The sequence below is a fragment of the Nuphar pumila genome, chromosome 6, assembly GCF_984573655.1.
Source record: "Nuphar pumila chromosome 6, dmNupPumi1.hap1.1, whole genome shotgun sequence".
Classification (NCBI taxonomy): Eukaryota; Viridiplantae; Streptophyta; class Magnoliopsida; order Nymphaeales; family Nymphaeaceae; genus Nuphar; species Nuphar pumila.
In genome coordinates, this window is record NC_143254.1 from 117,704,850 (window position 1) to 117,775,295 (window position 70,446).

The following is a 70,446-nucleotide window of genomic DNA, read 5'->3' on the forward strand; positions in this document are numbered from 1 at the left end:
AGTGTTAAATTTATTTAACACTTGTTAAAGTTGGTCAAAACCATGGGAGAAAAACAGAGGGTGCCTCATGTTCTAGCTTAAATGAGCCTTGGATTGGATCAATTGTGATCCAACCCTAGTTCTAAGGCTCGGTCAGTCCAACCAACTGAACTGGACTGGTTGCCTATTAGTTACATTACGTTTACTTAGTTTATGTAACTAGGTCCTATTATATTATATTATATTATATTATATTATATTATATTATATTATATTATATTATATTATATTATATTATATTATATTATATTATATATATATATCTTTTATGCATATTAAATCAAGGTTGACTAGACTTAGTCAATGGGTGGGTGAACGGGTATGACCCTCTAGCGATATTTATAAAATAACTATTTTACCCTTGGAATTTGTCAAGCTTGTTTCGAATGTGTTTTAACTCCGATTTTGATGAAATAAAAAGCCGTTCTTCTTAGATTTTCGATATGAATGCAACCAAGTGTTCAAAACTCATAAAATTGACCTTCAAAATTATGATTTTGCCCTTGAGATTGTCCTGCATGCTGTGCGAGCTTACGAGCTCTAATTTCGATGAAAACACTTGTGTTCATTTTAGAATTTTGATGTGGTTAACCGTGTATTAAAAAATCATAAAATAGGTTGCCAAAAATATTCATTACCTTAGATATTTATATTCAAACAAAAATCTCTAAAAAATTATCGGGTATTACATCTTTTCCCTCTATAGAAAAATTTTGTCCTTGAAATTTGCTATACAAGTCTTAGATGAATAGTTCAGGGTACTTTTCATGTATACTGGATTCAAGCTCCTAGGTACATTCCTCTATTCCGTGATATTGTCACTTTACTTTCACTAGTGGAATGGTTTTTGTCCTCAAAGCTTGATCCCTTCGATCGATGATTTCGACTATTTTTTCTTCAACAGTTATATCCGCTTGGACTTCTATGTCTTTATACTGAATGATACGTGATGGATTATGCATGTACTTTCTTAACATCAAGACATGAAAAATATTATGAATTTGTGCATACTAGAGAGGTAGCGCCAACCGATAGACAGTTTCACTAACTCGCTCAATAATTTTAAATGGGCCAACAAATCTGGGACTTAGCTTTCCTTTCTTTCCAAAATAAAAGATGTATCATTCTCTGACAGAGCCCTTGCTTTCAACTTTTCATATTAAGGATCTTTGATTTGCTCAGTGGTTATCCTGGTGAGGATCTTTGGTTGCGCGGTTAGATTATACAAATGAATTCTTCCTTGATTTGCCATTAATGGTTTCCATTCAATGAAATCTTCTATAAGTTTTCAGCTTTTTCCTACAAGACTTGCCAAGGAACATTCAGCCTTATGGCATAGAGCATCTGCGATGGCATTTGTTTTTTCTAGGTGATAGGAAAGGGTAAACTCATAATCCTTGATATATTTCAACCAACGTTATTGCCTCATGTTCAATTTCTTTTGTGAAAATAGATATTTGAAGCTTTTATGATTACTATAGATATCAAATTTCTCTCTATATAAGTAATGCCGCCAGACTTTTAGTGCAAAAACTACTGGTGCAAGCTCTAGATCGTGGGTTGGATAATTATTTTCGTGAATCTTTAGTTGCCTTGATGCGTAAGCAATAACCTTATCGTGTTGTATTAGTATGCAACCCAGACCTGTTCCTGAGGCGTCGATTTAGACAACAAATTCATCTTAACCCGAAAGTAAGGTTAATACTGAGGGGATGGTAAGTTTCTTTTTCAAAATTTGAAAACTTTCTTCACATTTATTGTCCTATTCGAACTTGACCCTTTTTCTTAATAACTTGGTCATTGGTGATGCAATACGAGAGAAATCCTGAATAAACTTTCTATAATATCTAGTAAGACCAAGAAAACTTTGAATATCCAAAACATTCTTCGGTTGCTTTCATTTTAGAACTGCTTCCACCTATTATGATATCAAAATTTACTTAAAGATCTAGTTTAAAAGTTTGCATCAAGAATCTAAATCTATGATTTATAAATAAAATCATTACCTTAGTGGGATCCATGAATACTCCATCCTTTGATATTATGTATCCCAAGAACATGACTTCCTTAAGCCAAAATTCGCACTTCAAGAATTTAACATAAAGTTGTTCCTCTCTCAGAATTTCTAGAACAATCTTCAAGTGCTCGCAGTGTTGCTCTACACTTTTTGAGTATATCAAAATATCATCTATGAAGATGATTATAAAGGAGTCTACAAAAAAATTGAATATTTTATTCATTAGATCCATGAAATTTGTTGGTGCATTTGTGAGTCCAAAAGGCATAACTATGAACTCATAATGCTCGTACCTTGTCCAAAAAGCTATTTTTGGAACATGGTCCTCCTTAATTTTCAATTGATGACACCCAATTCTTAGATCGATCTTTGAGAATACTCTAACTTTCTACAATTAATCAAATAAATTCTCAATTCGCGGTAATTGATACTTGTTCTTAATTGTGGCCTGGTTGCTGCCTATAATCAATGCATAATCACAATTACCCATCTTTCTTCTTTACAAATAATACAGATGCGCCCTAAGGTGATACACTAGGCCTGATGAAACCCTGCTCTATAAGTTCTTGTAACTGCTTTTTCAATTCTTCCAGTTCTGCGGGTGCCATTCTATAGGGTGCTTTGGATATGAGAGCAGTTCCAGGCAATGACTCGATACTAAACTCAATCTCGTGGTGTGGAGGGAGTCGAGACAACTTTTCTGGAAAGACAACAGGAAAATCTTGAACCACATCTAAACTTTCAAGCAAAACTGTCATCGGGTCTATCAGAGCAATGCTGACCAAAAATATTGTGCAACCTTTCTTTAAATATCTCTGAGCTTTATCAACGATATTACACGCTTCCTTAATATAGGTCTAGATAATCGTAACTCTAACCTAAGAAGTTCAGGTTGAAACAGTTCAAGATTCCCTTCATGACATAATACCTTAGCGTGATACTTACAAAACCAATCCATACCCAAGATGGCATCACACTCGGTCATATCGAGTAGAATTACGTCAACAGGCAGACTCTACCCATCTAATATTATGTCAATGTTAGATACATAATTTATGTAGGGGTGGCAATCGGGTCGGGTTGGCGGGTCGGGTTGGCGGGTTGGCGTGTCAGCATACCTCAACCCGAACCCGACCCGTTTATTAAACGGGTCAGCTGTGGCAAACACGAACCCGACCCGTTTAATAAACGGGTAACCCGACACGACCCGCCAACCCATTTAATAAATGGGTTAGGTCGGGTAAACGGGTTTTCAGGTTCGCGGGTCAGATTGGCGGGTCGGGTTGGCGGTTGACGGATCGGGTTGGCAGGTCGGCAGGTTGACGGGTCGGGTTGGCGGGTTGACGGGTCGGGCAGCCGGGTTGGCGGGTTGACCCACCCGCCTAACCCGTTTATTAAACGGGTCAGCCGGGTTGGCGGGTTGGCATACCCCCAACCCGAACCCGACCTGTTTAATAAATGGGTTACGCGGGTCGACCCATTTATTAAACGGGTTGGCTTAAGCCCAACCCGAACCCGCCTAAGAGGCGGGTTGGCGGGTCGTGTCAGAAATTGCCACCCCTAAATTTATGCATATTTTCTTATCTTCCAAGGGGGTGTATACTTCTAGATCATGACTAAGAGATTTAGTGGGTACACAACATTTTATAGAATTCTAAGAAAATAAATGAATGTGTGGCACCACAATCAAATAGAACCAATGTTGCTCGGTTAGCGACAAGGATGTTACCTTACACCAGGTCGCCTATGAAGAGTTGTTCGACTGTGGTAGTATAAACGCGACCAGTTGTTGCTTGCTTTTTGTTGTTGTTGCGACTGGGGCTGCTGCTTCTGGGGCTTAGATCCACTATTACCCTTCTTCCGGTCATTCACCATCTTTTTGCAGCAATCCTTGATATAGTGACCTATCTTGCCACAATATAAGCAACCACTAGTCTCACAGTAATAGGGTTGATCGAGATGATGTGATTACAAGTGCGATAAGGCTCGATCGATTGTTGTTGTGATCGAGGTCAGTTTTGCTGCCTCTATATCTTGGCAGGAGGGGCAGATTTCTTATCCTCAAATCTCTTCTTGGGCCAGCTCTTCTGGCCTTCATTTGGTGGTTTAAATCGACTAGGTATCCCCTAACTATTTGGAGTTCAATAGGCTGACTTCAAAACAACCCTTCTTATTTCTTCCTAAGGTATTCCCTGAATTGTGCCATATACTTCATTGCATTTTTTGTGCATCTTGGGATTGAAGATGGAGGATATCTAAGAATTGCCGGTGTGTACTTCGGTGAATCTGGAGTTGAGTCAGATGAAGATAAAGATTAATGATATTCAGGAGATGTCGATAATGGTGCATGTGGAGGGTACTCAGAAGGAGCAGGTAACTCCGGATTGTAAGCCGGTGGAGCTGGAGTATAGACATGTGATGGAGGTTTCTCATCATCGGAGGAGTCTAAAGAAATTTCTATCAGCTCGAGGGGTGGTTGTTGGGAGTCATTGTCAGGTAATGTCTCGTCAGTGAGGTCTTGATTTGTACGGGTGAACCATTAGTGTATGAAGCCTCATCAGAGAAATCATGACCTGCTTGTTGTCTTTTGTCATGACAGTGCTTGATCTGGCATTCGTTGATGATATGCCCTAATTTCTCAGAGAACTTATAGATCTTATAGTTCATAGGACAAAGTTGTGCTATGTGCACCTGGTGGCACCTATGACATCCGCTCATTCGGGAGTTCGTATTTATACGAATCAATTCTTGAATTTGTTGCCTTATTTGGCATGTTTCTGTTCGTTGTTGATGGATTGCCTCAGTTAAGGCATTGATTGCCTCAATCATGTAGTTGTAAGACATCTATTCAGAACAAGCATTAGTAGTAAACAACCTACTTATTATTTTATATGCATAAAAACTTATAGTGCAATGTTGGCAATAGGACGGATCTTGGACCAATCTATCTGGACCAAGGCTCTGATACCAGCTCTGTGATGCCCTGAAATTTAAAACAAAAAATTTTACCAAAAATTTTGATTTTTTTTCTTTTTAAATATTGGCAGCGAAAACTGATTTAATATTGAGTTCGATTTTAAAAATTTTGAGCGAGCCACAAGGGTGAAATGAGATAAAGCTATTATCAGAGTGAAAACCAAAATATTATTTACATCCTTTTTGACAAAATGTATAGATAATTCAAAACTTGAGAATACAAAATTTTATGAACAAAAGTCCCAAGTTGATCCCTGAATCCTTCGGAGAGTACTAGTTCCTTGATGCCACTCCTACCCCGCTACATTCACTCACCTATACTTGAACAAAAGCCCATTAAAGGGTCAGACTTCTGACTGTCTAGTAAGTCTATATCAATTTTAGTAATTCAGAATATTAAACATATTCAGTCAATTCAGATAAAATATTTTTACTGAAAAGTAAGACGGAATGTAGAATAAAACTCTTTGCATAATTATGACATATTTTTATTTTAAAATGTGATTAAAAAGGTCTTTATTTCGATAATTAGCCATCCACCCTGGTACATGGGGGAAGACCATCGCAAACAGTCAAGGAATTATGAGGGTGTATTATTCTCATATGTTTTAATCCTGGGTATCTGACTATAACAAACCCAAAGCAGGCGGTCTGTGACCAGGAGAATCATTGCTAAGGCAAAACAAAAAGTAGGATGTATCATGGATTACTGCAGTAGTTGAGGATCTATCACCTAGGACACATGGATAGCCCCAACCTCCGTAGACCTACGAGTGAGTGGAGACCACTGGGATGCCTCGCTCCCAAAAATCAGAATAGAATCACTCAAAGTTGTACCATCTACCTTCTCCAAGGTAGAGATCATAACAGAATGGGTCAGAAGGGTTATCTTTATTATATGAATTATTTTAAGTGCCTTACATTGTGTAGGTGAGAATGGGGGTTCAGTAATCCAATTACTCATTTTTCGAGTAATAACTAGAGTCATGTATATGTACCCAACCCAATAAGTACTTGCTTTGAATATACGAGCATTTCGCCAATGTGGCAAATCAATATCTTAAGTTGTGTGTGTAGGCATCTTAAGTAATTATGTGTTTAATCAATATCCACTTTTGAAAGCTTAGTTTGTTTTTCTTCATTTTACTTCATTTATTATTTACTAAATGCTTGCAACAAATGTATTTGTTAAATGGTTCTAAGTCATCTCGCGCTTTTCGCTTCCTAAAATTTTAGAAGTGCCTCGCTTCCCGCTCCCGCTTCCTCGACTGACAACTCTGGTTTCTCTATTGTGGGTTGCATCCTTCTCTTAGTGGATTATTGTGCTTATGCTTCTTCTTGAGCATTATTTAAACTCATTTTTTCTTTTATACTTATCATTTAGTCTTTAATAGATTTATGTGAGTATTGTCCATTAGTGATTTATTAATTCGAGAACTTGTGCACTCTTGCAACTCCTAATGGTTTCTCTCTTATGCTTTGATATTTTTCTTAGAAATTTTATATTTGTTATATGACATATATGGATTTATGATTAGAGATCATATTTGCTCCTGTCTCTTTAATGAGACTTATTGACCTTTTTATATGTGATATGCTTAATGCACTTGTTTATTGTTGGTAGACTTATGATCCCTTCTCTATGTAGAGTTCCTATATTGGGCATGTAAAATTTGTGAAAATTGTCATAAGATGTCATGTATTGCATATAATTGCATCAATTGAAATATTATTATGCATATGATTGCATAAATTTTTAGGATAAGGTTTTTAATTTAACTTTATTGGATTTGATTTGAAACTTATTCTTTCAAATCGAATGTTTGATATGAATTCACCTATTTAAAAAATGAATTATGTGAGTATTCATTGCCTTCTTATGGCATTGATTTTGTCAATCACAGAATCTTATATATGATGCATCATCTCTCTTGGCCTTGTTGTTGTGTCAGGATTAAATATTGAGGTGAGTTATGTGTGCACCTCATGTCATCTTAACAATCTAAATTCTCAAGGGTTATGAGTGAAGTGTTGTCACTTGTCTTGGGTCTGATTAATGGTTGATTAGCCTCTAAACTCATTATTGTTGGCATTCTGATTTAGTCATTGAGGTGAGTTATGTGTGCACCTTAAATCATCTAATCAATTTGCAATTATCAAAGTTTATGAGTATTGTATTAACACCAGTCTTGGATCTGATTGATAATTGATTGGCCTTTGGATCTATATATATTTTTGTTGATTCAAAGATATTTATTGTGGTGAGTTGTGTACACCTCGTTTTATGTCAGTTTAGATTATTAGCTTATGGTTTGGCTTTAACTGATAGTTATTTGATCTCTGAATCTAAGTGTGGTGTATCACTCATTTGTTGTATGGTCATTGTTATTATGGATGCTTATAACTCTGTTTATTTGAGATGACTATCTAATTTTGAAACCATGGTATTTTGAAAGATGGTTAATATTGATATTCTTATTGATAACATTAGTGTGTTTTCATTACAAGCTTTCTTACCTCGAGTGTCTTCTCTTTTTTTATGCCTCTTATCTAAGTGTTATTATATGTAGATAAGAGATGTTTGTTCACAACTTCGTATGTGTTTTTAACCTATTGTTGGCATTGAGATTATACTCTTGATCTAGTCATTGATACACTTATTTTTTTTAGTGTCATTATATGTATACAAGAGATGTTTATTCACACCTTCGTGTGTGTTTTTAGCCGATCATTAGCTTTGTGATTATGCTCTTATTCTAGTCGTTGATACACTTGTTTTGAGTGTCATTATATGTAAACAAGAGATGTTTATACACACCTTTGTGTATGTCTTTAGCCCTTTAGTGGCATTATGTCTATACTCTTGTTCTAGTCGCTGATATACTTGATTTTTGAGGATTGAAGATCTAGTGAGGTGATTGCTTGTGATGGTCAAACTAGTATTTTAATTTGCAAAATTCATTCATTATAATGTATGAGATCTTTAAAATCTCTTCATATTTTTTCTAAACTCATTTGCTCTTTTATGAAAAATAATTGTTGAAATATTTTCATGCATTTTGCATTATATATGCTTTAGTTGCATAAGTTATTCCATGATTAATTATCTTGCATAATTTGCATAAGGTTATGTTTTTCCAAGCATATATTCAATAGACAAATATATATTCTTTTTTTGTTTATGTTGCCCTTTGTTGGCTCTTTGTATTGTCCTATAGTGGACTTGTGATTATGCAATTTTGTGCTTGTATTGTGCCTTCATATCTTTGTGTTGCCCATGCTTGGACTTGTATATGCTTTTACACTTTTTTTTTTATAATTTTTGCATATTTCATTACATGTTTTTCTAAGCATTTCATTAGTGAAATCTCTTATGTGTATGTTGTATTTGACACTTGCTATTATCTTTTAAAAATAGTTAATGTTTCTTTAACACTCTTGTCTTTTATGTCTTTCGCTGTGTAAAATTGTCTTGTAATTTTAACTCTTTTATGAGTTCTTTCTTTGATAATCATGTTTTTTATGTGATAAATATGTGTATTCACTTTGAATAATGCATGCTTTCATGTATGATTAAAATGATAAAAGTTTATTGTATGAAATTAATGTTTTGTTCACTTTAAATGATGTTAAATTAAATAGTTTTTATATATTATGTGTTTAGCCATCCTCTCTCAATAATATATAGCTAATATAATTATCCTTTGAAATCTTCTTAAGATATATTTTTGTATAGTTGGTTGTTTTGTTAGTTTCATTTACAGGTTTTCAAGGATTGATGATAATTAAAGATCTCTTGTGTAATGGAGCATATGATAGAGCACCTCCTGAAGGAAACAATGAATTACAGAAATTGATGAAGACAAATGATGATATTTTATGTAATGGGTTGCTTATTTGTATTTGCAAACTTATAGTGAGTCACTGTAAGTTTGAAGGAGGGTGTTAAGATTAAATGTATCATTTTATATATGTATATTGTTATTTATATATATACATACTTATGTATATAGTATAATATATATGTATATGTTCACGTTTATTTGTGTATATTTTTATATACATATAATATGTATATATTATTTTTATCATAATATGTATAAATAAATAAATTTACAATATATATATATATTGGAAATTAAGTCAAACAAGTTGACTTGACTAGCTCCCAATGGATAGAATTCTAGCCGTTGGGAGGCTTCTCCTTTTTGGCTATTGAGAAGACTTTCTCTTTTCCTCCCTTTCTCCTCTATAAATAAAGAGTGTGTATGTGTAACGTTGAGAAAGTGATGGGTAGTATTAGCTATTTTATGTGTACTTTGAGAGTTATGTAGTGAGAAACTTATGTAAATTTTTTTGTTTGTTTCTCTAGTGTCTATTATGACTAGAGTTATTCAATGTAATTTTTCTTTTGTATTCATAAGGTCCTTTATTAATAGAATTGTTCATTCACTATTTTTCATGTAACCCTTTAGCTCTCATGTTTTTATCCAAATGTTTTTATATTCTTGGAGACTATTATGGAGTGCGTTGGGATATATGCCATTTCATGACACCTTGACACTCCAACCAGCCTTTAAGCCTCTATAGAACTCATACAACCCTCTTGAAGGCCTTCTCTAAATGTGGCCAAGAGGACGTCCAAGGGCTAGCCCTAATTTTAGAGTAGTGGACTCTATTTTTTGGTATGGTCCAAGTAGATGTATCTAAGGGCTCTCAAGGTTTTAAGTTTTAACTAGAATTGGGATTTTGTTAAATGCTTATTTGTAATTTATGCAGGCTTTTAAGATCCCTCTCTTGGCCTATATATAGGCCCTTGTTTTTTAGCCTAAGGTAGGAAATAAAATCTAAAAATTGCACTCTCTCAAATTTGTCTCTTTCCCTCAAGCTTGAGTCTCTCCCTTTTCACAAGTCCCTCCCCCCTACTCATTTCTCTCTCTCCCAAGGGTTGATCCCTTCTCCCTTGTTGGTGTGTTGATCCATTGTGGATCTGATTCACCAAGTGAACCAAGGTTGCAACCAAGGCCCACCTCGATCTGACGTGCTCAATGCAAGCTATATGTGCTATTTATGGTCTCAACCTCTCCATGCTCAACCATGGAATCCCTAACCTTCCTCAGTTGAACCAACCTTTGTAACATACCTTCTTCGACTCAGCCTAGGCTCAGTAAGTTATCCAAGCTTATCCCTTAGCTCATTTTCAAGTTAGAGCCCACCTAACCCTATTATGTCCAAACTAGAATTTTGACGAACCCTAATTTTTGTCAAACTTTGTGGCTTCGCCCAACGCAATTTGTATAGAATCTGAGTCTGAAATTCAAACTAAGCATATCTTAGGGTGTCTAGTGTCAGCCTCCCGAATCTTAAGATTTATAGAGGTCCCATCATTGAGATGTTTATTTTTCAGTTGGGTTTATCGGATCCAAAACTTAGTCTGCCCTGCATAAACCCTAAAAAACCTGCTACTTGTCTAACTTAGTTCTCCCTTGATATTAGTCTTCTGGACCTTGTGTTTTGTTAGAAGCTAGTATTAGGTGTCTAGATTCATCCCTCCAATTTTGGGATTTTTCTGTGATGGCGTTTGAGTATACTGGTTTTTCTACCAAACTATGTTAGAAAACCAAAACCTTGTCTACCCTAGTTGACCTTTTGACCTATAACTTGACCTCACCCAGCTTACCCCTGCTCAAAATCTTGACCTAGAGCCAGGCATCAATGTTGAAAGCACGTTTACCACAGAGAGATACTCAATATCATCTACATGCCTTCTATCTCCATCTTCTATGAAACGAACAAACCCAAATTCTAAAAGGTATAAGTGGTGATGTTATGGTGAACAGATAGTCCGTCATATGCAACAGAACCATGAAACCCTTGTTGGAACATAACTTCTTGTTTGCATGTGTTCCACCGCCTACATTCTGAGAAAAAAATGCATGCTAATGATGTTGACAAGATTATGATTGTTGATGACGATGTTGGTCATGACATCAGATCATATATCATGCAACATGACCAACTTAAAAGAATATCCATCAATACTGTTTAAGAACCAAGCACTCAGGATTGTTGTTGATGGTGGTGTTGATGATGATAATGATGATGACCGGCTTATGCAACATGACCAACTTTAAAAACAGCCATAAATACTTGTTAGAACGTTATAGACTTGGGATTTTTGCTGGTGATGATTAGGATGAGGATGAACAAATACATGCGCCACGCAAGATGACCAACTCATGAGGTTACACATCGACTTAGAATTATACACTGTTTGCGGTTAATGGTGGTGATGATGATGATAATTAACCGCATTGCATATCATGATGATGATGATAACAACATTGCATATGATGATGATGACCACATTGTATGCCATGGAAAAATCACCAATTTTGAAGAATACCCATCTGTTATATTTTGATGAATGTGGACTAAAAAGTAGTGGGGCGCGTCTTTGGAGTGTGTATAGTGTGTGCTTATGTGTGTGGTGTACCTGCACAGTCCAAATGGCGATACCCTCAACTTGATGACGTTGATGATGAGGTCCTTCATGGGCTTCCCCTCCATACGCCACACCCTAAGACCAATGATGGGCATCCTGAACCCGCTGCTCAGCGTGATGGCCATGCTCTCTAGTTTCTGTTAAGCTTTACCCTCTCACACAAGACCAGAGCAACCGTCTCTGCTCCGATGCAACGCTTCCACTTCCTTTGCAACTCCCATCTTATAGAAAGCCAAAACGATCCGGCTCAAAATACGAAGAACTCAGGAAGAATCATAAAAGGAAAATTTTGCTGAAAAATAAACTTTCGACACCTTCTATTTGCATTTTTCATAATTGAGGAGACGGCCTTGAAACCTTTTTTTGTTCCTGATAATAGAAGTGTTGTTTCTGAGAATATTAAAACCTTTTTTTGTTAATTACCAGAGTTTTCTTGGCATTTTATTGCTGAAATTAAATTGGTAGTTTATGGGTTGGTTATTTTAATCATGTCCATTTTTCTATCAATAACTGCATGCATTGCATGATCAGCCAGGCTAGTATTTACGGTGAATCCCGCTCTTAAGTAGTTATGCATTACTATAGGAACTCAACTCTCAAGCACATGCTGCTCTGTTGTGGTAGTAGTGTCAATGATTACATGAGATTAACCTACGTACAAAAGTTAAAATATATGAGATTATTCTAAAAAATATGAGATTAACATATAAAAGTATAACTAAAAAAATGATTACATAACTGGAAAATATATGAGATTAACCAATAAAAGAAAAAAAATACTAAGAAATCGTTTACATAACTGGAAAATATATGAGATTAACCAACAAAAGTTAAAATATATGAGATTATTCTAAAAAATATGAGATTAACATATAAAAGTAACTAAAAAACATATGAGATTAACCAACAAAAGTTAAAATATACTAAAAAACTGATTACTTAACTGAAATAACTGAAAAATATATGAGATTAGCCTACAAAAGTTAAAATATATGAGATTATTCTAAAAATATGAGATTAACATATAAAAGTAACTAAAAATTGATTACATAACTGGAAAATATATGAGATTAACCAACAAAAGTTAAAATATACTGAGAAACTGATTACATAACTGAAATAACTAAAAAATATATGAGATTAACCTACAAAAGTTAAAATATATAAGATTATTCTAAAAAATATGAGATTAACATATAAAAGTAACAAAAAAACTGATTACATAACTGAAAAATATATGAGATTAACCAACAAAAGTTGAAATATATTAAGAAACTAATTACACGACTGAAATAACTGAAAAATATATGAGATTAACCTACAAAAATCTTTTTGATTGTCTCAGAAGTCTTGTAAAAAAAAATAATTTGTGCCTTGAGGCACATAGCTAGGACCACATCTCAAGGCGAGGCGCGTCTTTTGTGCCTCAATGCATGTTTTTGATAACACTGTTTTCACTCATTGGATGATAATGTGGACAGTCTTGTTGTATACTTCCAAGTTTCATTGTTGCTCTTTTCTCTATGTTGTTCAGAAGGTCACCCCACATGTAATTGCTTTATGTTCACCGTGTTGCTTGCAAACTTGCTTACTTCATCAAACTCTTATAGTGGAGGTAGACGATCACTATACACGCTTGTTGCCTACTCTCGGCCCGTATCTTAAATCATAAGTAAAGTGAAGTCAAGTCAATGAAGTGAGCAACCCAACCTCTTTGTTTGGAGCGTTGCCTGTGGTTTATGAAATTTCATACGGGTCAAGCTTGATCATGATATTATTTAATTAATAATGTTATATTAACATTTTGTATATACTTTATATTTGTATTACATGTTTTATATTTTATATTTTAAATGCAACATTGTTTTTTTTTCCGAGTTTTATCAAGAAAATTAAATCTTTCCAAAATATTGTAAAATTATTCCTTGTTGAGGAAACTTTGAAACCAAGTTCAATGCTTATGGTACTGATATCTAAAGATCGGCATTGCTTAGCTGAACAAAGCGCCCATTTACGTTCAACCCAATATCAAAGTTGTAGGAGACTTAGCTTGGAGATCACCCAACCCGTCTAGTAATTAACGAGTATGGATTTTTGCTCAGCTCTTAATGGTTCTGAGTCTCTATGGGTTTGTTTGATTGTGCAAACAGCAGCGTCTGCTGGTTTCTGCGAGCCCAACACAAACGGCAGACACATGAGATGCCTGGAACATGGCATCCCTCTCATCCAGCAGGATACCTTTTAGGTGTTCCACCCCTCACCCTAGAGCAATGGTGTCTGAGACACTTGGGGGACAAAACCCTCCCCCAAAAAAAGAAAGGAGAACGCTTGAGACAAAAACTTGACATGTTCAGGACACCTTAGCACCCGACCAGGGAGACCCAAATTAGTTGCTCAACTGAAACTTCCTTGAACAAGAGTGTCATCCACACAGAATAGTCAAGTGAAGTGAAGTTGGAATCATGAAGGAAGATTGGGTTTATAAAGGCTATACTAGTTTCATGCCTTAGCTTTTTTTGAATTTTACTTTGAGAAACCGCTCCAGGTGCAAAGACCTAGCCACACTGGCTCAGCCTGCTGTACTTATGGACGCTGTCCTGTCAACATAAAACTCCGAAGACTTATTCATCGACGCCAAAGAGTCGCCAAGCTTCGGCTTACTCAGGTGATGACGCCCGTGGAATTTGAACCTAGACAGCCAGTCAAAAAGGCCTAGGCCCCATCACACTAAGCCAAACCCCTTGGGTCTATTCCGTAGCCCGTGCTTGGTCTTAAAATAATCCGCATTATGACCTTTTAAGGCAAATGGCAGTCTTGACACATGTTATAAGGCCCTCAATCCAATTCACCCACCTCTAATCGAAGCATCATACAAAGAGAGTTGAGTAGTAACTCCCAAGGTGCCAAGTCAAAGGACCCCTGTGGAACTCTACCCTTGAGCATGAATGAGGAGCAACCAGGCCTTGCAATACTAGGAAACAACTCCTTTGTAATCACAACTCATTCCTGTATTCCATGACCCCACAAAAAGGGAAGCAGATCAGGTCATGCTGAAAATGAGTGTTTTTGCTCATGCGGACATCGTGGCCGTCCGTTTGCATTTTGGATGAATGCCACATGGTTTTGTTGACTTTTGAGCTTTTTAAAATGCAAATCGGATGGCCACGATGTCAGCATGAGCAAAAACGCACATTTTTAGCATGAAAACTTTCTTTTGAAAAACTTCTCATATCAAAAGCTCTTGTATGCAAAACTATTTTTCCTGTGAGAGTTTTCCTCTCTTTCAAGCATAAGCATCATATTGTTAAGAAAGAACTATTAAAAATATTTGAAGGAAAGTCACTTATAGTATCTATCAGATCTTAGGGTTGTGAGAGAGGCAAGTAAAAGTAACCAGATCGCATCACGAATATATTTAAAAAACAAAAAATGACCGTACTATACAAGTAATTTGACTTGATTCCCTAAAAAACCTATAATTTTTTATATTTTTTCAATATTCAAAATCGTAAATATCTGACATCGTTAGGACTCTTTTACCCTTTGTAATTGTGAAATTTAGGCCTTTTGCGATAAAATTGTACTGCCAGTCGGCTATCAAAATTGAGAGTTTTTTTATGCGAATTTAGACCTCATGAACTCGCATAAATTTATTTGCGAAATTTTGGTGAAACTAAAACTACCAAAATCATAAATATCCTAATTTTTTCATATAATAAAATATATTGCATAAATATATTTGCAAAATACCTCTCGTAAATATCCTATTGTGTCACATATATTTCCCAAAATCGCATAAATTTATGTGTCAAACACTTACCGCTAATTTTGCAAATAGCTTACTTTTTTGCATATATTGCATGCTCTCACATGAAGTTATTTGTGAATATCCAGATATCGCTCACAAATATCGTACTTAAATATTTGCAAGATTATGACAAGTATGGAATATTTCTTATTTTTTAAGAAATTCTCGAATCATATAAACCCGTTGTGGTCCTCAACCTGATTATTTTTGCATAATCTAGGGTTTCTTTTTGTCTTTTGTCCTCAACCGGTGGTCCTCAACATGTTTTCCTTCTGGCAACTATTCATCAGAGGCATTTCATTGTTGTTGAACCATCAATGGTGTTTTTTTTTTTTTAGCACAATGTTTCCTTTTGTTAAACGGTTGAATCAAACGTGTTCAATTTTGTTTAACGGTTAAATGAAACAATGCTCACTTTTGTTTTTTTTTACTTGAAATGAAATGCTCTTTAATTATTTTTGGTAAGCATAATGTTCTTTTTTTTCAATACTTATTAAACACAAATATGTTGTTTGTTTTTTGCAATACATGTTTAATATTCTTTGTATTGTTGTTATATGAAAATTTAAATTTGTTTATTAATTCAATATGGCCAATATGAAGAAGGGGACCATAACCACATATGAAATTTCTCAAACACAACAACAAAAGCTAACTGAGAACTATAAAGTGGGTCATCCTGGTAATTTGGAAGCACAACTTAGTGTACATAAGTTGGTAAAGAAGGAGCCACATATATTGCCATAAATGTGGGTGTCCAACATTTTTCACAAAAAATGCACCATCAATAATCGCATACAATTGCGTTCAAGCAGTGAGCTGGATGCACAACATGAATTGTCGTACAATGAACAACTACAAGTTTCAAAGTGACCTGATATGCAGAAAAAATTGAGAAGTTTGTAGGCACAATCTTATCTCTCATCCCAAAAGCATCTAAGGAGGGAGAAGGTGACCCATTGGTTGGTTAAGAGGTTGTCGCTAACCTCAATTATCGGATAAATAAAGCTAGAGACGCAACCACCTATAGTGGCAATGATGATAGGGCGGAGGAGGTACCTAACCAAAGAGCAGAGGTTAATGTGAACCTTCCTCATAAAGTAGATGTAAGTGAGGGTCAAGTGATTGGGACAGATGTGAACACCGCTCAAGAGTTTGATGTTGCTCTCCATGTGTTGGAGAAAGTGCATGCTCTGATGAAGAGGTTACAATGAGAAAGAAGGTCTGGGGCTCGTAGACAGATATAAATTCATTGCAATGATTGATTTCATTGATTAAATTGAGATATATATATATATATATATTGCTATCATACATAAATATAAATGATTAGTTTGTCATGTATGTATGCATGTAGAAATTCATTATAATTGACTGATTTTATTGATAAAATTGAAATATATGTATATATATATATATATATTACTTTTATACATGAATGCAAATGATTAATTTATCATGTATGTGTGAAATATGTAAAAATTCATTGCAATTGACTGATTTCATTGATAAAATTTATATATATATATATATATATATATATATATATATATCATGTATGTGTGTAACATGTAGAAATTTATTGCAATTGACTAAATTCATTGATAAAATTGATATATATATATATGTATGTATGTACGTATGTATATATATATACATATTGCTATCATACATGAATACAAGTGACTAGTTTGTCATGTATGTGTGCACCATATAAAAAAACATTGCAATTGATTGATTTCATTGATTATATATATATATATATTGTTATTATACATAAATGTAATTGATTAGTTTGTCATGTGTGTATGAAATATGTATAAATTCATTGGAATTGACTAATTTCATTTATAAAATTAAGATATATATTGCTACAATACATAAATGCGGTTAATTAGTTTTTCATGTATGCGTACAACATGTAGAAACTCATTGCAATAAACTGATTTTATTTATTAAATTGATATATATATATATATATATTGTTACTATACATGAATTTATTGCAATTGTCTAAATTGAGTAAAATTAATTTGGATTGCAGGATTCTCAACTAATTGATTCAGAAGAGCCAACATTTTGCATGCACTAATTCTACTGAAAATACATACACCAATGTTTTTTAACACTAATAGAGGAAGAAAAAGAATTATTAGATTGAATGCATTTTCGCAAATTCTTGGAGATCACACTATGAAACATCAATCACTCTCTCTTAGAGGCCATTGTGCAATTTTGAAATTCGACAACCAACATATTTCAGTTCTGATATCTTGAGATGACCATCACGTTAAAGGACGTGGCACGAATAACTAGACTAAAGTGCTATGGGTAGCCAGTGAGTGGCACAAGGTGGAGAGATTTCAAGTACTTGTGTAATATCTATTTGCAAGCAGATGATGATGTGTTCGAAGATGATAAGATCAAGTTTTCATAGCTTAAAAGTAATTATGACTCCAGTAAGGTGAGAAGAATGAAGGTGAAACTACCGTGTATTAGAGGGAAGTGCAATAGTAGGGTGAACAAGACGGTGACAACATTCTTGCTATACTTTTTTTGTGCATGCTTATTCATTAACATTGGTAGAAAAATTGTCTATGTAACGTACATCAAATTGTTGGAAGACCTGGATCACATCGATCAATATGCATGATGAGCAACCATAGAATAGAGGAGTGGTGACGTCCACTCCTCTATTGGATTAGGCCATAAACCTAAAAAAAACTTTGCATATCAGTATGCAAGTTTGAGTAGCACTTGAAGCGAAAAAAAAAACTTGCTAGAATGTTAGTATTGTTGAAGGTATTTATTCTTTCATTGTACTTAAACTTTTGATTTGTAATTATTTCTATACTTACATACTGTGTATTAATCCATGTTAATCATTATTATGTAGGTTTGGATATAAGAGCACCTATCCATTAAAAGGCTCTAGATGTGTGATGTTGCCCATGAATTTTCATGTATCGTAATATGGAGTCAGTCATGCAATGAAAATGATTGTGATGCATCACTTTACAAGCTTACTAGGAAAACATAAATATTATTGTTAATATTTTGTATATATTTTAAATAAATACATATATGTAGGCCTAACTATAAAGAAAATGTAGGTAAATTGGTGCTCCTATGATGGCACATTGGAGGAAGAGGAGAATGTCAATGTGGTTGTGGAGGTAAAAGACATTGCTAGGAAAAACATTTGAATGCACAACATGAATGAAGTTGAGTGCTAAATGACCAGCCGAGCTATTCCGTAGTTTAGGTATGTTCAACAACCAACCAATCGCTCTTATGCAGTTAGCAGATTTCTATCGCATGCTACGAATGATCAGACGAAGAATTACCTCACATATTATTCTTTGAACTTCAAGACTGGTGCAAGGGCAACAAAGACATTGGTTTGTCATCTATGAAAATTGTCACCAATGACGATTTTATAGCAGCCTCGCAGGTTGCATGTTCTTCAACGACAAAGAGGGTCTTTTAAAGAGAGAAAAAGTCAAAGAAAAGCACAAAAACAATATAAGTGAATCAGAGGAAGAGTTGGCTCTTGCACTTGAAAAAATCTGCATGATGAAAAATATGGTATATACTCAAGATAATATAATACTTACTCTAGTTGACCTCTTGGAGAACAAAAATAAGGCCATCGAGGAGTTACGATCATGATAATCATAATATCCTCAACAATAGAAATTCATTCGATTGTTTTTTGTTTTTTTGTATATATATTCAAAGATCAATATTGTAATTCGTTGATTACTCATTAATTTGTATATAATGTCATTTGAATGTTTTTATAAATATTTTTTTATATAATAATTTATTTATTGTTTATTTATATATAATGTCATTGATTAAATGTTTAAATAATTTGAATGTAAAACTGAAACCACTGTAAACAACTCTCGAACGCTTAAATGATTTGAATGTTCAAACTGAATGCACTGTTTAATAATTTGTATATAACTTCATTGTTTATATGTTTTCAAATAATTTGAATCTTTAAATGATTTGAATGCCTATTTACATAAATTCGGTGTTATTTGAGTTGTTATATGCGAAAATCTACAACCGGTTTATATATTATTCAAGAAATTCACAAAAAATAAGAAATATCACATATTTATCATAATTTCACAAATATTTAAGTATGATATTTGTGAGCGATATCTAGAGATTTATAAATAACTTCATATGAGAACATGCAATATATGCAAAAAACTAAGTTATTTGCGAAATTAGTGGTAAGTGTTTTGCACGTAAATTTATGTGATTTCGAAAAGTATATGTAAAACAGTAGGATATTTGCGAAAGGTGTTTCATAAATATATTTATGTAAAATATTATATTCTATGCGAAAGATTAAGATATTTGTGATTTTGGTAGTTTTAGTTTCATCAAAATTTCATAAATAAATTTATGTGAGTTTATGAGGTCTAAATTAGCATATAAATAATGCGATTCTAGATTTAAGTGGGTGTTGGCGATAGCCGATGGATAGTATAATTTTATCGCAAAAGGCTTAAATTTGTAGTTATGAAGGGTAAAAGGGTCCTAACTATGTTGGATATTTGTGATTTTGAAAATCAAGAGAATATGAAAAATTATAAGATTTCTAGAGAATCGAGTCAAATTACCCATGCAGTACAATCATTTTTGCTTTTAAAAATAAGATTTGAAGTGTAACCCTTTTCATTACATGTCATAAAACCTAATCAACAGTACAGAGCTATTTTTCGTTATAGATATTGCACTAAAATTCTATATATTATAATTTCATGAGCTGAACTAAGCTGAGCACCCTTTGTTAATGTTTCACTCATTTTTGGTTAATGAGCTGCTTATGGCTTGGCTTGCCAGATACATGAACCCAACGCGAACAAGTTCATGGCGGGCCAAATTGAGCCGAACCATGAGGACCTCAGCTTGTTTCCCAGCCCTAAAAGCAACACAATCAAAGGTAAATTGTTCTCCTAAGAGGTGCGACTTGATTTTAAAGGGAAACTGGAGCTCTGCCATTTGATAGGTGGGCACCTAAATCTCACAGGGATGTTTGTAGGGCCCCTGGTGAGAAAGAGAGCCTCTTTCTTGTGAAAGAAGTCCTCTTTCATAGGAAGTGGGAGGTGAAACAAACAGCCCTTAAAATAATCTCCCATAAGCAATGAGGGGCTAAAGGGTAAAAAAGTAATTATAAGAAAAGTAAATTACAGTTTTGACACTACCTACAAAATCTTTAGGCTTCTTTTCGTTTTTTGTTTCCCCCCCACAAATCCCCAAGGGACTCACATCCCACCACCACCACAAACACAACGTGCGCGTGTCTGCACGGTGCTGAGTTCGAATCGTCTGGCTGAACTTCAAAACAATCGAGCCATGCACGCACTCGTTGCTCTCAGCCCGGTAAGGCCCGTATCTATCCGAATTCCCAAACTCCAGGTGGTGTTCTTCCAATCCCTCCTTCGATTTCATCCAGAAAAAATCTTTGTTCCTCTTGAGCGTTCTTGTTGAATTCGCGCTTTTCGATTATTTTCTCGAGTTGGGTGTTTTTTTTTTCGCGGTTTTTGGTGTCGGGGATCGTTGGATTCCAGGGTTTTTGAGATGGGTATCGAAATTCCTTCGGTTTTATCTTGATTCCTTGCGTGAGGAAACCCTAGAACGAGGGTGAGGGTGGTTTTTTCTGCTGCTGATTGGCGATTAGGAGAGGTTTTGTGTGATTTCAGGATGCGTGGTTAGGGCGGGAGAGGATTGAGTGTTGAGTTTGGGGGGTCAGAACGCTGAAAGGGCGCCATTGAAGAGCGAGGAGGGTAGATGGTTTGAGCATGGATGGGGGTGGGATGAGAGGGTTTGGCAGTAACAAGAGGAAGGCGGAGGTGGTCGGAATGAACGAAGAGTTGGACGACGATAACGAGCCGATAGGATCCATTTTCAATCTGAAGAAAAAGAAGAAGAAGAAGCTCAGCGACTCGAAGCAGGTAGGGACGGGCTTTGAAACGAAAGCGGAGATTGGGGACGTGGGGTTGGAGGTGAAGAGTGCGGCCCGTGAAGACAAGGATGATAGCGACGATGATGGCGTACTTACGTTGGCTAGTCTTAAGAAGAAGTTAAAGGATCCTAAGGTAAGCAAAGGCAGTGGGAAGTATCTTGTTGAGCGATCTTCTTCTGCTAAGGATTCTTTGCATGGGGATCATAGTAGCGAGATTCGGTTGTGTCCGTCATTGAAACTTGTGGAGGAAGATCATGAGGATGGTGGTGGGGCTGATGATGATGATGGGCTGAATCAGGTTTTGACTGGAAGCTTGAGGGTCTTACCTCCTAGCCTAGGTCAGGAATCCCAATCCGCATCACCTTGCATCTCTGAAGTGGGAAACTTGAGATGTGAGGATGGATTGGATCAGTCTTCCGAGCGAATCCTTGAAGAATCGGCTTCGATGTCTGTTAAGCGAACACAAACTTCTTCAAGGCATAGGCAGACTGTGGAGACTCCTAGATCAACCAATACACTGGATAGATCTCCAAAAGATTTGTTGTCCGAGTTTGTCAAGGTTCGGAGATCTCGCGCTCCTGTAAGGGAGGAGAAGGAGCAAACTGTGGTTCCCAGTGAAAGCTCCGATCTAGCTCCTGGAAATATTCAGGATGGTTCATCAGATTCTGTAGTTATCAAGCACCATCTTCTTCCTCCCAATAATAAAAATGTGGAGTCTTCTATTTTGAATGGTAATTCACCAAACGGCTTATCAGGAGTATTGTTCCGGAATACGCTAAAACAGACAAGGGAAGTCTCTTATAAGCAGAGTTCCAGGAAGAGTGTAGATGGTTCACCCTCTGTGCAATCAGTGGAATCCGCTAATGCTCCCATAGTTGAGAAGAAGGCTGAAATCCAAGAAGATGGTGAACAACAGCTTGATGGAAGCTTAAAGAGCGAAAAAGCTTTCACCTATGAGAAAGTTCAATCTGCTCCCTTATCAAACTCAATTGGGGCAAGCATTGCATCAGATAATGTCTTTCATGGACCGCCTGAGAGGATTCTAAAAGAGGTGTCTACTGCTTCATCCAGAAAATTACGTCGTTCATCCATCCCAAGACTAACAGAGGCAACCGTGAAGTCTGATGAATATTCACATCAAGCTTCCTATGAGATATCTGAAGACTTGCTATCATCTGTTTTTAGGCGGTCGAGGTCTGCTACTAAACAAAGAAAGGTGGTTAAAACATCATCACCTGGTGCTTTGGTGAATCAACTTTTGGTCAGTTCAAACCCTGCATTGGCCTCTGCATTAAACTGTGTTGATGAAGCCACAAGTCTGAAGTTGAGCCAACCATCCCATGAATTGATGGAACTTTTATCTCCTATCCAGGAGACTGATGATAGATCCAGTACACCTCTTGATGATACCACAAAGGAGCTGTTACCAACTGTTGTTCCTAAGCTTCCACAAATTGTAAAAGAGACAGTTGAAATAACACAAATTGAAAATGGCTTAAATCCTGTAGAACAAATGGAGGTAGTTGTGGATGATAAAGATAATATGGCTGGAATGTCCAAAGATTCTAATCAGGCAGTTGATTTGTATCAGGGTGATCTGCCTTCTAAGCCAGTCAGTAGTCCCTGTGTTGCTTCTGTTGAGCACAAGGAGAGACTGCCTTATACTTCATTTAGCCAATCTTCAAATGGTATTTCAAAGTGTTCAACCTTACTTTTAAAAAAACACCTTTCCTTGACTGGAATTCAGGATCCATCTGAACAAACTATTAGATCTGATGATATGATAGATGGACCTTTGGGTGATGTTTCAAAAGGTTCATCAGCTGTTGCAGTTGAAGGATACTGTTCAATGAGGGATAACCAAACACCCCAAGGTGTGTCTGAAACACTTTGTTTGGAAGAAGTATGTTCAGATGATGCGGGAAAAGGGCCTTCCAAAACAGCTAAGAAGATATCAGCATCACAAAGGGCTACCCGTAAGGTTAAAAGGCCCAGATGTGAAGATATGGCCTATGAAGGAGATAGTGATTGGGATTCTTCAATGCATGAACAAGGAATTTCTGAAAATCTTTCTGTCATAGATGACAGCCTGCTTACTAAGACAAAAGCCAAGTCTGATTCAATCTCAACTCTGTTGACAGAGACTTCTAATGGGGGTGCTGCAGCAGTTGCAGCTGGATTGAAAGCAAAAGCTCTAATTCCAATTGAAAAAATAAAATTCAAGGAGGTCTTAAAGCGCAGAGGTGGTCTCATTGAATATCTTGAATGCAGGTTAGTTACTCATTTCAAAATGTAAAAGATGCACACTGTTTATTTAGCTTCACTTACAACTTGTCAAGATATGCTTTTACTTTGACCATTTTTTCTTGGCTTTTTGTGAATTTTTCACTCACAATAAATTCATAGGTTAAGTCTTTCCAATGCTCAGAATGATTATACTCATATTTCTCATGTGTCAATGTTTGATCAAGAGACTAGAAATTATAAATTTAGGTTTCACAAAGTTCCCTTTTTTGCTCCATACATCTAATCTGCTGTTGATATGATTGTTAAGCAGAAGATGGACATGGAGTAGATGCCTTTCTTGTCTTCATCATAGTAGAATTTTCTTGTTTATAACATATAAGATGTACAATAGAGATGCTAATCAGATGGATGCCTTTCAAATATTAAGCATGATCTGATTGATATCTGCAGGTAGTTATGCACACTGTGGTTGTGACCTTAAACTGCTTACATTGACGGAAAAGCTTGGCTGCTAATTTGCCTGATGCTTTTTCTGTGTTGCATGCATCAGGGTATGACATATATTCCCTGCATAATCTTGGTTTAAGAGTTTAATGTGTTAGTTTATCAACTTAAAATTGATTTTGAAATCATAGACTGTGAATTAAAATAACATGCTTGAAGGCTCAACTTCTTTGGTCTAATTTGGAGTTGATCATTTGGGCTATGTCCAGCCAAAGAGATGATTGTGGATTACTCAGAACGATGACAGACATTATTTTTTAATGATCTTAATGACTAAATCGATGTGATCATGCAGGTTCATTAGGTTACTCAGGCATTGCTGTACTATGATGTGTCAGATGTAATAATATTAAAAGAAAAACACCTTAGAATGTAGTTACTATTATTAGAACTTCCCATACTTTAAAGACTGGTAACCTTTTTGAACACAATATCTCTATAAATACTAATAAACAGCAAATAAATAAGCATATAGGTTGTTAGTCATCCATTAAATGTGAGTGATAAAAACATGAACAGAGACTTTGCTTATGTTAAATGTCTACATACCATGGTTGTGTCTTTTCTGCTCTTGGTCATCATTCTTCTGTTACATGTAATGATATGGTTATTTTGGGTGAGAGCTATCAGCCATACATGAGGAAGTGTTGCATGAGGGTAAAGGGTTCTGATAGCTTGAAGCTGACCTAGTCTAACCTTAATCTTGGGAATAGGTTTAATGCTCACAAAATAGAATGAAACATCATCTGAAAAAAAGAAAGAAATAGAAAAAGTTAACCAAGGGTGATAGGAATGGTTGAGGGGAATTAAAATTTGCTAAAAGTATGATGTACCTTAATAGCCGAAATCCATTTGATGGTTAATTAAATGAGGCAGTTGCCTGGGACTGAATCCACAATCAACTGTCAGTACGTACCAAGATCTAGTTTTAGACGGTCATATGAGTTGCAACAATCATAATGGAGGCTTGGAGAACAACTTGAGTTAGGGAAAATTGGAATAGGTAAGAGGAGGTATGAAATTGAGTTGCTTGTTATTAAAAAAGGATGGGGCAGGTTCATCACAGAATAATTAGTGGCTGACAAGAAGGTGAAACAAAACTGCAGTGATGGACATGGAGAGGGATACAACATAGATATTGGACACAAACACAACAATTTAATGAAAAGACAGGAGCACATCTATATACTTCAATTATTCTATAAATTGTGTAATATATTGTATAAGAGAACATATGTTAGCAGGGGTAAAATAATATAGCTGGACTCTAATTAGTTGCACTATCTTAACTGAAGGATCTTGTGTTTGAATGTCATTGAGGGCAATCTTTAGCTGTCATGTAAATTAGAATTTTAGTTGGAAACAGATTTAAAAGTCCCAGCCATCAATCAGCACTATCTGCTCGGCAAATTGAGGGTAAAGCCCTTCTGATCCTATCAGACCCGCCAAGTCTTGTTCTATTCTTATCATGATAGATACACGTGAATATCAATCTCATTCATGTTTGCAAAAGATTTTTGATACGCTTCATGGACAAAGTTTGATTGTATTTTCTTTAATTTTTAACAATATTTACAACCATACATACTAGGCAAAATGATACACTATTCAAAGGAATAATGTTTACACAGTAAATAGACATCTTAGTGGATTCAAATTTTGATATGTATTTGGTTTATCAGTACTTGATAACCAATCGTTTTGGATATGATAGATTGGACACAAACACATTGGTGTTTCATAGAATATCCAGTAGACATCAATGTTCAGTATTTACTGCTGAAGATTGGTGTTGTAACTTAGATTCACCTTGTTGTAGGCCAAGATAAACTGTATTATGTTATGAAGGAAAGAGATATATGTATCAAATTGTTGTTGCATGATGGATCTAGATGGGGTGTGCATCCTTGACAAATTCAGACCCACCTGCATCTTTCTGGATCATGGATTCCATCTAAATTCACTGTTTGTTCAAATTCAGATTTCTCTTTTGAATGTGCTTTTAAAATTAAAACTAAATCCTAATCCGAGACTAAACAAGTGTACATATACACTATGGTCAATGAAACAGCTCCTTAAGAAGCAAGTGTGAAAGCACAGTTCCCCTAACAGCATTACCATGAAGTCATGCTGAATGCATTGGCTTCAGTTGACATCCTTGTAGTTGTATATAATAAAGCTCCCAATGCGCTGGACCTGTTCTAGCCTCAATCCATGTTATAATGCAAAATTGTTAGGTTTGGGTGGTATGAATTTGATAGCTTTTACCTGTTTAAAAGGGTTCGGTAATCATTATCAGATATTGTTAGCTCATTGTTTGAAACCAGTACCAAGATATCAAAAAATTGTTTATTTAGGACACTTATCCAACATGAACTTGTTTAGTCAAGTTTTGTAAGCTTGCCACTATTAATTATCTATTGGTGGGATATCATATATAGTTATTAATAAACCAGATCCAAATAGTATTCAGTCCAAACAAAACTTGAAGCAATTTAGAAACATTTATCTCTTATTAGGTCAGGTGTTTGGGAATCTCCCAAGTTGGGTTTGTGTGAATGTAAATCTGATAATGCTATAGGCATCTTCATTTCAATATCTATTTATATGCGGATTCTTGATGAATGAAACCAATCCACGTTGGTTTTGAAATCTGGATTGGTATTTGTTGCATATTGGACCTATTTCATTCTTATCTGGGACCAGCTTCTGAGCTGAACTATAAATTTGGGTTTTGATCCACATTACATGTGCCTGAATTGGAGTAATTGAAGGCTTGGCCTTTGAAAATAATTGGTGCTGAGTTAAAGTTCAGGTCTTATCCTAAGTCACACAGACTTGGCTATAAGGTCGACGCACCCACGTCGACACGCCCCGACACAGGTGCGGACACGGACACCAGACACGGTCAGCCAAGTGTTAGACTCGGTCAATGCACCGGGGCTGAGTCCGTCCACATTTTGGATTCGGTCAACTTTGACCGAGTCTATTTTTGTCTATTTTTAGGGCAAAAGACATAAAAAAATCGATCTTTTTATATATTTTTTTAAAAATATATATATAGCCGAGTCTTATTATTGTTATATATATAGCCGTGTCCCCTAATGGGCACAACTTTGACTGAGTCTTATTATTGTTATATATATATATTTTTAAAATATATATACATATATATAGCCGTGTCCCCGTGTCCAAAATTTTTGAAATTGCTCCGCACCCGTGCCCGTACCCGCACCCACACCCGCACCCGCACCCATGTGACATTTATCCGTTTAAAGTCTGCCTATACCCAATTTAATCTGTTCTGGAAATTGATTATGTTAGCAAATATTTTTAATTTTTGTTTTAGATTTTGATTGAAATGTTGTCGATCAATGCTAAACTCTTTTACATGCATATCTCATTCACAAAGACTAAGTTTTATTCTATAGATTTGTAACTGTACCTTTAGAAGAACAGAAACAAAAAAATCTTGGACTCCAAAGTTTGAAATGATAAAAATTTATTTTTTCTGACATATATGGTGTTTACTATCTTGCTGCAGGAATATGATCTTAAGTCTCTGGAGTAAAGATGTCTGCCGCATTTTGCCTCTATCAGACTGTGGAGTAACCTGTGATCTTCTTGAAGATGAATCACCACGAGCACCCCTTATTCGAGAAATCTATGCTTTTTTAGACAGCAATGTAAGTTTTCAATGAAAGTACTTAATGTTTATCTTATATAGAAGGTTACTTAGTCAAAGGTTAGCTAATTTCACACAAAGGACCCACTATGGAGTGTGCTCCACTTGCAATTTACATGCTCTTCTGGCAATATGTTAGCAAAAAAAAATCCTATTATATGGGCCATGTCTATGTCAAATTGCTGTGGGCGTTTACTCTTTTTTCTGAAGTCTTAATTTTGAGGGCTTCAAGTTTAACTTTTGTTTAAATTGGGCTGGTGAACAGTGTTAAATTGCTTTTGACATTTTCTCAACAGGGTTATATAAATGGAGGCATTGCCTCTGAAAAAGAAATGGCAAGACCAGACTGTATGCCTCAACTGAAGCTTTCAAAAAGGAGTGATTTGACAGAAAATTCTGGTGGTAGAGTTGCTGATACTGAAGAGGAAGTTGCCTTTATTCTTGGTCAGGCTAAACATTGTGGGAAGAACACCATAGTAAAGAATGATGTGCAAGTGAAAGATGGGAACTGCATAACTGTGCTTGATACTGAAGCTGCAGATAGCAGCAAACAACCAGTGGCCAATACAGAAGAAGATGCAGTTGGTCAGGCAGAGATGGGTATTTGTGCTATAGGTTCAAGTGTATCATGTGCTCCAGAACTGCATATGGATGAACAAATTGTAGTAGCTAATAAGAGTCTGGATTTGGAACTTCAATCTACTGGTGGGTTATGCAAGCATGCAATGAATGTAAAAGAAAATGGTTTCAGTGATTGTCATGCCTCATTCGGGCTAACAGAGGCTGTGAGCCTTGATTCTTTAAGCATTGTTGATAAAAGTGGAGAAGCAACTGCACTTGCTTCAGACCAATCAAAATCTTCTTATGGCACCCTCTGTGATATGGGTTGTGAACGTGTTATTGTTATAGGAGCTGGACCTGCTGGTTTGACTGCAGCTCGTCATTTGCAACGTCAAGGCTTTCTTGTCAATGTTCTTGAGGCTCGGAATAGAATTGGTGGGCGGGTTCATACTGACCGCTCAGCGTTTTCAGTTCCTGTGGATCTTGGAGCCAGCATTATAACTGGTGTGGAGGCAGATGTAGCTACCGGACGACGACCTGACCCCTCTTCACTGCTCTGCACCCAGCTTGACCTTGAACTGACAGTTCTGAATAGTGAGTGCCCTCTATTTGATATTGTATCAGGTGAGAAAGTCCCAACTGCACTGGATGAATCTCTTGAAGCTGAGTATAACAGCCTTTTGGATGATATGGAAGTACTTGTTTCACAAAATGGAGAAGCAGCAATGAGAATGTCACTTGAAGATGGATTGGAATATGCCCTTAAGAGACGCCGCATTGCTCATTCAGCAATGGACACAAATGGGTTGCACCATCTTAAAATATGTGATGACTTGGAAAGGTCTAAAATCCCCAGGAATGTTCCAGCAGATGATAGCAAAATGATGATTACTGCTGAAACCATTGGTCAGGAAAGTAATAATCAGGATGAAGACACATTGGATCCTCTTGAGAGAAGAGTGATGAACTGGCATTTTGCCCATCTAGAATATGGGTGTGCGGCTTCACTTGACAAGGTTTCACTCCCTTACTGGAATCAGGATGATGTTTATGGAGGGTTTGGAGGGGCTCACTGCATGATTAGAGGAGGTTATAGCACTGTTGTGGAGTCTCTAGCAAAAGGGCTAAATATCCACCTTAATCATATTGTCTCAGAGATCAAGTATAACATAAGGGACTCCCAAGGAAGCGGAGCTAGGAGAAATGAAGTTAAAGTCATCACCGATGACGGTAGTGAATTTATAGGTGATGCAGTTTTGATCACTGTTCCCCTTGGTTGCTTAAAGGCAAACACGATCAAATTCTCTCCGGCTCTTCCAGAATGGAAACAATCTTCCATCCAGCGTCTTGGGTTTGGAGTGCTGAATAAAGTAATATTGGAGTTTCCAGTTGCATTTTGGGATGATTCTGTGGATTATTTTGGTGCAACCGCGGAGAAGACAGATAGTAGGGGACAATGCTTTATGTTTTGGAATGTCAGGAAAACAGTTGGTGCTCCGGTTCTTATATCACTTGTTGTTGGTAAAGCTGCCATAGATGGCCAGAATATAACTGCAGATGATCATGTGAAACATGCTGTCTTGGTGCTCCGGAAGCTCTTTGGGGAGGTTTCAGTACCTGATCCAGTCGCATATGTGGTCACAAATTGGGGTCAAGATCCATTCAGCCGAGGGACTTACTCATATGTTGCTATTGGGGCATCTGGTGAGGATTACGACATCTTAGCAAGACCTGTTGAAAATTGCTTATTTTTTGCAGGGGAAGCTACATGCAAAGAGCATCCAGACACTGTTGGTGGCGCAATGATCAGTGGTCTCCGAGAAACAGTAAGGATGATTGATATTCTTAGGAATTCCCATGATTATGCTGCTGAAGTGGAAGTAATGGAGGCTGCACAGAGACAGTTGGATACTGAAAGAAATGAAGTAAGGGACATGATGAAGCGGCTTGCTTCTTGTGAACTTTCCGGTGTTCTAAGTAAGACCTCCTTGGATGGGGAGCAGAAACTGCTGACCAAGGAAGCCTTGTTAAAAGATATGTTTTTAAATGCAAAGACTACTTCTGGGCGCCTCTGTTTGGCTAAGGAGTTGTTGCAACTTCCTGTCAAAGCTTTGAAATCATTTGCAGGAACGAAAGAAGGACTTAGCACACTCAATTCTTGGATTCTGGTATGCCAATATTTGTCTCACTATATCTTTATACACTATAAGCTAGGTGCTGATGTGGCATCTTTTGCTGTGCAAAACAGGATTCTATGGGGAAGGATGCAACCCAACTCCTGCGTCATTGTGTGCGCTTGCTTCTACTTGTTTCCACTGATTTACTTGCTGTACGTTTATCAGGTATTTTCTCTTCTTTTCCTGGTCTTGTTCTATTTGATTACTTTTTAATCTGTGTTGAGCATAGCATTGCTGCCGATATGTGCTGTATTAATTTTGTTTACGTTGAATTCACATTTAGCATGATCACAAAGTAACACACCATTAATTATTTATTTATTTGCACGTGATTGTTTTCAAAATGCAGAGTTTCTTTATTTCCTTTCTTTTAAGCTTAAATTAACTAATTGGAAAGAACATTGATTGAAATGGTGAAAGTTGGATTTTTCTAGTTTGGTTCTTGTGTTATGAGGATCGTATCTATCATTTGCTAGTGATATTTGCTTTTGCAGCATTGATGCTTAGGATGTACAGTAGGCAAGTTCTCATTGCATGGTCCGAGTTCTGAGTGCATCCATATTAGATGAGGGTATCCTAATTTTCAGTGACAAGTCTTGGTCTTTATTTTAGTGGTTCAATGCTTTTCAATGCTAATTGAAAGCTTTGTAATGGGAGCATGGGCAGGTCTAGCTGCAAGTTTTTAATGTTGAAAAGCCGAAGTTCTTCATGTTTTCTTCCCCAAATGGAGAAACAGGAGAGACCTCAATAAGTCAAAATGTGTCTGACTCGGGCTATGTAGTCAAAATCGGCGACAAGTTGCCCTATTATCAGGTCAGGGCTTAGTCCAGGGCACTTAGGCGCCCTGGACTTAAAATGTTCCAGTTAGTCCGACTAGTCCCTACCTAGGCCTCCTAGGTGCCGACTAGTCCCCGCTAGGCCCAAACTTGTCCTTTTTTTTACCACACACACATATATATATATATATTATGTTTTCCATATATATTTATATACAAACTGTATTTTTTTAGATGCATATTTACTCTTTTTCTTCAGTATATTCTCTTTTTTATTTCAGAGAGTGTGTGTATATATATATATATATATAAAGTCCAAAAGTTGGACATAAATGACCCTGGGTGCCGCACCTGCACGCACACCCAGTTGTTCGAGTCCCTGTGACATAGGTATATGTGTGTATAGATTCTATTAAGTCTTATACAAATGTATTATTGTAAATTTGCATTTTTAGTTCTTTTTTTTGGGTTCCGACTAGGCTGACTAGTCCCTCTTAGGCCCCGACGAGGCCTTTTAGACGTCTGCCTCCTAGGTGCCGATTAGCACTTTTAACTACATAGGACTTGAGTAAGGTTTTCGTTAAATAAATACAGAACTTAAATAAGCCTTATTTGTGATAAAGGTATTGTGTATTGTGGTTACAAGATCACGGCTAGCCTGGGAATGTCTAATATAATAGATTTAATAGATGTCAGAAGTATGCTCGAGTCAACAAAGCAATTCATGAAATAAACTGTCTAGTCAGCAATGACACTTTGGTTAGGGTCAATTTTGCAGTTAGTAGTGCTTGAGGGTCATTACAGTGCCAAGGTAGAGGAAGCTATCTTGCATAAACCTTCACCATAAAATTATATTATGCTGCTGGTCTGCTAACTCCAACATTCAGTTTGTGTATGCATGCATAAGTTTACATAGCTGGAGAATGACTCTCTCTCTCTCTCTCTCCAGGTATTGGGAAAACTGTGAAGGAGAAGGTTGTCCTACACAGTAGCCGTGATATCCGTGCTGTGGCTGGTCAGCTGGTTAATATGTGGATTGAGGTGTTCCGAAGGGAAAAGAATGCTAATGGGGGGGTGAGGTTTTTGAAGCAAACAAGTGCTTCTGATCAATCTAAGAACAAGGATTTTGTACCAAGGAAGACAACAGTCAGGGCCAAAAATGATACCTCTGACGTGCAGGGAAATCTGGGAGTTCCATCATCCACTGGGAGTTACTCACCTGCACATGGAAGTAACAAGAAAGTGGAAGGAAAGCTTGCTAAATTAGAGCTAAAGGCTGGAAAATCTGAAGCTTCTTCCATGCATATGGACAGCCAGGATATCCAAGAGTATGATGCTGTAATGTCGGAAGAAGAAGCTGCAGCTTTTGCTGCAGCGGAAGCAGCTCGGGCTGCTGCCATTGCCGCTGCAGAGGTTTGTTTGTTATAGATTTAGCCTGTTATTTTTCAGGCAGTTTGAATGTTGCAAACTTTATGTTGAAACTGTTACATTTAATTCTTTCAGGCATATGCTTCATCAGAAGCACAATGCAGCATACCACGCGAGCTTCCGAAAATACCTTCATTCCATAAATTTGCCAGACGTGATCAATATGCACAGAGGGATGAATTAGATTCTAATAGGAAGTGGTGGCCTGGAAGTGATCTAGGGAAACAAGATTTTACATCCGAAATTGATTCCAGAAATTGCAGGGTTAGGAATTGGTCTGTTGACTTTTCTGCTACTTGCGGTAATCTTGAGGGGTCAAGAATATCTGGTGAAAATTCCCAGCTAGGTTTTTCGAGTGATATCCGATTGAATTTTCGTGAGCATTCTGGGGAAAGTGGAACAGTGGATAGCAGATTGGCAAGGGCTTGTGTTCATTCAAACCTTAGTATTGGAGGAATGGATTATCATGCTATTGATAGGTGGCAGTCACAGTCGCTAGGCTCTGATATTGATTTATGCTGTCCAAATGAGCCTGTGACAGATGAAGAATATTCGAATAAGGTAGGAAATGTACCTATTGGAAAGCCTAAGAGTGACGTGGAGAACAGCTCTGCCTCTCAAGCAGAAGAGAGCAAAGGGTTAGAAAATCAGCAAAGAGGTGCGGAACAAATCAAGCAAGGCATTGTGGATTATATTGCATCTTTGCTTATGCCATTATATAAAGCAAGAAAGATTGACAAAGAGGGATACAAGTCAATTTTGAAAAAGAGTGTGATAAAGGTGAGTTTCTTATCTATCTCTGGGTTGCATTTCTGTGTTTTGTTTACCATCTGGACCGTCTTGATCTTGCATAAATGCACATGCTGTTAATTGATAAAAGTGGCTTTTGCAAAATCCTTATTTATGAAGAGCCTTAATTAGTGAATTAAGGTATTGCTGGAGATCTCTTTTTGTGAGAATTGGATAGTAATCTGCATTGTATAGCGGCAAATAGGAGAATAACAAATACAATAACTGCAAGCTTCAATCTGGGAGTTAAGCAACCAAAGGATTGATGCTGCATGTACATGCAGGAATAAATGAAAGGATGTTTGGAGAGGTTCTGCTGCACCTTAGCATGTGGCTATACACCAGGAGTTCTTGATTTTGGAATAAAAGAATTGCGCCACTTTGTTTACAGCTTTTTCTTTTTTTTTCCAGCTTATTTTAGGATTTGTCTTCTGTTGCTATACTTGGCATTTATAGCTACAAGAATAGAGGAAATATATAACTTCCCAACAATTACTTCCAAGCTGGCAATTTTCTGTTCTAGAATTATTTGTACTCATCCTCTCGATGCATGTATGCTATGCCTGCATGTATTCTTGTTCCTATCCCTCATTATCCAAATCTGTCAATGGGGCCATGCTCTATGTTTCATGAGACTGTACTGTTTATCATTCTGTCATTGTGAAAGTTGGTATGGTGCTCTCTTCAGGTTATGGAGCAAACAACTGAATCTGAGAAATTAATGACTGTTTCTGAGTTTTTCGAGTTCAGACGAAAGAACAAGGTTAGTTTTATCATGTAATCTGAATGTTAGTTAACAGATAGGAGGAGCTTGTATTTATTCGTTCATATATTTTTTTTCACTTGACGTCACAATGTTGGTAAGTTGTTTTTGATAAATACCTATGAAATTTTCATCGATTTCATTCTAAACATTTTGGATCTGCAGATTCGTGCTTTTGTGGATAAATTGATTGAGAAGCATATGTCCCTTGATCCGCATTCTAAATCATGATTCTTCAGCGAACAAATGCATGTTTTTTCCCTCTGGAACAGCGGCTGTATCCTTCATCCTAGTGGATGAATTAGTAATGACATCACGGGTTGCCAAATACATTTGGCAGGCAATTCTCTTCAGCCGCTTGTCATATAGAACGGCTGTTGGTGCCATTGATGAGAATGATGCGTTGGATGCTTCCACAAAGTGGGTGGCGTACTGGACTACCAAGTTTCTGGATGCTAGCAATGGTAATTATGTACAATTAGTTGTGCAGGAGGATCCAATGCCACACAAAAGAATAACCGAAATTTGGGCGACAGTGCGCGACACAGGCTTTTGCCATCCTGATTCTATTGCTTGCAGAGAACTGCTCTATCTGGGCCAGGTTGGGAGATCTGATGTTGGCTGTGATTATTGGGGTCCCCTTTTCCCTTGATTGGCCAGAACGGCATTTGAAGTTAGCTCCTCTGCATCATTTGCCAATATTTCAGCCACGGGATTTATCCTGTGCTTTTTTCTATTAACCTTTTGGCTCAGGCAACTGCATTGACCTCTTATTTGTATAGCTCCATTTTGTTTCTGATCAGAAGGTTACTTTGTAAAATTTCTTCAATCTTTATAACAAAAGGGCAACTCTGTTACTCCTCCCAAGAGGGGCATAACTGGAAGATGTTGAGTACTTTGGAATATAGGCAACAATACTTGTAACTTGATTCTACCTCTGCTGATAAAACCGGAGCCAAGTTGAAATAGTCTTTTTTTTTCTTTCTTTCCCTCCCTATCTCCTTCAGATTGGTAGTGGGTCAACATGCTGTTTGGTGTAAGCAGCCCTTTGTTTGGTAGGAAATCATTCTCAACATTTTTAAAGGGATCTGCCCTCTTAGTCTCTATTTTTAAGTAATATAGGTGGAAGTGAGAGTAGTCTTCAATTGGAAAAAACATTTCAGCTGAAACTGGCATGGAAGGTGCTCTCTCTCTCCCTCTATATATATATCATATATAAATTATGGCATGATGCTATAGAAAATAAGTTTTCATGGCTACAAAATGGACTGATGAAGATTTTTTTTCTTTTGGTGACATGTAGGGAAAATTTTTTCTGCAGGTCAAGGGCTTGTGGCAACTCCTGAAGTTGAGCATCATTCATCTCACAAGAGAGGTGGATGAGCTGGTTGATTGTTGTGGCATCTGACATTGAGGGAGATGTCTACCCTGTTGAGTCTGTCGAATAGGCAGCCTTGAGGGAGTTAACAGGTAGGGATATATGTTCATCAATTTGACAAACTGGGAGATTGAAGGAGCACACATTCATGCTTCATGGAAGGCTTCTTACTTCGATGGTTCACACACACACACACACATGCATGCACACTCATTGGGAGGTGTAATTGCAGTGCATCTTATAGACTTGGTGAATAACCCATCTTTCTATCCCTTCTGGAATGCTTATAAGTGTTTTCCAAACAGGAATTGTGAGTGGAGTTTGATCCAACTTTCTCATAAGTTGTCAATTACTATCTCAATCTTTGGCTCTTGATCAAAAGCCTTGTGGAGGTATCCTTTTGAAGCTTAATAGAAAAAAAGGGAGTATGACTAATACCTCCAGTGCTTGCACGATTCCAGTTGAAAGAGAGAAGCCATAAAAGGGTTGTTTGAACAATGGTGAAAAAACTAAAAAAAAGATTCTCTTGAAGGAACTCTCTCAATAGTTTGGAAATTGATTTCTTAAGTAATTGGTGTATTGTATTTTCATCTTACAAGATGGGAGTCCTGGCACACGAAAGTTGAAATATATATTTAATTTGGCATGAGTTTATCCTTTTATGACGTGATTATAGGAAACATTCTGACATATCCATTCAAATATAGAACTAGCCTAAACTGGTTTATATTGGGCACATTTGGAAGTGAGAAAAATGTAGGAAAGAAAAAAGTGCGGCTTTAAGGACCGTTCCAAACGATAGAGTATTTTAAAGGGAAAGTTTTTCTAAAAAGTACCATTTTTATAATAAAGATTCCGCCAGGGGGTGGAGGAATATTTCTTATCAAAATAAAATTTTGATTTAAAGACCACCTCACAGTGCTCTTCCTCGTCGTTCCTGAAACTGGAGCCTGACCTTCCCGTCGAGAGCCTCGTCATTGGGCTGGACAGTCCGGCGACGAACCACCGCAGAGAGAGAGAGAGAGTCGCCTGTCGGATCCTTGTGCTCGGGTGGGGGAACTCCCATCTGTCCGTGGCATCTACGATGCTGGCTTCTTCGACATCACCAACATCGACTTCTCAATGATCGTCATTTCTGACATGCTCACATCTGGTAGCGGTCGGCCATGCGATGGCACGTCATGGACATGACCGAACTTCAGGTATTCTCGTGGCCTCACCCCGATCATTTTATTTTGATCATTTTCCGATCAGAATTAAAGCTCTGTTGAATTTTTCTCTTTCTACATCGATATTGATCAGTGCAATTGATAGCCTGCCGCCCCTCATCATCCTTCCCCCTCCCTCCCTCTCTCTCGTTTTTCCAACAGTTTTTATTTTGTTTTTATCATGCTACACAAACGAGTGAATTTTTCTTTTATAAAAATTATCATATAAAAACTTCTCATAGGCAAAATTTTCTTTTCCTGTGAGATTTTTTCTTGCTTTCAAACGTGCCCATTGTGATAGGTTTGTTCTACTGATGATTTAATAAGAGTAAAAGTTTAGGTTATTGTACCGAATTGATTAGGTTTTAAGTGGTTGATTTCATTTTATTAAGGGAAAACAGACAGAGTCGGTGTGTGCAAGAAAATCTTTCCTTTGTTTCTTTTCCATGTAAAGGAAAGGCTTTACAGGCATGAATTGCACATTCCCATCAATAAGAAAAAACACCATGAAAAAGGGATCCCATGATGGAAAGACCATCCCATGTGTGAAAAATGCATATGTAAATCCATTAAGAGCAGGGGGGTTGTTACTATGGGTTTACATATTAACTGCATGGTCAATTACATGTAAACCTTCATTTTCATGTATAAATTGGGAGAAACAAAGGAAGCTTAAGAAATCTTGCCAGCATATGTAAAAGCTAATGACATAAAGGGCACATTTGGAAGCCATAAAAACTCTCATAGGAAAATAAAGTTCTGCCTATGAGAAGTTTTCTAAAAGAAAGTTGTTCGCCTGTTTGTATAGCATGAGAAAAATGAGCTGAAAATAAAAAAAGAAAAAAATTTAGCTTGTTTGTTTGTGCATGAAAAAACTTTTTCTCTCCAACAAATCATCAACACCAAACAGATCATAAAACCACATCATGAAGGATCATCATCAAATGTTCAACCTAATATAAGTTGAACTTCTTAAAAAACAGAAAGATCATCATCAAATGATGCTCTAGAATGATCACAGATCATAAAACCACATGAAGGATCTCCCAAGATTCTTATTTGAAGTTGATAACTAAAACAAATGGCATTCAGTTTTCAGCGTTGGAGAAGATGAGCGGTTACCTAGGGTCCTATTTACGGATTCCGGGTCATGGACCCTTCTCTAGGCTGGGTTTGGTGCCGGTTGACACAATTTGGCTTGGGCCGGTCTACATACTTGGACTCTGACTCTAGTCTAACGGTACGTTTGATTGGCCCCCCCAATTGTGAATCAGGATCTTGCAATTGTGAGATTGCGATTCACAGTAGGCAAATTTTCTTTCTGTTTGTAAACATGTGAAAATTTGCATGGTGTAAATGATTCTCATTCTGCTGCTCTGCAAACGTGCGAAAATGTATACAATGAACCATGATTCATTTGTCACACCCATTTGCATTTCTCGCGGGCAGACCCTGTGAATTCGTATCACAATCTCGTTCTTATTGGAGTTAGTCCAAAGCTAGGATCCGAACAATTTTGAAGAGGATAAAGTTACAGATCAAGCACGAGCTGGTCCATTTACATCTACTTGTTAATTCTGACGTGGATGAAAGTCAGCTTTTCCGGGTCCCATCCTCAAATCTGGTATCCGAATCTGCATTGACTGCAAAAGGAACCAAATCCGGCATGTTTCCACCCGCTCCGGTCCGATTGAAAATATCACAATTCTGGTCGTTCGTCGTCAAAAGAATTGTTTACGATTTTGAAACAATGCATTTATTGTGTAAGCTCAGAGCTAGGCTCAATAGGCTTAGACTCCAATTCCTATTGTTTTCTATTTTAAAAAAATGTTTAACAAACTAGCTCAGGCTTGGCTCGTTTAACTCGGACTCACTACGAGCTAAAGCTGGGCTCGCCACACGAGTGAGCCAAACTAACTCCGATGCATGCGTTTTTATCCGACCCATTCCTTACCGTTGACATATTTGATGCCAAACGCAAGGGGTTAAGCCGTAAACGCGTCCACTGTCCTTGAAGCAATAACGAAAAAAGTGGGAGGCTATGTGAAATAACTAAAACATTGGTCACCTCCGTACACATTTGATCTAATGGGCAGCTTTTCTGCAATTTAACAAAAAGAGCGTAACACCGTTTTTTCTCTCCATAAATAACTTAGAAGAAAGGTGCGGGCGATAAGACAGCACAAAGAGGAACGCAGCGGCGAAGAAACCCAAATAGGGGAAGAAGCGAGGAGGAGGAGGAAGAAGGAGAGAGATCCAGAGGATTTACTTCCGATTATACCCTTCATTTATTCGATAATCACTTCTCAGATCAGTGCTCCCAAAGGCGGGGAAGAAGAGAAAGAGAGAGAAGAAGAACAAGATGTCGAGCTTCAGCGGAGACGAAACCGCCCCCTTCTTCGGCTTCCTGGGCGCCGCGGCCGCCCTCGTCTTCTCCTGTAACTCTCTCTCTCTCTCTCTCCTTCTGTATTCTCGCAATCCTCGTTGTTTTTGGTTGATATTGTGGATTTGGATCAGGCATGGGAGCGGCGTACGGGACGGCGAAGAGCGGGGTGGGCGTGGCGTCGATGGGCGTAATGCGGCCGGAGCTCGTTATGAAGTCGATCGTCCCCGTCGTCATGGCTGGAGTGCTCGGTATCTACGGCCTCATCATCGCCGTCATCATCAGCACCGGGATCAACCCTAAGGCCAAGTCCTACTACCTCTTCGACGGCTACGCGCACCTCTCCTCCGGGCTCTCCTGTGGCCTTGCCGGTCTCTCCGCCGGGATGGCCATCGGCATCGTAGGGGACGCCGGCGTCAGGTGCTTTCCCACTATCTCTTTCTCCCTCTCTCCTTCCTTCCTTCCTGTCTTCTTTTTTCTTCGGTTTCCGATAGTGTAGGCAGATCGTCCGGATCCGTTTATTTTCTGTCTTTTTTTTCTTAAATTTCTTATTTTTAAAGAAAAAACCTCTTTTTTGTTAGCTTTCGGTCTGATCTGTTGTTCATGATTCCTTTTTTTGTTCTTTTTTATAATATAGATCTGGCAATGTATCTAGGTGGAATATTAGGGTTTTCTGAATATACTGAAAGAACTTTTAGTTGCGATTATTGTTATGATTTTGTATTGCGTGAGTTGATGGTTTCAAGATTGAAGATTCAATCTGAAAACGAGTGCAGATCTGGAAGTTTCTTGTAGAAAGAAGGCTCTTTCTGCTTATCCATGCCTACTTGCTTATTTTCAGGAGTTTTCTTGATGCTTTTGATAGCCAAGACTGGGGATAGAGCTAGTGACAATTGGACCCTAAAACCCTTGGTTAAATACTGCATTCCTTCGGCCCAATTTTAGTGTACCTAGAATAATAGGATTTTTTTATCTTTAGAAGACGGTGAGTGTGCATGCCTTTGTTGTTGTTTTTTGTTTATTTATATTATGTGATGACAATGTTTTTCTGATGGACTTGCTGCGGATTATCAAGAAAACATGATTTTTAGGATGTTTAATACTATGTAGTGCGCTCTTAACAAATGTTGCAAGTATCATACCATATCGACAGTACAATACTTATCGTAACCATGATCTAACTCGATATGATAGTATTCGTATTGCTTGCATCGGATGACACAAACATGTATAGTAGGGTGTATCGTACGAAACGTGTCTAGCGCACTTTAAAAGGGCCGAAACTCGAGTTTTTTTAATTTTGGGTTTTAAAGACCTCCCTTGGGCCGGTTCTCTCGTTTATGTAGAGACCTTTAGAGGAGAACCCACACACCCTAAGAGACGTGAGAGCGATTTGCAGCCGATTCATGCACAAGGGAGAGGGCTTTTGCTGATTTATTAGGTAAGAGTGCATTTCTATCATTTTTTCAAGAGAGTGGGTTAAGGTAACAAATCCCTATTCTTTGCTTCCCATTGATTTTTTTTTGGGGAAATGACATCTAATGATCTGGCATGACAATAGTATACTCAAGTGAAGCAGATCAGGTCATGCTGAAAATGAGCGTTTTTGCTCATGCGGACATTGTGGCCGTTTGTTTGCATTTTGGATGAATGCCACGTGGTTTTGTTGATTTTTGAGCTTTTTAAAATGCAAATCGGATGGCCACGATGTCAGCATGAGCAAAAACACTCATTTTCAGCATGACCTGATCTGCTTCCGTACTCAAGTAGTGGTAAAAACCGATTGAAAATTGAGTATAACTATTGCCATCATATTGTTTTAGGTGGTATCTCCTGGTTGAAGCATCATTTAGTCGGGACACATCACAATGTTGCTCCCTCCCTGCATGTCACGAGATTTTTTGAATGTCATTGAAATGACAATGCCAACAATTATTCACTGGTCTGAGAGATAAAAGACAAGAAAAAAATATTAGTGAGACAAAATGGGTTCCGCATAGCTTTGAGAGGATGTGTATGACAAAAACGAGCTCCTTACCTTCTAATACTCCAACTCCTATCTTTAGGGATGACACTGGACCGGGGCGGGGGTGGAGGGACAAGGTCTCCACCTCCGCCCCGTGTCAAAATTTTGTCCTTCATCCCCACCTCCATCCCCACACAGGTTTTGATTTTAACCTCCATCTCCGGTCCATTTTCCGTTTCATGTCCACCATCCCCCGTTCAAATGGGGCGAAGTGGTCTTTGTTTTCCCGATCCTTTCGCTGTTAGAGGAAGGAGAGAAAGAAGATGAGAGTAATGGGAGCTCGCGCGGCTCGTTAGATGAAGTAGAGATAAGAGATTCAAGAAAGGGTTTTATGTTAGGGTTAATAATATAGATATAAGATTTTGTAATATATAAGGGTATAATAGTAATTTTCTTAATGGATATCAGGGGCGGGGCGGGGGAAAGAGTAATTCCATCCCCGCACAGGTTTTGATTTTAACCTCTATCTCTGGTCCATTCTTCGTTTCATGTCTTCCATTCTCGATCCAAACGGGGGGCGAGGTGGGGCAGGTTCCTATTTTCCCCCGGTCCATTGCCATCCCTACCTAGCATAATATCAATAAAAGAAGTTGATTGATGTTATATTTTAAAAAAATTTGGTTATTTTGTTTTTGTTTATGTAATATGAAAGTATGAGTCTTGTGACATGTTCTTAATTGCAAGATATTTAATATTTTGCATTGTTCTTGTGAGATATGCATGCAATATTATCTATATTAGTTGATGTTTGATGATGTTTTATGCCGCTCATAGAGACATAAACACTTCATTTGTGATTTGATGATTGTATTTTATGCAATTCATCATTGTTTCATGCAGTGTTGTAAGTATCATACCGTATCATACGATACATGTCGTTACTTTGGGCCTAGTCGATATGATACACAACCTTTTTGAGATATGGGTGTGTATCATACCTGTATCAGTTGTATTGTATGATACACCCCTTGTATCGTATGACACACCCCGATACAGGGTGTATCTTACAATACACAATTAGTGCATTTTATGTTGCACTCAATTCATTTTTTTTTGAAATATATAATAAGACTCCTTAAGATGAGTTTGTGTTCACTCCTAAAGAACTTGAAAGTGATTTAGGGCTTGATTTCTTGCAAGAAGAAGAAGTCTTCATTTTTGTTTGAACTTAAAAAATTTGGTTATGCAAAAATTTTAAATTTTAAGTATTGAGAAACACTTGGGGTTTTTGTTTTTGTTTATGTAAACATCAACTGTTATAGATATTATGACTTGTTAGTTTAGTGTTATTGTTAATTATTTCACAATTTACATTTTTCTTATGAGATATGCATGCCGTTCATAGCAACTCATAGAGACATAAATGCTTCATATGTGATTTTATGGTTGTATTTTGTATAATTCATCATTGTTTCATGTGATGATTTTTTAGAATTTTTGCTATTTTTTTATTTTTGTTGATTTATTTGGATTTTTGAATTTTTTTATTAAAAATCCACGATACAATATGGTGTTACTTTGGGCCCGACTGATACGTTTAACAATACGATACTTACAACCTATGTGTTATGCTTTTTAGAACATTTTGCTAATTTTTCTTGATTTTTAGATTTTTTGAATTTTTTTATTAAAAAGTTATGATTTTTTACACTGCGCTATGATACTTATCTAACTTTGGGCCCGACCGATATGTGTAAGGATATGCTACTTACAACCTTGCTCTTAACGCTTCTAATTTTTCTATTTTGGTTTTGAGATGGTGAAATATGGAAAACAAAAGCGCAATATGCACTTTAAGATAGGTTCCAATGTCATTATCTTGATCATTAGTGTGTGGCTACAATTTATCTGATACATTTACTAGATTGGTGATGGAATGGTGATCCCAAACTTTTATTTATGTTATCTCTTGGCCTGGCTTGTTGGTAGATTCAACAACTTTTCTGAAGTGCACTTTGGTTGCTGGTAGCGTTCACATTGTTTCATTGGACTTATTAATCACTATGATTTAGCCATGTTGCGTCATGGATAGTTTTAGAAAAAGTTTTGTTGCTCTTCCCTGGATTTCTCGTTGTAATCTGTTCCACAGGATTACAAAACATCTTCTTTCACCCTTAGCTTGTTTCTCTTATGATCTGCCCCCAGTGATTTCTTGGACTTCGATTATTCTGTATAAGTTTATCAATATGTTTCTTTTGTGCATAAGGGAATCCATATGTTAAGTGATACTTACAAGACATAGCTGGTTTTGTTTTGTTAATCCATACAGGTATTTCCAGTAAGGGGTTAATTTTTTAATGCTATTATTTTCTTCCTCCAATGTGGTACCTTTCAGAGAAAATGGACTATCTTTATGTCTTTTTCCCAGTAGAGTTATTAGCTTCTATACCAGTATTCTCCTCTCCCCCTGGCTCCTTGGTTGAGTTACTATGTTTTTTTCCTCTCATAGTTTTTTTTAATTTGGTGATAATATTAGTTTTTGAGGTTTTTTCCCCCTCTCCTAGGATTTCACAATGCCTTTCTTTCTGGAATCCTGATCTTGTCTCCATTGCTTTACCCTTTTTTTTGTCTCAATCTTTTTTAATAGTATATATCTGAATTTTGCTAACATCCTCCTATGGTCTGTCATTGTAGATGTGAAATTGTGCTAGTATATTCTGGGGTAGTTCTGGGGTAGTTTGGTCTCACTTATCTATTTAAGCTGTTTCCAGATATAGATTGTTTGTAAAATAAAAAGAAAAGAGAACCTTCTGGGAGCATCATGGTTAGAATATATTGTTTACTCTTTTGCCTAAACGTGTGCCCTACTTATCTTTTAAGACAATGCCAATTTAATAGTATTTGTTGAAACTGTGCAAGCAACCTGCTCTTCTGCAAAAGCTTCTTGAATTTAGATCGGTTAGATGTATCTGGTCTCCAAGATTTTCTAACTACACTGCCTAGAGTTTGGCCAAAATTGGTACATTGGTCTCAACTCTGGAGCGGTATTGGAAACATAAATCTACCGATTGGTCTCATATGCTTGATGATATTTTGATCTAATCGGTTGTTTTGCTGTTATTCTGGTAGGGGTCTGCCTAACCCCAGCTTGCTTATCCCAAAAAAACCGTGTTTCTACACATGCATTTCATATGTACTGTTTGAACCAGAGTTGTCAGTCGGGGAAGCAGGAGCGGGAAGCGATTCGGAAAGTGGAAGCGGGAAGCACGGCACTTTTAAAATTTTAGGAAGCGGGAAGACTTATAAGCGAACCAGGGATCGTCTCAGTAGCGACCTAGGAAGCGTACTGGAAGCGAGGGGGGAAGCAAAAAAAGAGAAAAAAGAAAGAAAGAAAAAACAAAAAAATAAAAAAGAGGGAGAAGCGAGGGATGAGCGAACTTCCCCTAAATTGGGAAGCACACTTCCCAAAATTTTTTGGTGCTTCCCAGCATGTTTCGGAAGTGCCACTTTTCGCGCTTTCGAAATGCGCTTCGGGAAAGTGTGCTTCCCCATGCCCTATGGCACTTCCAGTAACCCTGGTTTGAACACCATGGCTATTCAATGCTAGGAAGCATTTTTCTTCTTTCTTTTCTTGTTAGTCTGGAAGCTAGTGAATTATCTTTATAATAGTATTCATGTAATGGCATTTTTCTCTAGGACCTTTATTTTTAATTGCCAAGCCAGGAGGTATCATCCAGTTGATTTCAAACCTGGCGACCCTCTTCTAGGGTTGAGGGCTATACACCATAGAAGTGCTGAAAATGATGTGTTTGATGTCACTATGATCACATTAAGGAAAGTTGAAAATACAGTTGTGGAATTGAGGTGAACAGGATTAATGTCAATTTCATGTGGTTGTTTAGGTTTAAGTAAATTTCATGCCATTAATAAATTTACACTCAGCATCCTCCCTGTGTGTAAATTTGGTGATGCTTTCTTGTGCATGCTTCCTGGTCTTCAAACCAAATTTTATAATATGTAAGCTCGTGTCATGGATGTGTCATTATATATTACTTTCTTGTATGTTATGTGAATGAGCATTTTCCATGTGCAGTTGCTGTTAAGATGAAGCTTCCTTTCATCATTCTAATGCTATCATGCACACATACGTGCATGTTTTAGTTTGCAAGTATGGAAACAAATATTTGTAGTTCAAAATTGACAATTGAGTAATATAAGCACTGGTTAAGTCAGATCTGGCTTAATTATTAAATTAGGTTTGTCTTCAAAAAATCTGATTTGGAGCCTGATATCTGAGACACATTGTTGGTTCGTGTTGAGACCCAAGATATATGAGCAAGGATTGCTTATCATTAGCTTAAGAGTCCATGGTATTAGACCCTTGAACACTTTATCAGATCAGTGACTTAATTATTTTTTAGAGAACTGAGCCTTCAGAAAGGTCCAAAAAAATTTGCTCGAATGCTGACTCTTTCCACAATAGTTATAGCTGAGTTTGTCCTATTTGATGCCTTATCAAATCAAACCTTTCCATGTCTGGCATTTCTTCTTCTTCCTCTATCTGTTTTGGATTCACCGCTAAAACCAATATTGCACTCCAAAAATTGGACTCCTTTATTAGTTCATTTCTTTGGAGAAGGGGACAATGATAAGAGATGGAGAAACTTCTTGGCCTGAAAAAGATACCCTAATCTCTACTTATTCAGCTTAGCTTCCCTAAAGACTATTTTTTCCTCCTTTATGAAATGTGCAGACTTGCTTATTAAAAGCTGCTTAAAATCATCATGTGAACTTTTAAATAGCATAATATTGACTTCGTTATTTGTTTCAGCTCTGCATTTCCTATTTCTTCCATTACCTCATACCACGGTTTGGCTCTTTGGGAGTACAATTCATGTTTTTCTTTTCTTTTTTGAAAGGCAAGCTGAGGTTAGGCAGACCCCTACCAGTTACACTATACCACTGGATTTTGAACCTGCAACGTCCCAACACAATTCATGTTTTTCATTCCATAGTTTTTTATGATTCTGCAATGTGAAGCTTTCATTGACCAAATTCCTGTTATTCATTTTGCTTTGGTTTGTACTCTTCTCCTCCAAGTGCAATCACATCCTACACTATATATAGTTGCTTTGTTGAACTTTATGGTTGCATCTTTGAAGTTTGGGTTCTTGATGGTCCCACTTGCATAGTCGCACTTAGAACAACTGTTTTATTCCTTTGTCCATCCTGAATTTTGTTGGTGTGTGTGTACCACTTGGTGTGATGGTGCGTGTGTACCACTTGGTGTGATGGTGCGTGTGTGCTTGCATCTTTGCATGTGTGTGCATGTCCTTGTTTTTGTGGGCCTTTGGGTGTGCATGTGTGTGGGTGTGCATATGCATGTTCTGTCAGGCATGCCGGAAAGAGCAGCCAATTGTTCCGTATTGCTCTTCTATCATTCTGCAATAGACCTTCGAACATAAACACTTTGTCAAAGTTCTTGGAAAACTGCATATCAACTCATGTGGTTTGTGCTCGCAAAACATAAGGGGCTTGAAATGCTCCCCAAAATGCTGGCCTCCTTGTCTAGGGGATTCTTGTTAATAACTGGTATTGATCTGGTTCTTGATCCCATAGCTCAGTTAAGGTGTTTGACACCCATGGGATTTTAATGAGATTATGAAGTTGACTAAGGCATATGAACGAGAGAGTAGATTGAGAGAAGGCAACAGAATAGGAAAAAGAAATTAATACATGGCCAATTGGAAGAAATTGCATATCATTGAGAGTACAGAGTGACACTTCTGTTAGGGAGGTTGGTTTGATCTTCAAAGATGGGGGAGGTTTAAGGTGGATTTTATTATCAGATATGCTTCTTATCCTCCACCCTCTTGATTCAGACATTTATTGCAAGTATGAGGGAATTTTTTTGTATCCTTATTAAGTGGATTTTCCATCATTGTGAATGTCCTATAGATACAAATAGAGATCTTACTGAGATCCCTTACCAGTTGCCATCAATAATGGCAGTAGGGTCCAATTTTATCTTTGGTTTAGACCAGAGTTACCAGAAGCGCCTATACCATAGGGGAAGTGCGCTTCCCTGATATGTGTTTCGGAAGCGCGAAACGTTGCGCTTTCGAAACGCGCGGGGAAGCATCCTTTTTTTGGGAAGCACACTTCCCATAAATGGGAAGCACGTTTCCCTTTTTTTTATTTTTTTTTACTTTATAAATATATATTTTTTCTTTTTTTGCTTCCCCTTCGCTTCCTAGGTCGCTTTCGAGACGGTTCGTGATTCGCTTTTAAGTCGTCCCACGCTTTCCGCTTCCTAAAATTTTGAAAGTGCCTTGCTTCCCTCTCCCGCTCCCGCTCCCGCTTCCCGCTCCTGCTTCCTCGACTGACAACCATGGTTTGGACACTGGCATGTCAAAACATGTATGTTACTAAATCATGGTACATGTGGAGGGCTTCCTGTATTTTGAAAAGTTCTATTCTGATATCTGTAACATGGTAATGGTGCTGTCCAAAAGATCGGTGTGGGATACAACATGGTTAGCAAACCCGGCAAGTCGACTCCAGAATCACCCGAGTCGGCCCGGATCGGACCCCAATTGGATCACCGACTCCAGATCACTGATCTACATGCCTCTTAAGTGTTTTTGTTATGCATTTTGTGCTTTTAATCACAATCACCTATATCGTTAAAGGTAATTTCTCGGCCAGGGTATTTGTCGAAGAGATTTTCAAAAGTTAATAAATCTCGGGAATATCTTGGCAATATATAAAAAAATAAATAAAAAATCAAAAAAATAAACTAAAATATGTCAAATAGAAAAATGAAAGAATGAGTCCCTTCTTTCCTTTTCTTCTTTTCCTTTCCTTCCCCTCCCTTCCTTCCTTTCTTCTCTTCCTTCTTTCCTTTCCTTTCCTTCGTCCCCTCCCTTCCTTTCCTTCCTTATTTTTTTGTAATTATCGTGATAAATATAATTTGCTAATATATTGAAAATATCATGATATTTTCAATATATCAGCGATATCAGTGATGGTGGTTTTAATACATAATGGCCATAAAAGAATACTTGTTATAAAGAATTATATGTTTTTAAATCATAAATATTAACAATTATGTATAGTTGAATACTTATATAGCCTAGTCATTGATGTCATGTGCTAAATTTAGTGATTATACAGTATAAATTTTTATTTTTTTCACATCTTGACACTAGAAAATGCATAGTCCTAACTCGTCCAAGTTACCGAGTCAACCCACTGACTCATGAGTTAAGGGTTGTGCAATCTGAGTCATGAGTTTGCCAACTATGGGATATAGGTGGTTGTGTCTCCCTTTCTCTCAAAGTGTGCAGGTGAGCTTTACTGTAAATTCGTCTGCCAAGGTGCACCTTGCCTTTTTTTACATAGACGCTTCACTTAGGGCTGGTAAACGAATTGAGCGGCTCGTGACTTGGCTCTGTTTGACTCATCACAAACTCGTTCGTGGTCGGTTTGTATAGCTGGTGAGCCAAGTCACAAGCAACTCATTTAGCTTAAAAGAGTTGTGCCCAAACACAAGGTGTTCGGCTCGGCATGGGTGAGGTCGTACAGATAAAATATATACATATTGTGTAATATATAAAGAGAAGAATGCACAATATATATGAACTATTAAGTATAATATATAAAATATATATTGTAAAGTATAATATATAAAAAATACATATTCTATGTATATATGACATGGAATGTTTTTACATGAGCCAACTTGTGTTTGTCTCGTATCGTTCAGGGCTGAGCGGAGCCTCAGCTCGGCTAAACACAAGCATGAGCCGAGTCACGAGCTCAATCCATTGGTAAACGAGCCAAACCTGAACATGTCCTTTTTGGTTTGATCAGTTCGTTTACCAGCCTTGCCTTCACTTTAACATGCATATCTCATATTGACATGACATAGCATTGGCCACAACACAACACTTCATGGACACAGGCAAACCTGTGTTGGTCATGTTCAATGTTGTCTTTCTAACTTCATGTATATATATATCTTGATCCTTTATTTAGTAGCTAATTTTATTTTTTCTTAAAAAATTGGCATTGATTATGTGACAGTCAAATAGATAACTTCATTAAAATCATAGAAAATATTGGGGACGTGCTGTGTGTGTGTGTGTGAAACAACACTCTTGTAATGCAATTGCTTATGGGACTATCATTGCACGGGATGTACCTGCATCACTCTGATTGGCATGCTCTTCTTCTGTTTGCTGAAAAATTTGCAGTTTTCTATTAGCTAAGTTAGCCTGGCAATCTTTCTGTGGTGCATTGCATAAGGAGCTCTCTCTCTCTCTCTCATGTGATTTGTGTTTTCAAGATTTGTAAGCTGCAAGTGATGTGTCAGTGTAACATCCATTTATTCTAACGATTAACATTTTTATTAACTTGTGAAACACCTGAATATGGATATACTAAACAGTGAAGTGTCTTTGCAGAGCCAATGCCCAGCAGCCAAAGCTGTTTGTTGGGATGATCCTCATCCTTATTTTTGCTGAAGCTCTGGCCTTGTATGGACTCATTGTGGGCATCATTTTATCATCCCGAGCAGGTCAATCCAGAGCAGACTAAGCACGTTCATGCTATGGTTTTGTCGTTTGTCGGTTCTCCATGAACCGTAATTTCTTCTGAGATTAGTAGACCTGTTATCCTCTGTATTATGTTTATTTTCTGATTTTCATGTTAAACCAGACCATAAATTTTTAGCTATAGTCTCTAAGTTGTCTGTTAGGTCAGTAAAGTTTTTGATGAAAATAACGCTTGTTTTGCCAAGCCGTTGTATTCTACCGTACATTCTTTTGTTGAAAGAACAGAGTTTTTTTTTTGAAAGGCAGCTGGGGTTAGGCAGACCCTCACCAGTTATTATTCAACATACCACTGGGTTTTGAACCTGCACCGTCCCACTACAAGGAGACGTGCACTGACAGCTCCTAGCCTCCTACCAACCACGTGGAGCACCCGTTGGTTGAAAGAACAGAGTTTAAATGTTGAGAGAACAGAACCTAAAGATATGGTTGTTTTTGTGCTACCTGGTTCTACTAATCATTGCGTACGATTACAAAACCGAGCAGCCTAATTCATGAATGCTCAAGGTCATATTCATGTTTATGGAAGGATGAGTGATTTATATTTAGGCGGAGACAGAATGGATGTTTGGATTGGAGGCTGGGCTGGAGTTTGTTATGTAAGCATGTTTCTGTGTTGATGGTTGTTGGGTTGCTTCTGCCTCATAATCTGTGTTTAGTTTAGGTTCCGATGCCCTATCCATTATTTGTTCCATGTTATCCAAGGGTGCTTTTCATTTGAAAAAGCTCTGTTTCATTTTCAGACGGGGATGCAAAATTTCTAGCCCTGCTTTATGAGATGTGTGTGTGTGTGACTTGTATCTTTCTCGGCCGTTTGGATAAGATCAAGTGTGTGGTTGGTGACTTGGTGTTGTCAAGATTTTTTTTCCCTTAAGTCAGTATTTTAGATTTAGTTCTGTTATCCGGTTCTGAAATTGATTCATCTTTATATGTTATAAGGAGGTGTTTGATGCACGGTGATGTCCGAAATCATGTGGGCCCCAGGGTGCAATCAAACACCATAAATTCCTGTCCCGTTAGAATGGGACACAACAGTCCATCGAGTTCATCTGGCCATCAAACACCACCTAGAAACTCTCTTAAATAATTCAGTAATATTCTGGTGCTTCATGTATTTGTCATGAGATTATTTTAGTTTAGCAATAAAATTTTCATGTTTTCTCTCTTATGCTCATAAAGGTTTGTTTGAGAGCTACTAGTTGTGTATTTGAGGTGGAGTTGGCAGTCCTAAAATAGTTCAAAAGGTGTCGAGGAGGTAGTTCAAAATTTATTTGAATTTGGGGTAGAGTTTAGTCAATTTTTTTCCACAATAATTGTTTGAGAGAAAGTGTTGAAGAGGTAATTGGAGATTTTGTTAGATTGTGTTTGTCTGTGCTGACTAAAGGAAAACCCTTCAGTCATTGATCACACGTTCACAGGTGATGCGACTCACAGTGAATTCGTTTGGTTATGTGAGATGCGATTGTATCGATCGCGCAGCCACGCATAGCGCAGCAACACAGCTAAAGGCTGCACTTGCCAGCATGAAAAGCTTGCATAGAGCATGCTGCCAGCAAAGCTTGCCACATCAGCTAGTAGTCAATAGGGTCAATTGGCCAGTTAGTTGTACAACTTAGTGCTTAGTGCTCCACGTCGTCAGAATGACCAGGTTCAGTGCATGAGAGCCTTGGGCGCGACTTCAGCAGGCCAGGTTTAATGAATAAGAGCCTTGATCGGTTGGGATCACTTGTGACAATTGAAAATCAGTTGGTTTACGCAAACTGGTTTGTGGTTTTGTACAGCCTATAAATAGGCTTCATTTTCATTGAATTATATATTTTGAAATCATTTGAATAGAATTGTAGGCTTCGGTTTTCTTTTGGGAAGAAAGAAATCTCTTTGGTGCCTTAGTGCATTCAGTTCTCTTAATCAGGAAATTTGAGATTGATGCTCAACATTCATCCTTGGGCTAATTTCAGTTAGTTTCAAGCTAATTGAGTTAGTTTCGAACTTGATCAAGTGCTTCGAGCCTAGATTAGGTTTTATCGCATGTCCGACGATTTGCGAATTCCTTTGAAGCTATTCACTGCAGTGAAAATGTCAAGATTGTAGTGTTGACATTCACTTATAGGTGAGTACTTGACGCTCCTTGCTCTTTCAGTGATTCTTATGTTCAGCGCATTCACTAATGTAATATCCATTGCATGTGTTGACTCTTGTTGGGGACGATCGTTGATGACTGCCGCTCGGGAGAATTCAACTTTGCTCATCGCAGAGGTCTTCCTAGCTCTGCTAAGGTGAAGGGATGTTTCTTGACTTAGATTGCCTCTCAGGGAAGTCTAACTCCCGAACACACTCATTCAATTGAGCAACACACAGTCATGGCTAACACAGGCTCAGGAACGTCATTTGGAACCTTGCACATATTGCTAGTGTGCAAGGCATTCGTGCAACGCAACATAGTGCTTAGGCACTTTTACAACCGCACGCTCGTGCACTCCTATGCAACGTCAATCAGCGCACACATTGCCTCTTGCGACGTGCACGTTCGTTGCACAACAACATGCTATATTCTTTGCGCACCTCCTGCGACACACACTCACGCTGCACACCATGTTAGACTTTGCGCCTATCCTGCAACACACATCTTCATCTGTACCGCCTCCTGCAATGTGCCATTCGTCGTACCTTATCTAGCGTGCGCAACATCAGGACTTGACTGCATTTTGTCGCTGCCACAACAAGCTTTCTTGCAGATCTATCACATTCTGTTGAGTCTGTGAACCTCCCTCAATCAACACCCTTGTGAGCTGCCTGTTGTGAGGCAGAGGATTGTGTTAAGGTTGAATGTAGCCTAGAAGGCAACAACCTCCCTTGTAATTAGTGTGTGAAAGGAGTTCAAGTTTTATCTTATTTTGAGAACTTGTAACCTAGCCAAAGGCTAGACAAATCCCCCTCTCTCATTCTTGTAATAGTGTAGTGTTTTAGTGAAGAACAATCACAAGCACACACTTCACAAGTGGCGCCGCAAACAAGATCAAAGAAGATAGAAGAGCTTAGGAATATAGTTCAATAAGACCAAACTTCTGTGCTAAAGTATTTGAGAGACCTAGATCAAGGTCTTTTGCCTTTAAAAATAGATCCTAAATCTAAAGTTCCACCAAGTGGTATCAAAGCCAACGAAGGCCATAGAATGGATGAAGGTTCTAACTCTCGTTTTGGGGATAAAAAATTGACTAGATCATTCTATGTTGAAAATCAAACCGAGTTCATAAGAAAACTCACTCAAAGAGATGAGGAATCCAATTCACGCATGGAGAAGCTTGAGATGTTCATGCTTCAATTCACTCAAAATGTCAACATTATGGTGAGAGGAAATAAATAGCAAGTGACTCCAATTCAAGAGCATGAAACACAATTTAGAGGAGATGAAAGGGGTAATGCGATTCCACCTTGGAATTTTGTTCAAAAAGTAAAAATAAAGGTAGAGCTACCTACTTTTAAGGGAGAAAACCCTAGAGAATGGTTGTTCAAGGTCATTCATTATTTTACATGCCATCAAACTCCTAATGACCGAAAAGTTGATGAAGTCATTTCAAGGTTAGAGAAGAATGTATTGAGATGGTACTCTTGGTATGAGATAATGTATTGAAAGTCGGATTGGCCAACCTTCCAACAAGTACTAATGGAAAGATTTGGCCCTATATTGATGGTGAACTATAGTGTAACTCTTAAACAACTCAAAAAAGGGAAACACTTGACGAATATCAAAGTGAGTTCGAAGAGGTATGTTCAATGCTTCCACCAATGAACCAAGCAACCTTATTCGCCTCGTATGTAGGAGGATTAAAAGATGAGCTACGAATAGAAGTACTTGCGACAAATATGCACATCACTCGAGAGGCTTACAAAGTAGCTAAACTTTTTGAAGAAAAAATGAGGATAAGTACTTCAATGCATAAATGGAAGGGTAAGGATAATTCTAAACACATCAAATCAAGTCCAAGAGAAGAAGGAAGAAAATGAGGCTTGACAAAGCCTAAAATTGATTTTGTGACTCAAGCATAACTCGAAAAATAGGAGAGTGTATTCAATGCAGCGAATTGTGGAATCCAAGCCACAAGTGTAAAAGTTTAAAAATTCTCCAAATTCAAGAGGGAGAGGAGAGTGATGAATCTGAAGAGGAAACACTAGAAGCGAGTGAAGAATACCATGCATTATCTGAAATTTTGGGTCCTCATTCAATGAAATTAGAGGAAATTTTAAAAAAGAAGCAAGTTAGCATCCTCATAGATGCCGGAGCAACTCATAGCTTCGTAAAAAAAAAAGTAGCCAAGGCACTTAAATTGGAAACTTCCAAATTTTGTAAATTCAAAGTGCTAGTGGGAAATGGTGCAACACTTGATTATAAACAAAAGAGTAAGGCTCAATACTTACAAATTCGAGGGTATGAGTTTATAGTCCACTTGTATTGGCTTGACATAAAAGGAGCCGATCTTGTGCTAGGCATGGATTGGTTGAAATCACTAGGAACTGTAACATGGGATTTTAAAAAAATGTGTGTTTTTTAGAGATGAACCACATTACATTATGTTAAATGGTGGCCAAGCACCTGATACACTAGTAAACAAGGAAGAAGCAAAGTTAAGAGTTCTTACGACAATCATGTGCAACTGGGGTCGTAGAATTTATGAAGAACAAAAGAGAAATGTGAAAATCCAAGAACTTCTTCGAAACATGAGCAATCATCCCAACTATCAAGAAAATGGAGGGATTTTATACTTTCAAGAAAGGATAGTGGTACCAAATGGAAGCCCCATTATTCAAGAACTTTTAGAAGAAAATCATGGCTCTTTTGAAGCGGGACATATGGGCATTTTAAAAAGTTTTCAAAGGTTGAAGAAGAATTTCTATTGGAAGGGAATGAAGAAAAACATGAGAGAGTATCTGGAAAAATGCCAAACTTACAAAAAAAATAAATATGAAGGAATAAAAGCTCTGGGTCACCTAAGCTCTCTAGACATTAGCATGAATTTCATTGAATCTATGCTACCATTCCAAGGAATGAAAGCCATTTTTGTGGTGGTCGAAAGACTCTCAAAATATGCTCATTTCATGCCTTTACCTAAAAATTATACCACAATACATGTTCAATCATTCCAAGATTATGTAGGAAAGTTACATGGCCTACCAAAAACCATTGTGTGTGATCAGGATTCAATCTTCCTAAGTACATTTTGGAAAGAGTATTTCCTTCTAAGTATAACCAAAATCCTTTATAGTTCCGCATACCATCAACAAATCGATGGCCAAACTGAGGTAGTTAATAGATCTATCTAAACTTACCTAAGGTATTTTGCTAGTTCTAAACCTACAAGTTGGCTCAATTATTTGTCTTGGGTCGAATACTCCTACAACACCAATTATCATTCCACTATTGAAATGTCTCCATTCAAAGCTTTATATAGATATCTACCTCCTAGCCCTATATCATATGAACATGGAAGTTTTCAAGTGGTAGAGGTTGATCATACTCTACAAAGCCGAGATGAAAATCTTAAAGTGTTGAAACATAATATTGCAAGAGCACAAAAAAGGATGAAAATCCAACACAACAAAGGAAGAAAAGATTGAGTGTTTGAAATACACGAATGGGTATGGTTGAAAAAGACATGGGCACATAAGCAACGAAGCATGCATTCACAGAAAAATACAAAGTTGGTACCCAGATATTATGGACCTTTTCAAATAGAATCTCACATTGAAAAGTTGGCATTAAAAGTTGGCATTCTGACTAAAGTTACCCTCGAGCTCTAAAATTCATCTAGTTTTCCATGTCTCACAGTTAAAGCCACATCAGGGAGAAATACCTCAAGAAATTTTAACCTTGGAGGAAGGGCTACAACCTTTAAGGATCATAAGAAGCATGCTAAGAAAGAAAGGAAACCAACATATAAGAAGGCTTAAAATTGAATGGGAAAGAGATGAAGAACGAATTATTTCGTGGATGGAAGAGAAAGAGTTCTTCAAACAGTTTTCAAGTTTTACCTTTGAAGACAAAGGATAGGCGGAGCATGGTGGACTGATGCGACCCACAGTGAATCCGTTTGGTTATGTGAGATGCGGCTGTATCGGTCAGCACAACAACACAACTGAAGGCCGCACTTGCCAGCGTGGGTTTTTGCTTGTACAGAGCATGCTGTCAGCAAAACTTGCCACATCAGCTAGTAGTCAATAGGGTCAATTGGTGAGACAGTTGCACAACTTAGTGCACCACATCAAAATGACCAGGTTCAGCGCATGGGAGCCTTGGGCGCCACTTCAGCAGGTCAAGTTCAATGAATGTGAGCCTTGATCAGTTGGGACCACTTGTGATAGTTGAGAATCAACTAGTGGTTTATGCAAACTGGTTTATGGTTTTGTACAACCTATAAATAGGCTTCATTTTCACTGAAAGACTGCGGTCTTCTTTTGGGAAGAGAGAAATCTCTTTGGTGCCTTAGTGCATTCGGTTCCCTTAATCAGGGAAATTCGGGATTGATGCTCAACATTCATCCTTGGGCCAATTCCAGTTAGTTTCAAGCTAACTGAGTTGGATTCAGACTTGATGAAGCACATCGAGCCTATATCTTATTTTATTGCACGTCCAGCGATTTGCGGATTCCTTTGGAGTTGTTCATTGCAGTGAAGACATCAAGATTGTAGTGCTGACCTTCACTTATAGGTGAGTACTTGACGCTTCTTGCTCTTTCAGTGATCTTCATGTTCATCTCATTCACTAATACAATATCCATTACATGTGTTGACTCTTGAGGTGGACGATCATTGATGACTGCCGCTTGGGAGAACTCAACTCTGCTCACCGCAGAGGTTTTTCTACCTCTGCTAAGGTGAAGGGAGGTTTCTTGGCTTAGACTGCCTCTCAGGGAATTCTAACTATCAAACACACTCATTCAACTGAGCAACACACAATTGGGGCTAACACAGGCCCAAGATCGTCATCTGGAACCTTGCACATATTGCTAGTGCGCAAGGCATTCATGCAGCGCAACGTAGTGCCCAGGCACTTCTACAACCACATGCTCGTGCACTCCCGTGCAACGTCAATTAGCGCACACATCACCTCCTACGACATGCACGTTCGTTGCACAACAACATGCTGCATTCTCTATGCACCTCCTACGACGCGCACTCACACCGCATATCATGCCAGACTCCGTGCCTATCCTGCAACCTGCGTCTTCATCCACGCTGCCTCCTGCAATGCGCCATTCGCCACACCTCATCCAGCGTGCACAACATCAAGACTTGACTACATTCTGCCACTGCCGCAACAAGCTTTCCTGCAGATCTATCACATTTTGTTGAGTCTGTGAACCTCCCTCAGCCGACACTCTTGTAAGCTGCTTGTTGTGAGACAGAGGATTGTGTTAAGGCTGAGTGTAGCCTAGAAGGCAACAACCTCCTTTGTAATAAGTGTATGACAGAAATTCAAGTTTTATCTTGTTTTGAGAACTTGTAACCTAGTCAAAGGCTAGACGAAACCCCCCTCCCCTCATCTTTGTAATAGTGTAGTGTTTTAGTGAAGAACAATCGCAGGCACACACTTGACAAGTGGCATCACAAACAAGATAAAACAAAGAAAGAAGTGTTTAGGAATATAACTCAATAAGATCAAACTTCCGCGCTAAAAGATTTAAGAGACCTAGATCAATTTTTTTTTTACCTTTTAAAATGAATCCTAAATCTAAGGTCTGACCACAGGCCTCAAGGTTGGTAAAACCCTTCAAATCTTACTGTCAAGTGGTGAGTACACATCCAGCTTTGACCTTGAGGCTAGTGGAGAGTACACAAGGTGACGTACACTAACCGCACCTGCCGGACAAGCTAGCCCGTTGGTGGGAACCTTGTTAGATCTAGTCCTTATCCAATTGTTAGGTATAATTAAATAAAATAACCATACAACCATACCATTGGGAGTTGAACTTGCAATATCCCAACACAAGGTGACGTCACTGATTGCCCCTGCCAGAGCCCCCCTTCTTTGGTGGGGACCTTGTTAGATCTATTCTACATCAGAATGTTAGGCATAATTTACTCCCTTACATAAATAAAATAAAGCTGTTTGAATATTCAGATTCTTTCTCAAGACGGCTACATTGCTGTCAACTCCTTGTTATTGGACAGCGTGTCGCTATTAATGGCTACATTATTTTGATATTTGGGTGATATTGAATATTAGTAGCAAGGGATGTACGTTTGAATGTTGCTATCCCAATATGATGCATATCCTTAAAGAAAAGAGAAAAACGGGGTTACCTTCGAACAGTTCAACGCCCGGTGGAACGCCGCTAGTCTTTTTTTTGTTCTTTTTGAAAAAATAGAATTAGCTGCGGTTTTGAACCGCTGAATTCTTTGTTTTTCTGCCTAGAGGTTTAGCGGCAGTCAAGCCTGCTAATTGTTCTGAGTGCAAAAAAAAAGATGCAGTGTCACCGTTTGATCGAGTGCTATCAATGGCGACACTTCGTCCAAAGTATCAAACACTTTAAGTGTTTGAAATACAGGTTACTTTCTATATACAGGTGTAACAGTGGATGCCCTTCCCATCAGGTGAGCGTCGGACGCCTGCGCAATCAAGGGTATGTGTGGACTGTAAAAAAAAAGGAGCCTGTAGCGGCAGTTGCAAACGCCACTAAGGCATGTTTTGCACAAAAATTAATCAGGGGTACAACTGCACCCGATGCTCTTGCGACGGGAAGGGCATTCACTGTTACACCATTCTCTCCCTCTCTCTCTATATATATATGAGAGAGAGAGAGAGGGGCACCTACACCAATGTAGTAGGAACTATGAGTGTAGGCTGTATCTTCTCAATTAGACTTTATAAATGTATACAACAAAGTTTTTTTGCGGAAAATGAGTATACTGTATGGCAAAAATGACTCATTTTTTTTAAATATCACAATTTGCCAAAATTTGCTTGATGATCAAAACTACAAATAGCCAACTTTATTAGGACCTTTTTACCTTTCGCATTTGCGAAATTAATGAAGTTCACGTGATATATCATTCCACTCGTCGGGTATTGCAAACTCCCGTTTTAAAAAGGAGGTTCACACATTTTTTTTGAAGCACAAAGTTCACATAATAATATTTGTGAACATCCTTTTAAACCCAAACCTCGAAACTTCACAAATACCTAAGTGGGCATATATATCTTCCAAATATGAGAAGTTCTTTTCAAATATGCGAAGTTTCTCTCAAATATTTGAATTTCCTTTCAAATATGTGAATTTTTTAAAAGATTTGCAAATACATATCAATCTGCGCAATTTTTTAGTATGCAAACATGTGTAACCTCGCATGCTTTAATGAATCATATATAAACTTAGTTTTGTGCGCTTTGTGAAGATTGCAAAAAAATGTGTGAACATACATTTAAATGAGGGTTAAAGAAAAGAGAAAGGCACATGGTTTTCCATGACTTTGATATAAAATATGCGATTTTACTAAGTTATTTATCATTTTACGATTAATGGGGAAACTCTTGGCCGGTGTTGGGTCAGACATTAACGACAACCTATAAATGTCATCGTTATTAATCAACAAAGGCAAAAAATTTGTGGCCTTTTTTGTCGCCTTTATAGACCCATAGCGGCGATAAATAGTGCAATAGTAGTGAGAAAAGTAACTGCTATTGACTGTCATCCCTGTCATGCCAGATCCACACTCAAACTAATGGGTACATTGATGGATGGGTTTGATAAAGATCATATGATAACTATACTTGGATCTAATTTATTGGCAGTCTTGTGACCGCATAAAATAACATAATTTTTGCATACTTCAATAGGTCAAAAAAAAAATGTGAACCTCCTTTTAAGTGGGAGTTTGCGATACTCAATGAGTGGAGCGATATATCGCATAAACTTTATGAGTTTCACACATGCGAAGGGTAAAAAGGTCTTAATGAAGTTGGTTATTTACAATTTTGGTCATCGAGTGGATTTAGCAAATTATGAGATTTTTAGGAAAACACGCCAGTTTTTGCATACAGTACTGTGATTTTCCTTTTTTCTATGTGATTCACACCTTGTGTAGTTATACACTGCCGGTCCCAAGCCCGGATAAAGGAGGAGGGTTGCGGTAGGCCTGTGACAGCCAACATAAAAACTTTGTCATATCCTATGAAAATGAACCAATATGAGAATTTCGTTGGGGCGTTCCCTACTGAGCGACACGTTGTACTCTCTAGGCCCGGAGGCAGTGATAAATGTGCAAGGGTTGCTAGGTCGTCGCCCAGAAGCGACGCGTCACACCGGCGCCCGGGTGTGGTGTCAAATAGGCAAGGGTTCCCTCACTTTGTTGGACGGGTGGGGGTAAAGAAGTTAGTCCAAGACCATAAAATTAGGTTAGCCACTTGGAACATAGGGTCTTTAACTGGTAAGTTGGTAGAGTTAGTAGATGTTATGTGTAGGAGAAAGATTGATATTTTATGTCTTCAAGAGACCAAATGGGTAGGTGAGAAAGCTAAAGTGATAGAACCTTGGGGATATAAGATTTGGTATACAGGAATAAATAGGAATAGGAATGGAGTAGGGATTGTTATGAGTCGTCAGTTTATAGATAATGTAGTGGAGGTCCGTAGGAAGGGTGATAGAATTTTACTTATTAAATTAGTACTAGGTACGGATATTATTAATATTATTAGTGTTTATGCACCTCAAGTAGGTTTAGATGATTCCATTAAGCATCAATTTTGGGAAGATTTAGATGGAGTAGTACAAGAGACATCTTATGGAGAAAAGCTTTTCATCGGCGGTGACCTTAATGGACATGTAGGCATTAGTAGGGATGGATTTGAGAATATCCATGGAGGCTATGGTATAGGAGAAAGAAATGAAAGTGGAGAAAGGATTTTAGATTTTTGTTTGTCCTATGATATGATCTTAGCAAACACTTGGTTTAGGAAGAGGGAGTCTCACCTAGTAACATTTAAAAGTGGGGTTAATACGAGTCAGATAGATTTTTTCCTACTTAGAAAGAGAGATAGGGGTTGTTGCATCGATTGTAAGGTTATACCAGGAGAAGGTGTAGCTACACAACATAGAGTCTTAATTTTAGATCTTAGAATTAGACAATGCCGCAAAAGGGATAGACATAGGATAGATCCTAGAATTAAGTGGTGGGCACTGAAAGGAGCTAAACAAGGAATGTTTGTAGAGCAGGTAGTTAAGGAAGTTGATTGGTGTCTCGAGGAGGATTCAGAATCAATGTGGAATAAGATAGCGGGTGGTATGAGAAAAGTAGCTAAGAAGGTATTGGGTGAGTCTAAAGGCGGTGCACCACTAGGTAAGGATACATCATGGTGGAACGAGGATGTCAAATTAGCTATTAAGGTTAAAAGAGAGTGTTATAGAAATCTAAGTAAGAGTCGTGATAATGAGAATTTGGAGAAGTATATGATAGCAAAGAAGGAAGCTAAAAAAGTTGTTCGAAACGCGAGGGCTAAGGTATATAAGGAGGTTTATGACAAGTTGGATACCAAAGAAGGCGAGAAGGATATTTATAGGCTTGCAAAGATGAGAGATAGGAAATCGAAGGATTTGGGTATGGTTAGATGTATCAAAGATGAAACGCAAAGGGTTTTAGTCAAAGATGAGGAGATTAAGGAGAGATGGAAAGATTATTTTGATAAGCTATTTAATGATAGTCATGCTCAAGATCTTGGAGACTTCTCCATTCCTTTTCATGAGATAAATCGTGACTTTATGCGCAAGATTCAAAAGAAAGAAATTGCAGAGGCTTTGAAGAAAATGAAATCAAGAAGGGCAGTTGGCCCAGATGGTATACCTATCGAGGCTTGGAAATGCTTGGGAGAGAAAGGTTTAGAATGGTTGACAAATCTTTTTAACTTGATTTGGCGAACAAATAAGATGCCTAATGAGTGGAGGAAGAGTACTTTGGTGCCTTTATATAAGAATAAGGGTGATATACAAGATTGCACAAACTATCGTGGTATAAAACTCATGAGTCATACTATGAAACTTTGGGAGAGGGTGATTGAGTCTAGGTTGAGGAAGGTTGTCATGATATCGGAGAATCAATTTGGTTTTATGCCTGGAAGATCAACTATGGAAGCTATACATCTTCTTAGACAACTTATTGAAAGATATAGAGAGAGGAACAAAGATTTGCATATGGTTTTTATTGATTTAGAGAAGGCATACGATAGAGTACCTAGGGACGTTCTCTGGTGGACAATGATGAAGAAAGGTGTTTCTCTCAAGTACATTAGTATAATTAAAGATATGTATGAAGGAGTAGTAACCAATGTCCGCACTTGTGGAGGGGTGACAACCAATTTCCCGATAACGGTTGGGTTACATCAAGGATCTGCTTTAAGCCCTTTCCTATTTGCGATAGTGATGGATGAGCTTACGAGATCAATTCAAGAAAATGTACCGTGGTGTATGTTGTTTGCTGATGATATTGTTTTGATTGATGAGTCTAGAGCTGGGGTTAATGCTAAGTTAGAATTATGGAGACAGACATTGGAAGCTAGAGGTTTTAAGTTGAGTAAGAGTAAGACTGAATATATGGAATGTCGGTTTAGTAAGCAACGAAGTAGTGATGGGAGTGTAGTGAAGCTTGGTGAGCAAGATATACCGGTGAATGATTATTTCAAATATTTGGGATCCATCATTCAAAAGTATGGAGAAATTGATGGAGATGTAAATCATAGGATAAAGGTTGGGTGGATGAAATGGAAAAGTGCTACTGGAGTGCTGTGCGATCGTAGAATGCCATTGCGGTTGAAGGGAAAGTTTTATAGGACGACTATTAGACCCGCTTTACTATATGGTACGGAATGTTGGGCTGCCAAGAGACATCATATTCAAAAAATGAGTGTAGCTGAGATGCGGATGCTTAGATGGATGTGTGGAAATACAATAAAAGATAAGATTCGGAACGAAGAGATACGTAAGAAGGTAGGTGTTGCACCCATTGAAAATAAGATGCGAGAGAATCGTTTACGGTGGTTTGGACATATTCGGCGAAGGCCTAATGATGCTCCAGTTAGAAGGTTGGAGAAATGGGAAAATATATTAGTTAAAAGAGGTCGGGGTAGGCCTAGGAAGACTTGGATGGAGATGATAGGAAAGGATATGAATGCTTTGAACCTCACCGAGGACATGGCGTTGGATAGAAATGATTGGAGGAAAAGGATTCATGTGGAAGACCCAAAATGAATTTCTTTTTTGGTTCATATCGCTGACCCCAATTGTTTTGGGATGAAGGCATAGTTGTTGTTGTTTGTTGTTGTTGTTGTATTCACACCTTGGATCATGTTTTTTGATGTAAAAATATGTTTTCCAAGTCAAGAAATTTTGATATAACGTGGGCAACTTGACTTTTAAAGATCTTAAAAACCTACGTGTATGTCAGTCACAAGATTCAAAGTTTGTTAATGTATGCAGATCATATATCTGTAAGATTTGATCGGCCAAAAAACTCAAAACTTATGGAAAATTATGGTTTCTACTTGGATGTAGGTGTACTTGAAGCACCCAATCATATATATATATATATATATATATATATATATATATATATATATATATATATATATATATATATATATATATATATAACACAACATTAAGTGGTTTGTTCAGTATTAAAGGGTCTTTTAACGATGCCAATGTGATGTTTGTGTAGGTTTTTTCAGGAGCTTCATAAATCAATGGTTCACAATGTACCAACATTTTGTTATTCAAAAAACCAAGTTTTTACATGAGAAAAACACGATCCAAGGTGTGATCTTCAGCATGGAAGTTATGTTCAACACATCTGTGTGAGGTTGAGATAGTAAACTCTGCATCAGTAATTTCCAACTACATAATCTAATCTATGGTTGTTGATATTTTATACGATCGGTTGTCTTACAATATACTACACTTTTGAAGAGAAGTCTGCACGTTTACATAATTGCCTTCATGACTAATAATTGAAAGAAATATTTCTCTTAAACTGAAACAAAAACCAATAATGTCAGAATAATAATAATTAGCAATCAGACGACAAGCATTTTCATTGTATTTTTCCTTCTTTGGTTTCTACTTTTCTTATTTGAATAACAAAGGCTTTATATATCAAGTGACAGTATGCAATTTAGGGATGGATAAATATACAAGTGTTTGATAATTTTTTATGCTGGGGAATCTAATTAACTACTGATATAATTGATCTGATTCTGCTAATAATGTTCAAGGAAGACAAACTTCAACAAATTTTTTCAGCTGTATTACACAAACATAATCAGATTCCTTTAGTAAATTTGTGAACAAGTGTTTGTCTTGATTTTTGTCAATGAATTATGAAAATAATTGCAAATTATGCAGAATTGGACAATAAGCAATAATATTTCAAGTGCTAAATCGTTCACTGGGCAAAAGTGGTTTACAGCTTGATGATAGTATCATAGTAGTAATACTAGTGAAGCATAGTTCTGTCTTATTAAATAGATTAGTGCTTGTTAAGGTGACTACATATTCCCTTAACCACATGGGCCACAGAGAATCATTTATAACTTAATGCTGACCTAATAAAATGATAGCTGAAATAAGTGTATTTGAATTTTTTGTGTAAAAACTGAAAAAAAAATTAAGTAGGTAAACAAAAAGACAAAACAGGAAAGATTGTTGAATTTTTTATGTGAAAAGTGAAAAAAAAAGTTGGCAAAAAGAGAGAGGAAAGATTGAGAATAATAACTTTTGCAATGTTAGAAAAACTAAATAATCAAATCAAATGAATATATAATGCCAAAGGAAAAACTAAGCAAAAATGGCAAGCACCAAGAAATTATTAATGGCAAGGGATGGGATGCAACTGGGTCAGGAGAACGAGGATCCAAACCATTTAGACCTGCCCTACCAAATTTCAATGGACTATAGATTGGCCTGAGTCCAAAACCTAGGCCCATCTAAAAAATGGGCTCGTTCCGGAGTATGAAAATATAGGACCAGAATCTGTTTGGACCATAATCGTACCTGACCACATTGTTTCTTTATAATATTCAACATGAACCAACTCAACTTCGGGACTCGGGTATACTTGAACTGATACCTGAACCAACAAAAACTGAAACCAATTGACAGGAACTCCCATGATCATGTCTCAATCTTATGAAATTAGTTTTGTAAGTCTTAATATCTTTATTAAATGCGAGTTATGCCCATATCATCAAGTTACTTGCATTCTTAACCTAGTCTGAGCCAAACTGTTGTCAACATACCCAGTCAGTACCCAAACGAAACCAGACCAACGGGGCTCTGCTTGTCTGGTAGGAGCAGCTAGTGCAAGCCACTTTGTGTTGGAACGTTGCAGGTTCAAAACCCAATGGTATAGTTTGTATAACTGTAAGGGTCTGCCTAGCCCCAGCTTGCCTTTTCAAAAAAAAAAAAACATTTGATGCATTTACCCTTCAAGAAAAGAGAATCTTAGGTTGTGTTTGACAAGTGGTACAAGTTCCACATGGGGACAAAGTGACCCCACCAGGAGCTTGTACCGCGTTTGAATTAGTGGTACAAAGCGGTCCCAGTGGAGATTGCTTTGTTCCCTGCTGTTATATTTTAAACACCAAGCCTAGGAAGCACCAGTAGCACCCCCTGGCGTGTTCTGGACAGAGCACTGCCTGGATGTTCGAGTGCGTTCAAGGTATCAAACATGCCCTAAGGGAAATTTTACCACTCAAATAATTATTATCTCCAGCTCTCAAGATAATGATTTTTAGGAGAACCAATCTCTTGTGATTGCAAATGTAAGGAAAAAACTTAAAATGATTCCTCAACAAAGGGAGAACAACAAGTTGATTGGGCCAACCAGTGATTCAAAATCTTGTGAGAAAAGATTCTATTGTGCCAGGGCTAGCAAATGTGTCCTTAGTGTTTCCATGACTCAAAGTGATGTGTGCCCACAAAGGCTCCACTCATCTGGTAGGGGCGACTTGTGAACCAGTCATCAAGTTCACATGATGTCAAGAGTTCAAAACGCACGGCGGCGTTCTTTGCTTTAAGGTCGAAGCTAGATGTGCTCTCCAGTGGGCAGGGGGGACCTCAAGGGTTTTGTCAAAGGGAAGCTGGCCAATGTGCGGCCACTAATGAGGGCAGTTTACCCTTGTTTTATTAAAAAAAAATCAAAATGATGTGAACTAAATTCAGATTACAATGTGCATGCTGAGCCATCATATCTTAAAGAAAGGTCTTTAAAGATCCCATTTGCATCACAAGGTTGGGTTAAGCATCCTAATTTTGTCCTCACTCATCTTATCTTTTTTTTTTCAAATGTAAGGAATAATTTAAGGGCGTGGACCACGGTAGAAGCCTTGCTTACCTAACTATTATTGCCAAATCGTTGATGGGAACAGTATGTGGATGTATAAACTTTTGTTTCTTTTCTTTTCTTTTCTTATATTTTTTAATGAATACACTGGATGATAGACCACCTCTCATTCCATTAGTCAAGATATAAATGTTGCAATCTATCTTTTTAGAGAAAACACTAGTTACAACCAAGGTTGCCACAAAGAGAAACATAAAGGAGAAGCATATTAGGAAATGAAAGTGGGAACAAATACTTCCAAAAGTTCATGTGCTACTGAAAACTTAATATCACTACAAGAAATTTGTGGATTAACGATGGTCGTAATCCGTCGCTAATCCGTCACTGAACAGTTTAGCGACGGATAACTTTCATCGCAATTTCCAGGTTGCTAATTAACGACAGAAAATATTTGTCGCTACTTTCGTCGCTAATTTGCGAATGCCATGATTTGTTTCAAGGCCATCGTTAATCCACAGAGATTTGGTTTTGCGACATATACACATCTGTCGCTAATTCTGGTGCTAATGTAGCGACGAAATTGCGATCCATCGTAAAACATCGGCTGATTCAGTTTTCCAACAAATAACTATCCATCCCTAATCTATCGCTAAATTGGAGGCTGATACTAATTAGCAACGGATATTATCCGTCGCTAATCCGTCGCAAAAAAAAAAAAAATTTAAAAAAATTTGTTTGAAATATAAATATCGAGAAAAATTTTCTCGTTATATAATTTATATATCCTGTGTATAAAAAATAAAGTATACATAAAAAATACATATACAAAGCAGTCGAAACAATTTATCGATTCACCAAGCATGCATATTTGTGTTCTAAGGTTGTCAAAAACTTTCATAGTGATGAATTCATGCTTATATGTGTTGTATTGTTGTAAAAAAACTTTCATAGTGATTCAATCATGCATATATGTGTTCAAAGGTTGTAAAAAAACTTTTATAGTGATTCAATCATGCATATATGTGTTATAAGGCAGCCAAAAAACTTTCATAGTGATGGAATCATGCTTATATGTGTTCTAATGTTGTCAAAAAACTTTCATAGTGATTCAATCATGCATATATGTGTTATAAAGCAGTCAAAAACTTTTATAGTGATGAAATCATGCTTATATGTGTTCTAATATTGTCAAAAAACTTTCATAGTGATTCAATCATGCATATATGTGTTATAAGGCAGTCAAAAACTTTCATAGTGATAAAATCATGCTTATATGTGTTCTAATGTTGTCAAAAAACTTTTGTAGTGCTTCAAGCATGCATATTTGTGTTCTAAGGTTGTCAAAAACTTTCATAGTGATGAAATCATGCTTATATGTGTTCTAATGTTGTCAAAAAACTCTCATAGTGATTCAATCATGCATATATGTGTTCAAAGGTTATCAAAAAACTTTCATAGTGATTTAATCATGCATATATGTGTTATAAGGCAGTAAAAAACTTTCATAGTGATGAAATCATGCTTATATATGTGTTTTAATGTTGTCAAAAAACTCTCATAGTGCTTCAAGCATGCATATTTATCTTTTAAGGTTGTAAAAAACTTTCATAGTGATGCAATCATGCTTATATGTGTTCTAATGTTGTCAAAAAATTCTCATTGTGCTTCAAGCATGCATATTTGTGTTCTAAGGTTGTCAAAAACTTTCATAGTGATGAAATCATGCTTATATGTGTTCTAATATTGTCAAAAAACTCTCATAGTGATTCAACCATGCATATATGTGTTCTAATGTTGTCAAAAAACTTTCATAGTGATTCAACCATGCATATATGTGTTCTAATGTTGTCAAAAAACTTTCATAGTGATTCAATCATGCATATATGTGTGATAAGGCAGTCAAAAGCTTTCATAGTGATGAAATCATGCTTATATGTGTTCTAATGTTGTCAAACAACTCTTATAGTGCTTCAATCAAGCATATATGTGTTCTAATGTTGTCAAAAAACTTTCATAGTGATTCAATCATGCATATATGTGTGATAAGGCAGTCAAAAACTTTCATAGTGATGAAATCATGCTTATATGTGATAAAATTATGCATATACTAGCTTGAAATCTAACGACATGAAACAAATGAGATGAAACTTTCATACCTGACAGGCACCTGCAGATTTAGTTCTCCTGTCCCAAAAAAAGATGAATAACTCATTATGAACAACATCAGAAATTGCTTCATGAAAATAGTCACGCATTGTGTCCTTAACAAAGTGACAGACACTATCCCAAGAATTAGCCGGGTCAATCAGACACTTGGAGTGGATGCTGGCGGGAGAACTCTTAGAGCCCTGACTGGAGGAGCTCACATTAGGGTTTTATGAGAAATTTAACGACGGATTAGCGACAGAAAAATTCCGTTGCGAACGTCGTAGCAAATTTGCGATGGAGTAACGATGGAAAAATGTTGTTGCTCATCTGTCGTGAAGTTGCGACAGAGTTTGAGACAAAATTTTTTTGTCGCTAATTCATCGTAAATTTGCAACGACGTTTGCAACTGAATTTTTTTGTCGCTAATTTTGCAACTAATTCCAATTTTAGGGATAGATAGTTTTCTTTCGCTAATCCGTCACAAATTATTTCCGTCGCAAATTTCCGTCGCTAAATAACATTTTTTTTTAGTGATAGTGTATGGAGCAAAAGTGCAAATGTTGACAATATGGACAAAGACTATGTATTATAAGTTTACATAAACGTTACTTTTTTACTAATATTATGACAAATAGTAAGGATTAATACATTTTTTAATAAAATATGTGATTACATTGATTACAACTAAAATAAGTACCCCATGTGTAAGCAGAAACTTGGAGACTCCCTGGTGGGGTTGAGGGGTAAACCCTCAGAGTTTTTTTCTTTATCAACAGAGGTTTTGCTTGTATGGAAGGAGCAGTTAGTGCACGTCACCTTGTGTTGGGACATTGCAAGTTCGAACACCAAATGGTATGGTTGTATAACTAGTAGGGGTCTGCCTAACCCCAGCTTTCTCTGTTAAAAAAAAGATAAGTAATTAAAGTTTTGAAGAACACCTGTCAACTTTTCATTGAAAAAAAATTATTTAGGAAAAACTTGGAAAAAATGTACAGGAACATGTTTCCCAAATAAAGTCGGCAGGTTTCCCATGTGATCTGAAATGGGTTTCTCATTTGATGAGAAATGGGTTTCCCACGACTTCAGAAGTTTTTGACAAGTTTAGAAAGCGTATGGTTTCCGGTTTTGAAAAAGGTTTTCAAAAAAATCGAGTAAGTGGAGCTTCCGGTAACCGAACATAAAACATTAAAAACTCTCAACGGGTATGACATTCCATACACCATACAGCCACTCACAAGGATGAATCTGTATGCCTATAAATCGATCTGCATCTAAGATTCATCACTTGATTCCCAACTTGAAACTTGACATTTAAAAATTCTCAACTGAGCATAACTTTGGGTAATCGTGCCATCCAAACAAACAAACACCCTCTTAAAAAAGTGGCCCTTGTAACTGGTTTTTCTTCTTTTGGACACGTACTTTACTTGCTTTGAACTATTGTAGAAGATAACATAAAAGATGATGTTGTGATAGGGCATCTCCTCCTCTCTGTCTTCTCTCTAATTTAGTGGCAGAAACTGGTATGACTACTACGCTTGGATAGATCTCTAAAAAAAAAGTGACACCACCCGGTCGGGATTAATGATAAAAAAACAAAAAACAAAGTGTTATAGGTGGTGAACTATCTAGTTGGTATTTTTTTAGCAAATGATATTGGTCAACTAGAAAGTTGGCCACCACCGAGGTGGTATCCCATGTGGTAAGCGGGGGTGCCAATGCCAAGCTGATGGCTCAGGTTCGAATCCCTCTGCCACATGGGGCTTAAGAGTTATCTGGTAGGGGTCTGCTTAACCCCAGCTTGCCTTTCAAAAAAAAAACTACAAAGTTGGGGTTCTTTGGTGATGAAAAGGGGTACATGGGACGGCCTAGGTGGTATTCCATGTGGTAAGCGGGGTCCTGTGTCAAGTTGAAGGCCCAGGATCGAATCCCTCTGCCACATGGGGTGGCTGTTGTTTTGGTAGGGGTCCGCCTAACCCTAGCTTGCCTTACAAAAAAAAAAAAAAAGGGTAGGTTGGCCCTAACTTAGTAGGACCCACTTTGTGGGGGCACCAATACCATCCTTGGAAATGCTATAACCTCCAAACATGGAGATCAAGAATGGCAAGTCAATACAAATTGATTCAATTGAAAATGCAGTGATCACATCAGGGGCTCTACC

General features: G+C 37.5%; 2 protein-coding genes across 2 annotated transcripts; both read left to right on the forward strand.

Annotated features, from left to right (window-relative positions):
- Window positions 1–21,022: 21,022 nt before the first annotated feature.
- LOC149835878 (lysine-specific histone demethylase 1 homolog 3-like) lies at window positions 21,023–36,397 on the forward strand. The gene is made up of 8 exons (XM_090008813.1): window positions 21,023–23,605; window positions 27,630–27,771; window positions 28,067–30,499; window positions 30,580–30,673; window positions 32,234–32,697; window positions 32,788–33,492; window positions 34,190–34,264; window positions 34,430–36,397. The coding sequence occupies exons 1-8, from the start codon at window positions 21,171–21,173 to the stop codon at window positions 34,493–34,495; spliced, it is 6,414 nt and encodes a 2,137-aa protein (XP_089864939.1). The 5' UTR covers window positions 21,023–21,170; the 3' UTR covers window positions 34,496–36,397.
- Window positions 36,398–38,987: 2,590 nt separating this feature from the next.
- On the forward strand, window positions 38,988–50,057 carry LOC149835879 (V-type proton ATPase 16 kDa proteolipid subunit). The gene is made up of 3 exons (XM_090008814.1): window positions 38,988–39,288; window positions 39,368–39,653; window positions 49,668–50,057. Exons 1-3 carry the CDS (start codon window positions 39,213–39,215, stop codon window positions 49,798–49,800), a joined length of 495 nt encoding a protein of 164 aa, XP_089864940.1. The 5' UTR covers window positions 38,988–39,212; the 3' UTR covers window positions 49,801–50,057.
- The last annotated feature ends 20,389 nt before the right edge of the window (window positions 50,058–70,446 follow it).

Coding starts and splice junctions, on each gene's coding strand:
- LOC149835878 (XM_090008813.1), top strand. CDS start 21,171: ATGGATGGGGGTGGGATGAGAGGGTTTGGCAGTAACAAGAGGAAGGCG. Junction 30,500..30,579: donor CACTCAATTCTTGGATTCTG/GTATGCCAATAT, acceptor TGTGCAAAACAG/GATTCTATGGGGAAGGATGC. Junction 33,493..34,189: donor TGAAAAAGAGTGTGATAAAG/GTGAGTTTCTTA, acceptor TGCTCTCTTCAG/GTTATGGAGCAAACAACTGA.
- LOC149835879 (XM_090008814.1), top strand. CDS start 39,213: ATGTCGAGCTTCAGCGGAGACGAAACCGCCCCCTTCTTCGGCTTCCTG. Junction 39,289..39,367: donor GGCCGCCCTCGTCTTCTCCT/GTAACTCTCTCT, acceptor GATTTGGATCAG/GCATGGGAGCGGCGTACGGG. Junction 39,654..49,667: donor GTAGGGGACGCCGGCGTCAG/GTGCTTTCCCAC, acceptor GTGTCTTTGCAG/AGCCAATGCCCAGCAGCCAA.